General features: G+C 42.9%; 2 protein-coding genes across 3 annotated transcripts; one reads left to right on the forward strand and one right to left on the reverse strand.

Moving 5' to 3' along the window:
• The first annotated feature begins 17,505 nt into the window (after positions 1-17,505).
• On the forward strand, positions 17,506-47,308 carry LOC131359915 (deleted in malignant brain tumors 1 protein-like). Its single transcript, XM_058400060.1, has 27 exons — positions 17,506-17,605; positions 21,259-21,406; positions 21,524-21,708; positions 22,056-22,154; positions 22,471-22,506; positions 24,288-24,435; positions 24,553-24,737; positions 25,067-25,165; positions 25,477-25,512; positions 28,837-28,984; positions 29,102-29,286; positions 29,637-29,735; positions 30,053-30,088; positions 30,328-30,426; positions 35,114-35,143; positions 35,487-35,585; positions 35,859-35,894; positions 38,703-38,850; positions 38,968-39,152; positions 39,352-39,450; positions 39,585-39,620; positions 39,731-39,869; positions 39,978-40,189; positions 44,192-44,367; positions 45,441-45,832; positions 46,789-47,033; positions 47,274-47,308. Exons 1-27 carry the CDS (start codon positions 17,506-17,508, stop codon positions 47,306-47,308), a joined length of 3,435 nt encoding a protein of 1,144 aa, XP_058256043.1.
• Positions 47,309-62,553: 15,245 nt separating this feature from the next.
• Positions 62,554-70,191, reverse strand: ikzf5 (IKAROS family zinc finger 5). Of its 2 annotated transcripts, none has more exons than XM_058399639.1 (4): positions 69,837-70,191; positions 69,011-69,164; positions 68,593-68,766; positions 62,554-68,230 (listed from the first exon to the last, which is right to left on the reverse strand). In XM_058399639.1, the coding sequence occupies exons 2-4, from the start codon at positions 69,141-69,143 to the stop codon at positions 67,362-67,364; spliced, it is 1,176 nt and encodes a 391-aa protein (XP_058255622.1). In that variant the 5' UTR covers positions 69,144-69,164; positions 69,837-70,191; the 3' UTR covers positions 62,554-67,361. The 2 variants fall into 2 exon arrangements, with proteins under 2 accessions (XP_058255622.1, XP_058255621.1); XM_058399638.1 differs by having other exon boundaries at positions 69,011-69,167.
• Positions 70,192-72,089: the final 1,898 nt, after the last annotated feature.

Below are 72,089 nucleotides of genomic sequence, written 5' to 3' on the forward strand. Positions count from 1 at the left end.
CTAAAATGCCTTCTCTTTTACATAAAGAGTGATTCTTTTCCTATGTCTACCCACTAAGATGTGGGCCTGGATGACTAGAGTTGCATACATGACTAACACCAAGTACCAACACAATCGTGGAACATTGTGGGTCAGCAACCATCCTTTTGATAGTGGATCAAGAAAGTCCTTAGGAAATGCTCAATCTTTTGATTTGCCCTCTCTACTTGCCCATTAGCTAGAACATCTTAGGCTGAAGTCAATCTTACTGAGAGTTTCTACACAACATCTGTCCAGACTCAGGATATAAACTGAACCCCTGGTTGCCCACTCTTTCCTCAGGGATGCCAGAGTACCAAACCACATGCACTTGAGCCCAAGACATGACGTGTGTAGAATTTCAGTCTCGTCTTGAGATTTTTTGTGGTATCCTGGATTTTCACAAAGTTCTTGATACCTAATTATTTCTTCTAGAGAACAGCCTTATGAGTATCCTGATGAGTGCAACGGATTATCATTCATCTGGAGATCATAAGCTTAAATCCCAATGATGTTTTTTTTACCTAGATTCACCTTCATTTGTACTTGATCTCAACTCCTTAAGACTTGATCTTGTCCTGTCCTAGTCTTAAAATTCTCATGGAGTTGGCAATGGCAGTTTTAAATAAAGCAGAGCCAAACAGACAATTCTGTACTTCATAATGTGTCCAAAATTCAGATGATCAAAAGTCCAGTGATTGAGATCATAGGAGTGCTGGTGACTGCTGAGAGTTTAAAGCCTCTGACATTATGTGTTGACATTATTATTTGTATTATTTTTATGCAGGCAGAGTGAATTGCTCCTCTGACTGGATGAAAATCGCCATCCGGAAATCATATTTGGACTCGCTGGGCTTCAACTGGCATGACCTTTACCTGGATGACCATTGCTGCAGACCTTCAACTGACTACACCTATGTAACCTTCAACTTCCCTCTCAATAGCTGCAGCACCAGGAGAACGGTAATGCTATGCTTCATATGATATCTCATACTATCCAGTGAATTAATGTGCAGTTCAAAATATTTAAAGTGACATGTGCATGTAAACAAGATCAGTTGTATGTATGTGTGTGTGTGTGTGTGTGTGTGTCCGTGTCCAAGTCAGTTCAGTTCTCTGTTGAGACACCTGATTGTCTGAGGGAAGAAGTTGTTAAAAAGTCTGTTTGTGTGGGACTGAATGCTTCGGTACCTTTTTCTTTCATTCACAATGCTGTTTGCTTTGCGGATGCAGCGTGTGGAGTAAATGTCCATAATATAGGTAAGAGAGACTCTTTCTCAGATGATCTTCTCAGCTGTCCTCACTATCCACTGCAGGGTCTTGCGATTCGAGACAATTCCCAAACCAGGCAGTGATGCAGCTGCTCAGCATGCTCTCAATGAGCACTTTTCCGTGGCTTAACTCTGAGACAGAGCACCTGGTCCTCTGGATGAGAGATGGTCTTCCTCGCTGTCACATCATTCTATGTCTCAAACTGAGTGTAGAAGCTGTTCAGCACTTCTGGAAGGGAGGCATCACTGTCACAGGCAGGTGGAGCTGGCCTGTAGTTGGTGATGGACTGGATGCCTTGCCACATGCACAGAGTGTTACCGTTGCTCTGGAAGTGGCCATGGATTCTCTGGGTGTGTGTACACTTTGCCTCCCTGATGGTTTGAGACTGTGTGGCCTGTGCTGTTCTTAGGGAGTCCCTGAATTTTAGCAGCGCATGCAACTTTGCAATCATCCACAGCTTCTGATTGGGTCGTGTGGTGATGGACTTGGAGACGGTCACATCATCAATGCACTTTACGATGTAGCTGGTCACTGATGATGCATATTCCTCCAAGTCTGTGGTATCTGCTGTTGGTTGCAGACTCCCTGAACATGTCATAGTCAGTGCACTCAAAACAGTCCTGAAGAGCAGAGATGGCTCCTGCTGGCCAGGTTTTAACCTGTTTCAGAACCGGTTTTAGATTGTCTGATGAGTGGTCTATATGCTGGAATCAACATAACAGAGATGTGGTCTGAGTAGCTGAGGTGGGGGCGGGGCTCCGCACCGCACACACCAGGAATGTTTGTGTAAACAAAATCCAGCGCGTTCACTCCTGGTTGCAAAGTCCACATATTGATCGAATTTAGGGAGAACAGACTTGAGATTTGCATAGTTGAAATCTCTGGCGATAATAAAAAGTCCATCGGTGGTGAGCATTCTGCAGCTCACTAATAGCTCTGTAGAGCTCACACAGAGCCTCCGTAGCATTAGCGCTGGGGTGAATGTACACTCCGACAATGAATACAGTGGTGAATTCCAGTGGTAAATAAAATGGTCTGCATCTAATAGTCACAAACTCCTCTAGTGATGGACAGTAGCTCGAAACAAGCACAGCACAAGTTCTTGCACCATTCTGTGTTGATGTAAACACACATTCCTGTTGGCACGAAACACAGTAAGCCTGTCTAGCTGAATGGCGGTGTCCAGAACTCTGTAACTGAGCCATGTCTCCTTAAAAACAAAAACACAGCAGTGTCTGTACTCACGCCGTGTAGTTCTCTGGAGTCGGATGTAGTTCATTTTTGTTGTCCAGAGAACAGATGTGGGATAAAAGTATGGAGGGGAGTGCCGGCTGGCTAGGGTTTGTTTTTAGTCTAGCACGGACCTCTTGCCATGTTTCCACCTTCCTGCGCACTGCTTCTGTCGACTCCTTTCCCGGGCATTGGGCAATGCCGAGGACTCGGGGCCTGGTCTCCACAGCAAGCCGAGATCCCAATGCTTTTTCCATAGGTCATCATGCACATTGGCTGGTGCATGATTTCCACACTTTAGTAGTGTCAGGTGATCATACACATGAACACCGTTGTATCTGGTGTCCATGTTCTGTGGTAGTCGGGCTATAAGAGGACAATAGCACCATTTTGGATCCAGATTGGCTGCTGCGTGCTACTGCCGTGCCGCCATCTTGGAATCACAAATGTACATATCAGGTACTGAATTACCCACAATGCACTACATGGCCAAAAATGTGTGGATGGTCAGATGGCAGAATTTTGTGCAGAAGCTTCTAGCTTTTCATTGTAGCTGCTGTTGTAGCTGCTGTAAGACAATAATGTGGACTGGCTGCTGTGCAGGAATTGGAGACCAAATAAAAAAAAAAACATGCATCTTGAGGAAAAATATGTTGTCTGTCAAGTGTTTTTTAAAGGTTTTTTAAATTTTATATGCACTTATTTGTGTGCATTTTCCCCTAGACCCAGAATGGCCGTATTATTTACACCAACAACGTTCAGGCAGCTCAATTGCCAGGCGAGATCACACGACGTAATAGACACTTCTTGATGTTTGTGAGCTGTGTGATGGCTCATGATTCTTCAGTCAAGACACACTATGAAGCCAATGACATTTCAAATGCAAACATCACTGGAACGGGTCTGTTCAACACCACCATGGCCTTTCACCCGTCCAGCAGCTTTTCCTACCCCATCACAGAATTTCCTTACAGAGTGAACCTCAGTCAGCAACTGTATATCCAGGTGACATGCAACACCTCAACACCTGTCTGGCCTCCCCCAACAACAGTTTTAAAATCCGCAACTATGACCTTATTTGCAATGGGTACACACACACTCATGCACAAACAAGCACAGCACTGATAGTACACACATGATTACAATATTTTTCTATCTCTATAAACCAACAGCTCCCTCAGAGGACCCAACTTTTGAAGGCAACACAAACAATAATGTGAGCATGCATAGCTGAACATCACGATGAGGGATATGGTAGCTTAGTGGTTAAGGTGTTGGACTACTGATCGGAAGGATTATGAGTTTGAATCCTAGGTTCAACAAGCTGCCGCCCCTGAGCAAGGCCCTTAACCCTCAATTGCTTAGTTGTATAAAATGAGATAAACTGTAAGTCGTTCTTTATAAGAACATCTGCGAAATGCAAATGTACTCAGGACTAAAGATGGGAATTACACTTGCCTCAACTTTTACTCCCTACCAGCAAGGACAGGCATAGTGAGTCAGGAATGATTATATTGAATGTTGCAATAAAGTCAACTAGGACCTCAAGACAGGCAGTCAAGGTGCTGGGGAAAGTAATGTAACCCCAGGTGGACTACATTATCAAACAACCTGCTGGTTGTATAGATTTACTGCTGTGTCCCTCCTGTTACCTCCTACTTGTTAAGAAATTAGTGATGCTACAACTCAGCAGACATGGAACAATGGAAAAGTGTAGTGGAAAGGATTCGTAATGATTGTATTGAAGGTTGAGCTGAAGTCTACAGATAGGACCCAAGTCTGCCTGGACAGCAGAGTCAGTAATTCCTCTAATTTGTGATGTTATGCAGGCCTTTCCATGCAGACACTAGACCACACATTAATTCTTAGCTTTTCTGAGTATTCTCCTAGAGCAGAGGTGTCCAATCTTATCCAGAAAGGGCCAGTGTGGGTGCGAGTTTTAATTCCAACCATGCAGAAGCCACACCCCTTATATTATATTGAAAGCCAAGGTCTGATTAAACATTTGGCATCAGGTGTGGTACCTCCTTGATCAGAAGGAAAACCTGCACCCACACCAGCCCTTTGCAGAGACACCCCTGCTCTAGACAATGAATCTTTAGTCTGGGAGCTCTATAAGGCCAAGTAGACCACAAATTCATCCATAAGTGAAACAGACAGGTTCAACACCATCATTGACTTTTAGCCTTGCTTCTCCTAACCTCCCACTGGATACAGCAACTTCTCCTACCCTTCCACTGCATAAAGCAACTTCTCCTACCCTTCCACTGTCTAAAGCAACTCATCCTATCCTTCCATTGGCTAAAGCAACTTCTACTCCTACCCTTCCACTGGCTAAAGAAAAACTTCAAACTTTCACTGGCTAAAGCAGGTTTTCCTATACCCTTCCTCTGGCTAAAACAGTTTCTCCTACCCTTCCACTACCTAAAGCAACTTTCCTACCCTTCCACTGGCTAAAGCAACTGCTCCTTCTACCCTTCCACTGGCTAAAGCACTTTCTTCTGCCCTGCCACTGGCTACAGCAACTTCTCTCATTCAGACCAGTGCTTTTCTCTGATCCTCTAGTGAGGCATCACTACATATAATAGGACATGCAACATGCTGTCTCTATTTATTTATTCTATATTTATTTCTATTATTGTCTTTATCATTTCAGGTGTGGGAGAGATAGCACGGTATACATATATAGGAATGGAGATCGTTACTTTGCTCAGTTCAGCTTCTATGCATTCATGTTCCTGTGCACACACAACCAGGTGTTCTTCAGGTGCGACGTCGTAATCTGCACTGATAACTACTATGGCTCACGTTGTCGCCAAGGATGCCATAATCGCAAGAAACGAAGCTCGAGCTCTGATCACGACACTGAGGTTCTCACCCTTGGGCCAATCATACTGAAAAGTCAGAGGTCAACTTACAAAACCTTTTCTGTTCAGAAGGCAGAGCAGAGACTATGAAAGACTCTTATTATACAAGTGAAAAAGACAATCCCGTAATTTTGTAGCAAAACCACATGGTGGATGGAAATTTAAGTAGATAGATAAATATAAATATATAATAATAATATAAAATATTACACAATATAGCAGAATATAACAATATAAGAAAATATAGCAGAAATATATTAAATACAGAGATTTTGGAATAAATATGGAGAATGTGATATACATAACTTATCAGAAACTGTGATAAACACAAAAACAGAATTATAATGTATTTAAAACATTTTATATATTTATAGATCCAGAGGAAGCTGTGGTCTAAAAGAAGGATGAGGAGTGAACTCACAATACCTGATCATTTAATCACCTAATTGTAGATAACACTGAATCATATACTAACCGTCCGCTATTAAAGCATTCTTCAAAGGCAGGCTGGTTTGGTGTAGTTAATCAATAACAGAATGGTGTAATGAAGCAGAGCCTGAGAGACTTTTATCCATATAGAGTTACATGAAAACACTGCATATCAACAAAACAAGTTAGCTCCTGTTCTCACTTACAAACAGTCCTGATCTGGAGAAGTACTACAAAAGAAACCACAGCTTGTCATGTTACCAGAAATCACTGTGTATGTTGTGTTTATTGTTATCACTGTGACTTGTCTCAGAATATGGTGTCAATTCCACACCATTAGTATCATAGTCATAAAAATATAATATATATAATACACATATATAATAATACAACCCCTGGCCAAAAGTATGGAATCACTACTCTTGGAAGATGTTCATTCAATTGTTTAATTCTGTAGAAAAAAAAACTATTTTCATTTAATATTCCAATCTTCTGGCTTTATGAAACACTTAAAAAGATAAAAAAGAAAGAAAATTGTAGTCAATTGCAACTTTTTTTACAGATCAAACAGAAGAAAAAAATATGGAATCACACAATTCTGAGGAAAGTTTTGTAAGTGTTTCATAAAGCCAGAAGGTTGGAATGTTAAATGAAATAGTTTTGTGGCATGTCTGTGATTGTTTTTTTTTCTGCACAATTAAACAATTGAATGAACATCTTCCAAGAGTGGTGATTCCATAATTTTTGCCAGGGGTTGTATAACCAAAATTTCTTAACCCAGTCCTCTACCAATCTTACCCCCTTCCAATGTGTACTGGGCTATCAACCACCCCTCTTTCCCTGGTCAGGAGGAAGTTCGAACATCGCAGCGGTCAACAAATGAAGAGAGGTCTGGGAAAGAGCTCATGTGTAACGATGCTTGCAGAACCAGAGCACCAGAGGGAGCCATCACCCGAATATTGACATTTGCGAACTCACTTCCTGTCTTACTCGGGTATTTAAGCAGCACGCTGCCTATTGTTCCCTGCGAAGTATTGTTCTCTCCAGTGGATTACATACCAAGCCTTGTTTATTGTTCCTGATTGCCTGCTACGTGTATGATCTTTGCCTGTTACTGTTTTCTACGAGTCTCGGTTTTGCGGTTTTGGTTTCTGTTCGCTAGTTCTTGATTTTCCGGTTTTTGACCCTTTCGCTTAGCCATATCGATTCCGATTCTTGCCTGCCGTTTTGTGAATAAAGATCTGCATATGGATTCTACTACGCCTGCCTCGAGTGCATCCTTACAGAATACTTCGCCTTCAGAGAATCCAGCGGATCCTCGTGCAACCTTAGTTCGCCAAAGACATATGATCCGGTTCTACCAGGACCAGGTGGAGGCGTTAAAAGCCACCAACGCGCTACTACGACAACGACAATCTCCCGCCGCAGCTCCAGTTCCGCCTCCGCGCAGTGAATTTCCATGCTTCGCACTGCCAGAAAAGTTTGATGGTGCCGCGGATCAATGCCGGGGTTTCCTGCGCCAGTGTGATAACTTTTTCGCTCAACAGCCGGAGGTATACTGCAGCGATAGCGTCAGATGCGCATTCCTTTTATCTCTGCTGACGGGCAAAGCGCTGGATTGGGCTTCGGCTGTGTGGGATTCGGATCCTCAGGTCCAGACCTCAGCTGATTACTTCGCGAATCTGATCAGGGAAGTGTTTGAGTATCCAGCAGGAGGTAAAGACATTTCTGTCCTATTACTGGAATTACGCCAAGGAACTGATACAGCTGCTGATTTTGCTATTAAGTTCCGCACGCTCGCTGCTCAGTCAGGCTGGAATGAGGCGGCATTAATAGCGGTGTTTCGGGAAGGACTTACTAGAGAGCTGAAGGCGGAAATGGCGTGCAGAGACACTGATGTTACACTCTCCCAGTACATATCCACTGCTATTCGCCTTGACAACCTGCGGTGCCAGCATCGTACTCGCACCCCCACACCTCGTTCCTCACCACGTTGCACTATGGAATACCACATCCCAGAGAGAAGTCGTGAAGCTGGTTTCTAAGGTTTCTCTTCCTGCCTACGTCCTTCACAATGACTCTCGTTTTTTTCGTCACAGCACTGGTTGACTCCGGATCAGCAGTGAACCTGATAGACAGCAACCTGGTCCGTGAGCTCGGCCTATCTACTATCCCATGCACTCCGCCGTTAAAAGTCACTGCCATAAATGATCAGCCCATTGGGGAGGGCCTTCTTACTCACCACACACCTCTCATAGAGGTACAGATCGGATTATTTCACAGAGAAAGACTGAGATTTTTCGTTATTTCCTCACCATCAAACCCTGTCGTCCTAGGCCTTCCCTGGCTTCAACTTCATGACCCGGACATTTCATGGAAGGAGGGGGAATTAAAAAAGTGGTCTACCTTTTGCCTAGAGAACTGTTTTTGCAACCCGATAACCCGTCCATGCCTTTCCACGTCTATCGAAAGCCCCGAATCATCGCTCCAAGTCACACTCCCTAAAGAATACCAAGATTTCCAAGAGGTCTTCAGTAAAGAAAAGGCTGCCAGATTACCCACACATCAACCCTGGGACTGTGCCATTGACCTTCTTCTGAACACCACGCCACCTAAGAATCGTATTTACCCCCTGTCACTTCCTGAAAAGCTTGCTATGGAGGAATATATTGAGGAAGCCCTTGCAGCTGGATACATCTGCCCGTCTACCTCACCAGCGGTGGCAGGGTTCTTCTTCGTAGAAAAGAAGGACGGCGGCCTTCGACCCTGCATTGACTTCCGAGGCCTGAACGCAATCACAGTCCCGTATCCTTACCCTCTTCCCCTGGTTCCCGCAGCCCTCGAACAGTTACAAGGAGCCAAAATCTTCACCAAGCTTGACCTGCACAGCGCCTACAATCTCATCCGGATAAAGGAGGGCGACGAATGGAAGACGGTGTTTCACACAACACATGGACATTACAAGTATCTGGTCATGCCATATGGACTCACGAACGCCCCCGCTGTCTTCCAGTCACTTATCAATGAAGTGTTCAGGGATATGCTAAACAAATTCGTCATTGCTTACATAGATGACATCCTCATATATTCCACCAGCCTAGATCAACACGTTTCTCATGTTCGTGCTGTCCTCCAACGCCTCACCAACCACAATCTCTATGTCAAACTGGAGAAATGTGAGTTTCACCGTTCCACAGTAACATTTTTAGGATATGTAATCTTGCATGAAGGAGTGGAAATGGATAAATCGAAAGTGTCCGCCATTACATCCTGGCCCGAACCTTCCTCCATCAAGGGTTTGCAACGCTTCCTTGGATTTGCGAACTTTTACAGGAGATTCATCAGGAACTACAGTACCATTGCTAGCCCAATGACTTCACTGCTGAAAGACAAGCCCAAGAAATTAAAGTGGACTGATCATGCCAGAGCTGCTTTTCAGAAACTTAAGAAAAGTTTTTCTTCCGCTTCGATACTCCATCATCCTAACCCTGAGCTGCCATTCGTAGTGGAGGTGGACGCTTCGAGCTGTGGGATAGGGGCTGTGCTTTCTCAATGTCAACCTGAGTCCGGAAAACTGCATCCTTGTGCCTTTTTCTCCCGAAAGCTCACACCGGCCGAAATTAACTATGAAGTAGGGAACCGGGAACTACTATCGATAAAGGCTGCCCTGGAAGAATGGAGGCACTGGCTCGAAGGGGCCCGCCACCCATTCCTGGTCCTTACCGATCACAGAAATCTGGCCTATCTTCGGGAAGCCAAGCGTCTCAACCCACGGCAAGCTAGGTGGGCTCTATTCTTTACACGATTCAAGGTTTCAGTCTCCTACCGCCCCGGGTCTAAGAATGGGAAAGCAGATGCCCTGTCTCGAATTCATGAAACCCTGAAGCCACCATCCAGCCCAGAGCCTATCCTTCCACCATCTGTCCAAGTAGCTCCTGTGCAGTGGGACCTGATGAGTGAAATCGAACGGGCTCCATCGACAGAGGCTCCTCCCCCAACATGTCCACCGACCAAAGTTTATGTACCCACAGGTTTCCGCCAACAAGTGTTACGATGGACCCATGAGAGCCTGAGTTCAGGACCCCCCGGCACCCGTAGAACCATTCAGCTGGTACGACAAAGATTCTGGTGGCCATCGCTCAACCACGATGTCAAGGAGTTTATCCGTTCCTGCTCGGTCTGCGCACAGTCCTGAACGAGCCGTCAGCTACCAGAAGGTCTACTTCAACCACTGCCAGTTCCACGCCGACCCTGGTCTCACATCTCAGTAGACTTTCTCACAGACCTCCCTGTCTCTCAAGGTTTCACCACAGTCATGGTTGTAATTGACCACTTTTCCAAGTCCTGCAAGTTAATCTCCATGAAAGGTCTGCCTACTGCCATGGAAACAGCCACAGCCATTTTCCAAAACATCTTCCGTCACTATGGTTTACCCGAGGACATTGTTTCTGATTGCGGCCCACAGTTCACATCTCGTGTGTGGTCGGAGTTTTGCAAACAACTCGGGATCAATGTCAGCCTCAGCTCTGGGTATCACCCCCAGTCCAATGGCCAAGCGGAGCGGCTTAATCAAGAAATTGGGAGGTTCCTAAGAACATACTGCAGCCGTGAGCAACACCGTTGGAGTGAGTTTCTCCCCTGGGCTGAGTATGCCCAAAACTCGTTGCGCCACTCCTCGACTGGCTTAACTCCCTTCCAATGTGTATTGGGCTATCAACCTCCGCTCTTTCCTTGGTCCGGGGAACCCTCGGATGTGCCTACAGTTGAAGACTGGTCAAGACATAGTCAGGAGGTCTGGGAAAGAGCCCATGTTCGTCTCCAGAGAGCGATCCGATGACAAGAGATCCAAGCTAACCGGCGTCGGCGTCCCCACCCAGCTTACCAAATGGGTCAGAAGGTGTGGCTTTCTACTAGGAATATAAAACTAAAACTTCCTTGTCATAAGTTAAGCCCCAAGTTTGTTGGCCCGTTTAAAATTCTACGCCAAGTTAATCCAGTTTCTTTCCGCCTTGAGCTTCCAGCATCATATCGTATCTCGCCTACCTTCAATGTGTCTTTACTCAAGCCCTTCCACGAGCCTCAAACCACCGGCCCCGCTATCACTGAACCTCCCCCACCACTGGACATTGATGGCTCCCTTGCCTACCAGGTGCGCACCATCCTGAATTCCCGTCTTCGAGGTGGCCGCCTTCAGTATCTGGTGGATTGGGAGGGTTACGGCCCAGAGGAGCGTTGTTGGGTTAATGTCAGGACATTCTCGACTCCTCGCTCACTGAGGAATTCCATCTGAGCTTCCCGAATCGACCTGCTCCTCGTCCACGGGGGCACCCGCGTCAACGAACACCTGGACGTGTTCCTACAGGGGGGGGTTCTGTAACGATGCTTGCAGAACCAGAGCGCCAGAGGGAGCCATCACCCGAATATTGACATTTGCGAACTCACTTCCTGTCTTACTCGGGTATTTAAGCAGCACGCTGCCTATTGTTCCCTGCGAAGTATTGTTCTCTCCAGTGGATTACGTACCAAGCCTTGTTTATTGTTCCTGATTGCCTGCTACGTGTATGATCTTTGCCTGTTACTGTTTTCTATGAGTCTCGGTTTTGCGGTTTTGGTTTATGTTCGCTAGTTCTTGATTTTCCGGTTTTTGACCCTTTCGCTTAGCCATATCGATTCCGATTCTTGCCTGCCGTTTTGTGAATAAAGATCTGCATATGGATTCTACTACGCCTGCCTCGAGTGCGTCCTTACATCATGTCTGCTTCCAGAGAGCCATTTGATGCCAGGAACACAAAGCAAACCATTACAGATGTCCTCACCCTCTATATCAACCAGGCCAACTGGTTTGGCTATCCATACAAAACATAAAACTCAAACTGCTATGTAAAAAGCTAAGTCCCAGATTGAAATCTAATTTCAAATTCAAATTCAAATTTTATTTATCACATACAAAATCATACACAGTATGACATGTAGTGAAATGCTTTTTTTCAGACTGTCCTTGTTCCAAGAGAAAGAAGAAATTATGTGGCTCAGGGCTGTGTGATGGAGGTGTGCAATGGTGTCCTCAGTAGATCGGTTGGGCCGGCACGCATACTGTAGGGGGTCCAGGGTGACAGGTAGGGAAGAAGTGATGGAGTCTCTTAAGTCTTTCAAAAGCACTTAATCACTACCAAGGTCAGAGCTACTGGACGATAGTCATTGAGGCAGGCGGGCTGGGGTTTCTCGGGGAGAGGAACAATAGTGGACTGTGAAGCATGTTGAGATTATAGAATGTTCCGGGGAGAAGTTGAATATTCCAGTGAACACAGGTGCAAGCTGGTTGGCACAGGCCTTTAGGATCTGACCCGTGATGCCATCTGGTCCTACTGCCTTCCTGGTGTTCACTTTTTTGAATGCTTTTCTCATGTTATGCTCTGAAATGATGGATGCGTTTTCCTCTCTGCCATTCTCCATGTGCATGTTGCTTGTCGCGCTGTTAGTGCTGCTAACGCCATTAGTGCTGTGAGCTGCAGCCTCGAAGCAAGCATAAAAGGTGTTTAGCTCGTCTGCCAGCGAAGTGTCTGCGTTCTGGAAGATGGTGTTCTTTAGGCCATTATTGTCCTTAGTCCCTGCCACAGACTCCTAGAGCCACTTTGATAAAATTGTGACTTTAGTTTCTTTCCATATCGCCTCTTTACCTCCTTCACCACTCTGCACACACTGTAGGATGCAGCTTTATACTCCATGTTTCCACTGACGAGCCCCGTGTTGTACGTGGCGGAGCGGGATCTCAGGGCATCACAGCTTCTGATTGGGAAATGTTCTGATGGTATTTTTGAGAACTGTATCACCTGCTAGTTTCCCGATAAATCCCACAACCGCTTTGGTAAACTCATTGACATCATCACAGCTGCACCTAATCACGTCCCAGTCTGCGTCATCCAGAGTGTCTTGTAGAGCGGCCATTGATTGGTTTGTGTGACCTGTGTGACCTCCCGCTGAACCGGGTCTTCCTGCTTTAGCCTTTGTTTATATCTAGGCATGAGGAAGATGACAACATGGTCCGAATTCTCCAACGGTGGACGTGACTGTGCTTTGTAGCTGTCCTTGAACTGTGTCAGGAGATGCAGGTTCAGGTGCCAGCTGTTTAATTTTATCTTTGTTCAGGAAAAAATGGTGATATACCTGAGCCCAAAAAGCAAAATAGCACAAACACTGACTGTGACAGAATTTTCAACAGGTTGATTAAAAAAAGAATTTTAATTGATTTTAAATTTTTACAAAACATAAATGACTTGAATCTGTTTGAATCCGTGTGGTGCTGTGAGTATTATGTTTATCCAAATGTATTGAATTTTAATATAATTAATATTAAATAAATAATGTATTTATTTATTTATTTATTAAGTCACTCTTGTGCAAATAAAGGATTGTAAAAGTCTCTCTCTGTCTCTGTCTCTCTCTCTCTCTCTCTCTCTCTCTCTCTCTCTCTCTCTTTCTCCACTTTTATTTTTACATGTCCTGTCTTGCTGCTGTTGTGCCCAACATTTGATCTGTTCTGTTCATTCAGTTATACATTCGGAACAACAAAATACCATGAATTCCACAAAGGAAATATTTTAATATGTTATTGTTAAATCATACACCACAGTGCTGTTGAGAAAACAGCAGCTCTGATAATAGCACAGGTTTATATTACTGCGTTTCTATAGCAACAGCTCATTTACAGTGTGCAGTGGACTCCACATAAACATTATTTTAGCAGCTGTTCAGTGTCTGATATGTGGAAGTTTTCTGTAAGGAGATGTTTGTTTATTCATTTGATTTTATAGAAGGACTTTTACAGCATCAGAGCTTTGTAACAGTCATAAGTAAAACGTTAAAGATTCAGACTTCCAAACATGCTGAAAACAAATTATTTATATTTGCATTTCATCCAGAGCGAATTACATTTTACCTCATTTTTATACAGCTGAGAGTTAAGGGCCTTGCTCAAAAGCCTAGCAGTGGCAGTTTGGTGGACCTGGACAAACTCAAAACCTTCCCATCAGTAGTCTAACACCTTAACCACTAAGCTACCCCATCCCCCATTATAGGATAATGTGAAATAGCAAATAGGGAAAAAATGCCATATGAATCAGTAATATGTATATTTTTAGTCAAATTAACGCTGATTAGGTCGTGAAAGTGATTGTGTTCCAGTGCAGTTTGAGTGGAACAAAGTGACAGTCAAATGCAATGCAAAAATCTGCCAAAAAACCCCAAAACCTTTTCAGTGTTCTTACTGTATAAAATTCAACACTATACACTATATTGCCAAAGGTTTTGGGATAACCTGCAAATGACTGAATTCAGGTGAATTCTCTAAAGTTCCTCCAACCCCAACTTGCTCATCCATGTCTTTATGGACCTTGCTTTGTGTACTGGTGTGCAGTCATGTCGGAACAGGAAGGGGTCATCCCCAAACTGTTCCCACAAAGTTGGGAGCATGAAATTGTCCAAAATGTCTTCGTATGAAGCTGAAGCATTTCACTTCCTTTCACTGGAACTAAGGAGCCGAGCCAATAATAAAATCTTTAAAAAAATAAAAATAAATTAATTCAATTCAATTAAATTTATTTGTATAGTGCCTTTTACAATGGACATTGTCTCAGTACAGCTTTACAAAAGAAGAGAAGCAGAGAAAGGAGAGGAAAATATTAATAAATTATTAAACTATTTTATCCTTATTTTGTTTTATCCCTAATGAGCAAGCTTGTGGCGATGGTGGCAAGGAAAAACTCCCTGAGATGATATGAGGAAGAAACTTTGAGAGGAACTAGGCTCAGAAGGGAACCCATCCTCATTTAGGTGACACTGGACAGTAAATAATGTAACTGTAACTGATTAATGTCCTTTCTACAACAGCAATCAATGGCCCATGAGGAACTATTAGGTCAGTGTAGTTTCTGAGGTCATAATAGATACTAATTCCTTGCTGTCACAAGCTGACAGATGAAATGGCAGATCTGTTATGGTGTGAAAGTCCCCAAGTGGCTCTGTCCATGGCTGTCTCCTGGGTCACAGGCTGTCCACACAGATCCATCCACAGCATCAGTGAGCACCACCAGGTGAAGAGACTCTGACCAGGGGTAGAGGCAGTGGTCACACTGGAAACTGGCAAACACTGGGAGCTCAGGAGTGGGGTGTATAGCTCGATAGAGAAAGATATTAACTATGCTTCTGATCATGTGAAAAACCCAAATTAAGCTTTAGGTTTACATGCACGCCAGTCTTTTGTACTGCAGACCAGTTAAACGGGATATAAATATAAATCCCATTGTATATTACTTAATCCTGCTACATATAATGTGTGGAATCCAGTCAGGTGAGATTGATAAGTAATATAAAACCCCAGCACCTGCTCCATTCCCACAGTTCTGTTTTGTTTAAAGCATAATCCATGTGATTAGCATCATAAGGAAGTGTTTTACTTTTACTCTTTTGTCTCTATATAAACCTCTAGAGAGACAGAAAGACTGCAGATAAGGAAAGATGGAGTTTGGATTCGTGATATTTCTGCTCGGCTCTGCTCTTTTCGGGCTCGGCTCCGGTTTTACCACACGTAAGAAACTCAAATGAGAAAAAGATTTAATTTCCATGAACCTTTTGAGTTCCTTGCTTTAGACTTTATTCGTTGTTTATTGTCAGTATAATGACATCATTTATCATTTTTAAAAAATCTTTGACATTTTATTTTATTTTATTTATTGTTCTTTTCCGGTAGCAGCTCAATACTCCTGCCGGTATAACTGCGGCTACAATTTCAGCTCATGTTCCTGCACCAGCTCCTGTCAGTTCTACGGAAACTGCTGTCGTGATTATTACGGTGAGAAAAACAAAATAATATGTACTTTCTTTTTTATGTAAGCTATACAGTATTTGTATTAATAATCTAACTGCAGTCAGGATTAATACAAAGAGACTAAAACAGTAGTTAATGTAAGCTGATAATTTGGTTAAAGTTAGCTATATGAATATTTAATAAATGATGATGCATGAAATGAAGGTTGTAGCTCAGAAGAATGTGTGTGTCTCACACTACAAAGAGGAAAAAAGTATGTAGGATGTTTAATGTAAGATTGTGTTAACTTTTTTTTGTTTTGTTTGAATCTCTCCTCTAGATTATTGTACTTACACGACTGTAGCATCAACAGGTAGAGTTACTCTCTAAACTCCTCCATGACGCTTTTCCTATGCATTTATGTTATGATCACAGAAGAATCATTTGAATATTAATACTGAGATTAGTGTGGGCATGTTTATTAATAGTGAGTGATAATCTAATTTGTTCATTTTTGTAAAAATTAATGTGTTTATGAAGATGATACACATCATACGTCTGACTTTAAATACATTTTGTGAATCATAGCTGCTTTATCTATGACATCATTTGTTATATTTAACAAATATACTGAAAAGGGGTTAGGGTGGTGGATGAGTGTGTGAGGGAATTCTGGGTGTATTCAGCCCAGGGAAGGAATTTACTCCACAAGTGTTCACAGCTACAGTATGATCTGAGGTAGCAACCAACCTCTTGATTCTAATGTTCCATCTGACCATTGGACTGAGGATGATAGCTGGATCTGAGGCTTATGTTGATCCCAAGGTGGCTGCATAAAGCCTTCCAGACATGGGAGGTAAACTGGGTCCCCCGGTCAGACACAATAGATAGTCCTCAGAGATAATGAAGAATTAGAAAACCTGGTGGAAAAGAGCCATGGCTGTTTCCATAGCCATGGGTAGGCTTTTCAGGAAATGAGTCTGAATGCTTTGGAAAACCTGCCGATTGCCACCAGGATAGTGTTGTAGTTAAGAAGATCAGTAATGAAGTCTACTGCTTGTCAGGAATGTGAGGGCAGGACAATTGAGAAAGCTTGAAGACAATCAAAGGGGCTGAACCCAAATTCAGAAAAGCAGGTCTTAGGTCTGTTGAGATTTTAGTTATCTTTAATTAGATGATGATGCAAGTCAAATAATCCATAAAACAAATACAAGTCAGCTCAAAAGACTTGACAGTAGCTCCAAAGAATAAATCCAAAAAATCCACAAGGTTAATCCAAAGTATACAATAGTTCCAAAATAGTAATTCAAATTGGTCCACAAAGTAAACTTACAAGGTTTTCAAAAAAGCACTCATCAAGAAATCAAAACAAAGAACTATACCAGATGCACAACATTATTTAAGGATAAGTCTATAAAACAAAGCAAGAGACAGCCCTAGACTTGATCAAGGCATCAGAAACACTGAGTAAAGAGCTTAGGAAATGGGTGACTTAAATACACAAACATAAACAAGGCACAGGTGACACCTAATTGACAAAATAAGCAGACACTGAGAACCAACAAAAAGGCAGTGGTGGCCTCTAGTGGCCAGAAAAAAAAGTCCACAACCCTGACAGGTCCCCTGAATTGTTGACTCAGCTTGTGGGACTCAGCATCTTAGTAGAAAGCCACACCCATTGGCCAGGATGTAAGACAGGAGCAGCTCAATGATGACGAATGATACCGCTGAGAGGCCTGCAGAAGCCCGAGCCTAGTCTTCCTCAGGCAACAGCAATGAACAAAGCGTAGCGCAGATGGAACCCCATCTCAAAGGGGGACATGCAGGTAGCTGAGGAATACAGAGTGTTATGAGTGTATTCTGCCCAAACAAGAATAGATGCCCAGGATGTTGTTCATTGAGTCTCTCAGTTTGTCCATTAGACTCTGGGTGGAAACTGGAGGACAGCCTCAGTTGTACCCAGCAATTGACAGAAGGTATGCCAGAGGTGAGATAAAAATTGTTCCTCTATCAGTGTCAATGTCCTCTTTGGAATCCTGAAAACCTGAAGCACATGCTCAATAACAATTTCAGCTGTTTCTTTGGTAACTTAGGCAAAGGGATATATCTACATGCCTTAGAAAACCGGTCGACTATTACTAGAATAGTGGTTTTACCTTGGGATGGTGGAAGTCCAGTGAAAAAGTCCATTGAGAGGTGTGACCAGCACTGTTGGGGAATGGGTGTGTGTGTGTGGGGGGGGGGGTGCAGCACTCCTTGAGGGGGTTGATGGAAAACTTTCCCCTGGTTGCAGGTTTGGCAAGCAGCCACAAATGCTTGAGTGTCTTCCTTAATAGTAGGCCACCAGAAGAAAATCAAGGGTTTGAGCAGCACTGGGATGGCAGGTAAGGTGAGAACTATGACCCCACTCCAGAACCTGGGAACGGACCGTGCTCGGGACAAATAGACAATTAGCTGGCCCCCCTCCAGGGTCAGGTTATTGATCCTTACTGTGGCTTCAATTTCCCATCTAACTGGAGCCACCACCTTAGAGCTCAGAATGATGGGGCCTACTGGTTCCTCCCACCCAGCAGGTGAGGAAACTCGAGACAGGGAGTCTGGTTTCAAATACTTGGATCCTGGAAAATAGAATAAATTGAAATTAAAACAGCTGAAAAACAGTGACTGTTGAGCCTTGCAGGGATTAAGTAACTGTACTTGTTGGATATACTCCAAATTCTTGTGATCTGTAAAGACTAAGATCTGGTGTTGTGCCCCTTCAAACCAGTGTCTCCAGTCTTCTAATTCTAGTTTGACCGCCAGCAGTTCTCAATCCTCCACCTCATAATTCCTCTCAGCAGGTGTCAACAATGGGACAGGAAGGCACAAGGGACCTTGTTGTTCACCACTTGCTGTAAGAGAATGGCTCCCACGCCCACATCCAAGGCATCAACCTCAACTACAAATAGCTTTTCAGGATCAGAAAGAGTCAGAATAGGAGCAGAGATGAAATGGTGCTTTAGTTACTTAAAGGCCTCCTCGGCCTCAGAGCTCCACAAGAATTTAAAGCTTTTCCCTTTGATGAGGGCTGAGAGAGGAGCTGCTATTGTACTAAAGTTCTGCACAAACTTGCGATAGAAATTCACAAATCCCAAAAAATGTTGGAACTCGTTGAACATGCTTTGTTTGTTCTTGCAAGAATCTTAAGAAAATTAGAATATCATCTGGACAGACAAACACAAACTGATTTAACATGTCACAAAGGACATCATTGATTAGGATCTGGAAAACAGCAGGGGCATTAGTGAGTCCAAAGGGCATAACTTAATACTCATAGTGCCCTGTAGGGGTGCTGAGTCCCATTTTCCACTCTTCCCCATGCCTTATAGGCACCAGATGGTATGTGTTGCACAGGTCAAGTCTGGTGAAGATTGAGGCGCCTTGAAGCAACTTGAAGGCTGAAGACATGAGGGGAAGAGGGTAATGGTTTCGAACTGTGATTTTGTGTAGGTCTCTGTAATCAATGCATGGGGGAAGGCCACCATCGTTTTTGCCCACAAAAAACCCTGCCCCAGCAGGGGATGTTGAGGGCCGAATAAACCTTGCAGCGAGGGCTCCCTCATTATAATTGTCCATAGCTGCCGCTCTGGTGGAGACAATGAAAAAAAATGGCCTCTTGGGGAATAGTGCCTGGAAGCAGATCAATGGCACAATCATAGGGCCAATGAGGTGGTAACATGGTGGCCTTGCACTTACTGAAGACTTCCTTGCAGGAATGATACCCAGGGGATGTAGGGCTTTTTATACAGGTGACACTTATTGGACATAATGGCAGACACTGAGAAACAACAAAAAGGCAGAGGGGGCCTCTAGTGGCCAAAAATAAATTTGACAACCCTGACACTGCTATGTGCGACCAGGGTCATTGAGGTTTCCAGGAGCCCTGTAGGGAGTCAGGGACTAGTTTTTGATTGAGCACAGACCAAACAAGCTTTAACATAGTCCTACATATCACAGGTTAGTGAGGGCCAAGGACAAGGGTCATAGTGTGCTGTATGCTGGGGTGGCCTGAACTATTTTCAGAGTGAACCCTATACAAGACTTGTAGACAGATTGTGTTGGGCACTTATAGTTTGGACAGAGGGCATTCAGGAGCAGGTAGGTCAGCTTGTTGCACCTTTTGGATTTACTCAAGATTTCTATGGTCAGGAATTACCAGAAAAGGGTGCTGTGCCCCCTCAAGCCAATGTCATCATTCCTTAAATGCTTCCTTTATGGAAAGTAGCTTGTGATTGCTCACATCATAATTTGTCTCAACTGGTGTAGTTCACGCAAAATAAATGCACAAGGGAATATTTTTCCAGGGTTCCCATGGCGCTGTGATGTGAAAATGGCTCCTATACCGCAACTGGAGGCATCTAGTTCCGCCACAATGGAATACCTGGGTTGTGGTGTTTGAGGATGGGGCTGTAGTGAAGCTCATTTTCAATTTCTCGAATGCTGTTCTGGCAGGCTCAGTCCAGTACAGTCTCTTGAGTTTCCCTCACAGTGGGGAGGTGAGGGGTGTGCCTATGCTGCTATAATGCCATATAAATCACCCAGGAAATGTACATGATTGTCATAGGTAGCTGAGTAGATCAGGATCTAATTGATATACTGTATGTGATCACACATTAGTTGAGCAAGTCTCTGAATATTTAATTAATAAAAGACTGAAAAACTGCAGGTGTGTTCATTAGGCTGTATGGCATTACCAAATATTCTTAGTGCCCCCTTGTGGTGTGGAAGGCTGTCTTCCATTCACCCCCCTCCTTGATACGAATTAGAATATAAGTGATAAAAATCCAATTTCAAAACAATTTGTGCCTCCCTCAGTTGTTCCAAGGCTGCTGGGACTAAGGGAAAAGGGTATGGATAGCACAGCATGATTGAGTTTAAACCTCGATAATGAATGCAAGGCCAGAGGCCAACATCATTTTTCTTAATGAAGAAGAACCATGCAGCCACATGGAAGGTTGACGGTCTTATGTATCCTGAGGCTAAGGCTTTCTCTCTATATTCCTCAGATGGCTTTGCTCTCTGGGAGAGACAGCAGGTATATCCGGCTTTTAGGCAGCATAGTATTAGGCAAGAGGTCTATGGCATAGTCCCAGGGATGGTAAGGGTTAAGTATTCTGAAACTCATGAGGCAGAGGGTCTAGAACCCATGTGCAGATTTTAATCAAGCAGACAAATCCAAATTGGCAATAAGAAAGTGTAAACAGAAAATGGTCAAAAAACAAATCGAAACTGGCAAATCAATGAACACTAGCAAACAAATCCGAAACAGAAGAGTAACTGATAAATACAAAGAACTTTGTAGGGCCATACACATAAATCTAAACAATGGAAGAAATACGTCTTGGTATTTCTTGGGAAAAATCTTGGTATGTCTCAGGAGAACAATACTTTGCAAATAACATGGCATGCACACTGTTTTAATGTCTGTGCTACAATCCGGAAATAATTAAACTCAGAAGTGCTACTTTCTTAATGGTGCTAGAATTCAGGAGAGGGCTCCCTCTTGTGATCTGGTGAGGGTGTAGACGGATGGGATATTACACTTTCACACTGTGCTTGTGTTTCTGCAGTAATATTGATACTCTGATGATGTTTTTTCAGGTGGAGCTTGTGGTGGAAATCTGACTCAGTCACAAGGGGAGTTTTTCAGCCCCCGATACCCCAGTAATTATCTTGATAACACACACTGCACATGGACCATGCAGGCTGGAGAACTGCAGGTGGTTTCGTTAAACTTCACATTTGTCAAGTAAGAAATCACATTCCTGTTCTTCGTGTGCTGATAAATGACATCATTACACCTATAAACTTGCTTTATAACACCATTCTAAGCTGATTTCTCCTCCTCTTTTTTGCTGATCTTCAGTATGGAGTCATGCTGTGACTTCATTCGTGTCTACAATGGTCCGACTGCACAGCATTCACTTTTGGGCTCTGTGACAGGAAATCAGATCGCTTCATTCAACTCCAGCTCCAGATACATGACAGTCGTTTTCTCCACTGACGGCAGTGTGACTGGACGAGGCTTCCGGGCTCAATGGTCTTTCAAATGTATGTATTTGTTCAGATTATTTTAATTTAGTTCGGGGACTTCATCAATAAATATTAGTGTTGGGAGAAAAGATCAGTACAGAGACCCTGCATTAGAGTATAATAACCTTAAATGTAGGTATAAATGGATAAAAAGTATATTCTTTAATAAATTAGATGTATTATTGTCAAGTTGCTGTAATATGAAAAGAATCAGAAACATTGAAAGATATGCTGCTGTAGGGCTGCAAAACATTGGGGCTACAGAAAGTATTGGCACCCCAGTTTTATTTAAATGTACATATCTTTAATGAATGTAGTAGAACTATAAAAATGTTATTTTATTTATTCTTTATTTTTTGTCGCAGCTCAATATTCCTGCCGGTATAACTGTGGCTACAATTTTGGCTCATGTTCCTGCTCTAGCTCCTGTCAGTACTACGGAAACTGCTGTCATGATTATTATGGTGAGAAAATGAACAAAATAATATTAAAATTTACTTTCTTTTTGATGTAAGTTCTACAGTTTGTATATTAATAAACTAACTGCTGTCAGGATTAATACAAAGAGAGCCAAACAGAAGTTAATGTAAGCTAATGATTTCATTAAAGCTAGCTATATGGATATTTAATAAATGATAATGCATGAAATGAAGTTTGTAGCTCAGAAGAATGTGACTGTCTCACGTTACAAGGAGGAAAAAATTATGTATGATGTTCAATGTAAGATTATGCTAACTCTTTTTTTTTAACTTTTTTGTTTTGTTTGAATCTCTCCTCTAGATTATTGTAACTACATGACTGTAGCACCAACACCAGGTAGAGTTCCTCTCTGAACTCCTCCATGACACTTCTCATAATGATCGCTCTTTTTGAACAGATTGTTATGACCACAGAAAAATCATTTGAATATTAATACTGAGATAAGTGTGGGGATATTAATTAATAGTAAGTGATAAATACTGGACAAGGGTCATAGTTTGCTGGATGCCAAGGTGAACCCTTTGCAAGACTTGTGGACAGAGTGCGTTGGGCACTTATTGCCTGGACAGAGGGCATTCAGGAGGAGGTAGGTCAGCTTGTTGCACCTGTTGGATTTACTCAAGGTTTCTATGGACAGGAATTACCTGAAAAGGGTGCTGTGCCCCCTCCAGCCAATGCCATCATTCCTCAAGTGCTTCCTTGATGGAAAGTAGTTTGTGATAGCTCAAATCATAATTTGCCTCAACTGGTGTAGTTCTCACAAAATAAATGCACAAGAGAATATTTTTCCAGGTTTCCCCTGTTGCTGTTATAAAATGGCTCCTATTCTGCAACTGGAAGCATCTGCTTCCACCACAAACGGAATACCTGGGTTGGGGTGTTTGAGGATGGGGCTGTAGTGAAGCTCATTTTCAATTTCTCAAATGCTGTTCTGGCAGGCTCAGGCTAGTACAGTCTTTTGAGTTTCCCTCACAGTGGGGGGTGAGGGGTGTGGCTATGCTGCTATAATTCTGGATAAATCACCAAGGAATCATTGCAGTTTTTTTATTGTTGTGGGCTCGGATCGTCATATGAAGATGATCATCATGGGGGGCTGAGTAGATCAGGATCTCATTGATATATGTGATCACACATTAGTTGAGTAAGTCTCTGAATATTTAATTAATAAAAGATTGAAAAGCTGCAGGTGTCTTCATTAGGCTGTATGGCATTACCAAATATTCTTAGTGCCCCCTTGTGTTGTGGAAGGCTGTCTTCCATTCATCCCCCTCCTTGATACGAATTAGATTATAAGCACTTCTTAAATCCAATTTCAAAACAATTTGTGCCTCCCTCAGTTGTTCCAAGGCTGCTGGGACTAAGGGTAAAGGGTAAGGATAGCACACTGTGGTTGAGTTTAATCCTTGATAATGAATGCAAGGCCAGAGGCTGCCATCATTTTTCTTCATGAAGAAAAACCCCACAGCCACAGTGGAGGCCGATGGTCTTATGTATCCTGAGGTTAAGGCTTCCTCTCTATATTCCTCCATGGCTTTGCTCTCTGGGAGAGACAGCGGGTATATCCGGCTTTTAGGCAGCATAGCATTAGGCAAGAGGTCTATGGCGTAGTCCCAGGGATGGTGAGGGTGAAGTATTCTGAAACTCCTGAGGCAGAGGGTCTAGGATCCATGTGCAGATTTTAATCAAAGCAGACAAATCTAAATTGGCAATAAGAAAGTGTAAATGGAAAATGGTCAGAAATCATATCGAAAACTGGCAAATCAATCAACACTAGCAAAAAAATCCGAAACAGAAGAGTAACTGATAAATACAAAGAACTTTGTAGGGCCATACACATAAATCTAAACAATGGAAGAAATACGTCTTGGTATGTCTCGGGAAAAGTCTTGGTATGTCTCAGGAGAACAATACTTTGCAAATAACATGGCATGCACACCATTTTCATGTCCATTCTACAACCTGGAAGTAATTGAAGTGCTACTTTCTTAACGGTGCCAGAACTCAGGAGAGGGTTCCCTCTGCCGATCTGGTGATCGCATAGCCAGATGGGATATTACAGTTTCACACTGCTCTTGTGTTTCTACAGTAATATTGATACTCTGATGATGTTTTTTCAGGTGGAGCTTGTGGCGGAAATCTGACTCAGTCACAAGGGGAGTTTTTCAGCCCCCGATACCCCAGTAATTATCTTGATAACACACACTGCACATGGACCATGCAGGCTGGAGAACTGCAGGTGGTTTCGTTAAACTTCACATTTGTCGAGTAAGAAATCACATTCCTGTTCTTCGTGTGCTGATAAATGACATCATTACACCTATAAACTTGCTTTATAACACCATTCTAAGCTGATTTCTCCTCCTCTTTTTTGCTGATCTTCAGTATGGAGTCATGCTGTGACTTCATTCGTGTCTACAATGGTCCGACTGCACAGCATTCACTTTTGGGCTCTGTGACAGGAAATCAGATCGCTTCATTCAACTCCAGTTCCAGATACATGACAGTCGTTTTCTCCACTGACAGCAGCGTGACTGGACGAGGCTTCCGGGCTCAATGGTCTTTCAAATGTATGTATTTGGTCAGAATATTTCAATTTAGTTTGGTGACTTCATCAACAAACATTAGTGTTGGGAGAAAAGACCAGTATAGAGACCCTGCATTAGAGTATAATAATCTTAAATGTATATTCTTTAATAAATTAGATGTATTATTGTCAAGTTGCTGTGATATGAAAAGAATTTGAAACATTGAAAGATGTGCTGCTTTAGTGGGGCTGCAAAACTTTGGGGCTGCACAAAGTATTGGCACCCCAGTTTTATTTAAATATACATATCTTTAATGAATGTAGTAGAACTATAAAAATGTTATTTTATTTATTCTTTATTTTTTGTCGCAGCTCAATATTCCTGCCGGTATAACTGCGGCTACAATTTTGGCTCATGTTCCTGCTCTAGCTCCTGTCAGTACTACGGAAACTGCTGTCATGATTATTATGGTGAGAAAATAAACAAAATAATGTTAAAATTTACTTTCTTTTCAATGTAAGCTCTATTGTTTGTATATTAATAAACTAACTGCTGTCAGGATTAATACAAAGAGAGCCAAACAGAAGTTAATGTAAGCTAATAATTTCGTTAAAGTTAGCTATATGGATATTTAATAAATGATATTAATAAAGTTTGTAGCTCAGAAGAATGTGACTGTCTCACATTACAAGGAGGAAAAAATTATGTATGATTTTCAATGTAAGATTATGCTAACTCTTCTTTTTTAACTTTTTTTGTTTTGTTTGAATCTCTCCTCTAGATTATTGTAACTACATGACTGTAGCACCAACACCAGGTAGAGTTCCTCTTTAAACTTCTCCATGACACTTCTCATAATGATCGCTCTTTTTAAACAGATTGTTATGACCACAGAAGTATCATTCGATTATTAATACTGAGATAAGTGTGGGGATATTAATTAATAGTGAGTGATAAATACTGGACAAGGGTCATAGTTTGCTGGATGCCAAGGTGAACCCTTTGCAAGACTCGTGGATGGAGTGTGTTGGCACTTATTGCTTGGACAGAGGGCATTCAGGAGGAGGTAGGTCAGCTTGTTGCCCCTGTTGGATTTACTCAAAGTTTCTTTGGTTAGGAATTACCTGAAAAGGGTGCTGTGCCTCCTCCCTGAAGGAGTCCTATCGAGCCTGGCTGGCTTGTGGGACCCCGGATGCAGCTGATGCGTACCGGCAGGCCAAGCGAGCTGCAGCCCGGGTGGTTGTGGAAGCAAAAACTCGGGTCTGGGAGGAGTTCGGTGAGGCCATGGAGAAGGACTATCTGTTGGCCTTGGGGAAATTCTGGCAGACTGTCCGACACCTCAGAAGTGGTAAGCAGCTCCCTGCCAACACTGTTTAAGGTGGGGAGTTGCTGACCTTGACTGGGGATATGGTTGGGCAGTGGAAGGTATACTTTGAGGATCTCCTCAATCCCACTGACATGCCTTCCATAGAGGAAGCAGAGGCTGAGGACTCAGAGGTAGATTCATCTATCACCCAAGCTGAAGTCACTGAGGTAGTCCAGCAGCTCTTTGGTGGCAAGGCACCGGGGGTGGATGAGATTTGCCCTGAGTACCTTCAGTCTCTGGATGTTGTGGGGCTGTCTTGGCTGACATGTCTCTGCAACATACTGTAGGATGGCAGTCAGGGACAGTGCCTCTGGACTGGGCGACTGGGGTGGTGTTCCCTCTTTTTAAGCAGGATGATTGGAGGGTGTGTTCCAACTATAGGGGGATCACACTCCTCAGCCTCCCACGGAAAGTCTATTCCAGGGTACTGGAGAGGAGAGTCCGACCTTTAGTCAAACCTCGGGTTCAGGAGGAACAATGCGGTTTTCTTCCAAGTCGTGGAATGCTGGACAAGCTCTATACCCTCCACAGGGTGCTCGAGGGTTCATGGGAGTTTGCCCAACCAGTCCACATGTGTTTTGTGGACTTGGAGAAGGCATTCGACTGTGTCCCTCGTGGCATTCTGTGGGAGGTGCTCTGGGAGTATGGGGTCCATGGCCCTCTGTTAAGGGCTGTTCGGTCTCTGTATGACCGGAGCAGGAGCTTGGTTCTCACTACCGGCTGTATGTCAGACCTTTTCCCAGTGCACATTGGACTCCGTCAGGGCTGTCCTTTGTCACCAGTTCAGTTTATTATTTTTATGAAAAGAATTTCTATGCGCAGCCAGGGGCTGGAGGGAGTCCGGTTTGGGGACCACAGGATTTCATCTCTGCTTGTTGCAGATGATGTTGTCCTGTTGCCTCCTTCGAGCCAGGACATACACCATGCACTGGGGTGGTTCGCAGCCGAGTGTGAAGCGGCTGGGATGAGGATCAGCACCTCCAAATCTGTGGCCATGGTTCTCGACCGGAAAAAGGTGGTTTGTCCCTCCAGGTTGGAGGGATGTTCCTACCTCAAGTGGAGGGGTTTAAGTATCTCAGGGTTTTGTTTACAAGTGAGGGAAGGATGGAGTGTGAGATTGATAGATGGATTGGTGAAGCAGCAGCAGCGATGTGGTCTATGTACTGGTCTGTTGTGGTAAAGAAGGAGCTGAGGCAAAAGGAAAAGCTCTCGATTAACCAGTCAATCTACGTTCCTACTCTCATTTATGGTCATGAGCTTTGGGTCATGACTGAAAGAACAAGATCTCGGATACAGGCGGCCGAAATGCGTTTCCTTCATAAGGTGGCAGGGCATTCCCTTGGAGATAGGGTAAGGAGCTCTGTCACCCAGGAGGAGCTCGGAGTAGAGCCGCTGCTCCTGCACATTGAAAGGGGCCAGTTGAGGTGGCTCGGGCATCTGTTCCGGATGCCTCCTGGACGTCTCCCAGGGGAGGTGTTCTGGGCATTCACCACTGGGAAGAGACCCCAGGGAAGACCCAGGACACGCTGGAGGGACTATGTCTCTAGGCTGACCTGGGAAGGCCTTGGAATTCCCCCGGAAGAGTTGGAGGAAGTATCTAGGGAGAGGGAAGTGTGGGCATCCCTGCTTAGACTGCTGCCCCCACGACCTGGCTCTGGATAAGCGGGAGACAATGACATGACATGATGGGTGCTGTGCCCCCTCAAGGCAATGCCATCATTCCTCAGGTGCTTCCTTGATGGAAAGTAGTTTGCTATTGCTCACATCATAATTTGCCTCAACTGGTGTAGCTTTCGCAAAATAAATGCACAAGGGAATATTTTACAGGGTTCCCCTGTTGCTGTGATAAAATGGCTCCTATTCCACAACTGGAGGCATCTGCTTCCACCACAAACAGAATACCTGGGTTGGGGTGTTTGAGGATGGGGCTCATTTTCAATTTCTCGAATGCTGTTCTGGCAGGCTCAGTCCAGTACAGTCTCTTCTGGATAAATCACCCAGGAATCGTTGCAGTTTTTTGATTGTTGTAGGCTCTTATCATTATATGTACATGATAGAAATAGAAATAGAAATGATCATCATAGGTGGCTGAGTAGATCAGGATCTCATCGATATATGTGATCACACATTAGTTGACTAAGTCTCTGAATATTCAATAAAAGATTGAAAAACTGCAGGTGTGTTCATTAGGCTGTATGGCATTACCAAATATTCTTAGTGCCCCCTTGTGTTGTGGAAGTCTTCCATTCATCCCCCTCTGTGATACGAATTAGGTTATAAGCGCCTCTTAAATCCAATTTCAAAACAATTTGTGCCTTCCTCAGTTGTTCCAAGGCTGCTGGGACTAAGAGTAAAGGGTAAGGATAGCACACCGTGGTTGAGTTTAAACCTCGATAATAAATGCATGGCCAGAGACTGCCATCATTTTTCTTCATGAAGAAGAACCCCACAGCCACAGTATCCTGAGGCTAAAGCTTTCTCTCTATATTCCTCCATGGCTTTGCTCTCTGGGAGAGACAGCAGGTATATCCAGCTTTTAGGCAGCATAGTATTAGGCAAGAGGATTATGGCGTAGTCCCAGCACATAATTTTTATGTATGTGCTACAACCCAGAAGTAATTGAACTCAGAAGTGCTACTTTCTTAACGGTGCTAGAACTCAGGAGAGGGCTCCCTCTGGCAATCTGGTGATGGCATAGCCAGACGGGATATTACACTTTCATACTGCTCTTGTGTTTGTACAGTAACATTGATCCTCTGATGATGTTTTTTTCAGGTGTAGCTTGTGGCGGAAATCTGACTCAGTCCCAAGGGGAGTTTTTAAGCCCCCGATACCCCAGTAATTATCTCAATAACATACGCTGCACATGGACCCTGCAGGCTGGAGAACTGCAGGTGGTTTCGTTAAACTTCACATTTGTCGAGTAAGAAATCACTTTCCTGTTCTTTGCGTGCTGATAAATCATATCATTACACATATGAGCTAGCTTTGTAACACCATGCTAAGCTGGTTTTTCCTCCTCTTTTTTGCTGATCTTCAGTATGGAGTCATGCTGTGACTTCATTCGTGTCTACAATGGTCCGACTGCACAGCATTCACTTTTGGGCTCTGTGACAGGAAATCAGATCGCTTCATTCAACTCCAGCTCCAGATACATGACAGTCGTTTTCTCCACTGACGGCAGCGTGACTGGACGAGGCTTCCGGGCTCAATGGTCTTTCAAATGTATGTATTTGTTCAGATTATTTTAATTTAGTTCGGGGACTTCATCAATAAATATTAGTGTTGGGAGAAAAGATCAGTACAGAGACCCTGCATTAGAGTATAATAACCTTAAATGTAGGTATAAATGGATAAAAAATATATTCTTTAATAAATTAGATGTATTATAATTGTCAAGTTGCTGTAATATGAAAAGAATCAGAAACATTGAAAGACATGCTGCTGTAGGGCTGCAAAACATTGGGGCTACAGAAAGTATTGGCACCCCAGTTTTATTTAAATGTACATATCTTTAATGAATGTAGTAGAACTATAAAAATGTTATTTTATTTATTCTTTATTTTTTGTCGCAGCTCAATATTCCTGCCGGTATAACTGTGGCTACAATTTTGGCTCATGTTCCTGCTCTAGCTCCTGTCAGTACTACGGAAACTGCTGTCATGATTATTATGGTGAGAAAATAAACAAAATAATATTAAAATTTACTTTCTTTTTGATGTAAGTTCTACAGTTTGTATATTAATAAACTAACTGCTGTCAGGATTAATACAAAGAGAGCCAAACAGAAGTTAATGTAAGCTAATAATGTCATTAAAGTTAGCTCTATGCATATTTAATAAATGATAATGCATGAAATGAAGTTTGTAGCTCAGAAGAATGTGACTGTCTCACGTTACAAGGAGGAAAAAATTATGTATGATGTTCAATGTAAGATTATGCTAACTCTTTTTTTTTTAACTTTTTTGTTTTGTTTGATTCTCTCCTCTAGATTATTGTAACCACATGACTGTAGCACCAACACCAGGTAGAGTTCCTCTCTGAACTCCTCCATGACACTTCTCATAATGATTGCTCTTTTTAAACAGATTGTTATGATGTTAAAGAATTTGAAACATTGAAAGACATGCTGCTGTAGAGGGGCTGCAAAACTTTGGGACTGCATAAAGTATTGGCACCCCAGTTTTATTTAAATATACATATCTTTATTGAATGTAGTAGAACTATAAAAATGTTATTTTATTTATTGTTTATTTTTTGTTGCAGCTCAATATACCTGCCGGTATAACTGCGGCTACAATTATGGCTCATGTTCCTGCTCTAGCTCCTGTCAGTACTATGGAAACTGCTGTCATGATTATAATGGTGAGAAAATACACCAAAAAATAAATATTTACTTTTTTTGATGTAAGCTCTATAGTTTGTATATTAACAGTTTGTATGATGCCATGATTAGTACAGTGAGAGTAAAACAGAGGTTGGTAAGTTAATTAGCTATATGGATATTTATTTTCATGGGTTTTCTTTAGTCTTACAACATCGTGATGGGGGTGAGCTCAGACCATATGTTATGGGAAGGTACTGAGCCGGGCCTGTTATCCAATAGGATAGGTAGAACAAAATTAGGCAAGGAGCCTGGTCAGTATCTAGAGCAGATGGAAAAAGGATGTGACTGGACAAGGGGTGATACAAATGGCAATAAAATGATTTTTGTGACAGTTGACCGTTTGCTTGTGGAAACGTCAAGAGTGGGTCTCACAAGCATTCCTCTGGACCATATCCCTTCCAGTTGACCAAATACTGGATGCCCCTCCCACAGTGTGGGGAGTCCAGAATCCACCATACTGTAAAGGCCAGGGCTCCATCAACGAGGCGGGGAGGGGACACCAAGGGACTACAGAGGACTGGCCTCAGTCTGAAGATGTGGAATGTGGGGTTGATTTTCATGGACCAGAGAAGCTGCAGGCAGTACTCTGTGGGATTTAAGATCTTAAAGGGCTTAATATAGCACGCTGCTAATTTCTGGACTCCACTTGCAAGGGCAGATCTTTGGTTGCCAGCCAGACCCTCTAGCCTGGAGTATGGGTGCCACACATCTTTTGCAGTTTGCTGTGTGGGTGCTCCTCCGAACAGCAGCCTGAAGGGCCATTTTGGCCCTCTTCCAGACTCTGCAACAGTGTTTCACCATTTGTTGTGCAGCCAGGACACCTAACTCCTCCTGCTCTGAAAACAGGGGGGTGGGGGGGAGAACCTGTGATTGGACCTGGCTTGGGATGTAGAGCCTATTGGGTGGGCCACCCCCTAGATCTGGTTCCTGTTGAATTGCCCGCCAGACCACTTCCTCCAAGCCCCAGCACAAAGCCGCTATTTTGGGAAATAGAATTATTGGTTGAGGTTTGGGATCAGCTAGTGAGTCCCACTATTGAGAGAGGGCATCTGCTTTCACGTTCTTTGACCCAGGTTTGAAAGCCAGGACAAAATCAAACCGGGCAAAGAACAAAGACCACCTGGCCTGCTGTGGATTCAGCCTGCTGAATATACATTACTCACAAAAAGTGTAGGATATTCGGCTTTCGGGTGAAATTTCAGGATGCACCTAAAATGCACTATAACCTTTACAGGTGAACTTAATTTGACCTCTACCCTTTTGTCCAACTGTTCAGTGTTTCAGTACTTTTTGCAGAACTTGCTGTTCTCTAACAAGGTGCTTAACGGCAAAATTCACAACTGGTGTTTGATCCATGAATCAACCAGTAAATTTTCTGATTCAATTAGAATTGGTATTTAAACAGTCCTCTTCATCATGCTGTTCACATTTTGACATCATGAGACCAAGACCACACCTAACAATTGATCAACAGTACCTCGCCATTGCGAGGCTTCAAACAGGATGTTCTCAGAGGGAAGTGGCCACTGAGCTTAGAGTGTCACAGAGTGTCATCAGCAGGTTGCGACAGAGATACCGAAAGACTGGAAGAGTCACAGAAAAGCATAGAAGTGGACGTCCTTTGGCCACATCCCCCGTTGATGACCACTTCATTGTGAACAGTGCCCTGCGGAACCGGATGATGAACTTCAGGCACATTTAAGGGAGGTGAGAGGCACCCAAGTGTCACGTCAGACCATTCAAAACCGTTTACATCAGCGTGGTCTGTGTGCTAGATGACCTGCAAGGGTACCTGACCACACCACCAGGCCAGGGAGCATTTACTCTGGACGAGGGACCAGTGGGCCTCAGTGCTGTTCTCTCATGAAAGTTGATTCACGTTGAGCAGAAATGATGACCACCAATGATGCTGGAGACGTCAAGGAGAGCGCTATGCATCAGCCACTGTTGTGGTGGTGTTACAGTCTGGGCAGGTGTGTCCACTCAATACAGAACTGCCCTACATCTTGTGAATGGTACAGTGACAAGCCAATACTACCTGAATAACATCATTAATCCAGTCATTGTGCCCCTGCATGAACAACACAGGCCTAATTTCATCTTCATGGACGACAATGCTCCAGCTCATCAAGGTCACATCATTAGGGAACGGCTGCTGGAGGCTGGGGTACCTCAAATGGAGTGGCCTGCACTTTCTCCAGACCTGAAGTTCGAGGCTCGTAACCCTGCACCCCAAAACCTCAATAGGTGCGTTTACATGGACACTTGTAATCCGATCGTAACAGGACTAGAAGCACAATCTTATAATACATGACAATAAAAAGTGTCATGTAAACATGTCAGTTGGATGGAATTAGCCACATCCGATTAAAATTTCAGTCGTATGGTAAGGGGTGGTTTAAATCATTTTTAGTCTGATCGAAAGGACATGTAAACACTTAACCGGATGGAATATGTTCCTGGAAAGTTCTGTGCATGTGCAATGACGCAAGAATGATGTATGACGTACGGATGTTGTCGTAGGTAAAATGGCGGGCGCTAAGCAAAACTGGTCTGTGGGTGAGACTACATTGTTAATTAATATTTTAAAAGAAGAAAATGTAGTTACAAGACTAGACGGACGCAAGTCATGCAACAGCAAGCTTTTCAAACAGGTGTATGAAAAGCTGAAAGAAGCAGGCGTAAACCGGTCAATTGACCAAATAAAAAACAGATGGAAATCTCTTAAGGCTGCTTATTACAAGGCACACTCACAGAACAACAAAAGTGGAGCATCGCCGCCGACTTTCCCGTTCTTTAGCATCATGGATGAGATAATTGGAGGAAGACCCTTAGTAAACGCAATCTAATCCGATTCTAATCATGTGTCATGTAAACGCACATAACAATCTGATTACTTTATACCGCGTTCATGTAAATGCTGCGATCAGATTCATCAATCTGATTGAATTCAGTCCGATCTGATTAAAAAGTGTATATGTAAACTACTTAAATGCTCTACTTTCATGATATAATATCACTATAGCGTGAACTTTTTACGTTTTCCATAAGATTCAAGATTCAAGAAGCCGAAAGTTCGGCCACATAAAGTGTAAGTGTGCAGCTAGGTGCAAACAAAGCAACGACAAGACAGTGCAAAAATAATAAGTACAAAAAAAGACAACACAAAAACACAGGACACTTAGCACCAAAAAAAGAGAAAAGAACGTGCAATGAAATGTAAATGAAATGTAATAAAATTAGATGATTATGAACTTTGGGGCCTTACAACATGTATTGTGCAAAAATACAATATAGCAGTAGTTGAGGTAGTGCAAAATAGAAATAAACATAAATATAAATATAGCAGCAGATGAAAAACAAAGGGGTTGAGGTAGTGCAATAAGTATCAAACAATATAAGTTATGTGTGTGTGCTTTCACCCAAAAGCCAAATATCCGTAACTTTTTGTGAGTAGTGTAGGTGTCAGGTTCTTGTGGTCTGTCAGGATGAGGAAAGGATGCTTCCAACCAATGCCTCCACTTCTACAAGGCCAGTTTGATGGCCAGGAGCTTCTGGTCCCCCATGTCATAATTTCTCTCTGGTGCAGTAAGTCGGTGAGAGAAATATGCACGGGGGTGCAGCTTCTTTTTAGGTCATGACCACTGGAACAGGATAGCCCCCACCCCTATGTCGGAAACATTCACCACATCCACTGTAAACTGGGCCTCAGGTTCAGGCATCTGAAGCACTGAGTCTGAAATCAGCCTTTCCTTTAAGGCCTCAAAGTTTTTCTGTGCTTTAGTGGTCCATGTAAACTTGTCTTGGGTCTTCTTGGTGAGAGCACAGAGTGGACTAGCCAAGGTACTAAAATTTTGCACAAAGCATCAGAAAAAAATTTGTAAAGCCCAGAAAGCACCGGACTGGGCAAACCAAGGAGGGCTGAGGCCATTCCCTGACTGCTCTGGTCTTAAGTGGGTCCATCCTCAGTCCATCATGTGAGACCAGGAAGGAGATACTACTGATGTGAAATTGTGACTTCTTAAATATTATGCGTAGGCCGTTCTGAAAGAGAAGCTGAAGGACCCAGCAAACATGTATAACATGCTTCTTCAGAGAGCCACTGAAGATTAAAATATCATGTAATGCTGGAAGACCGCAGGGGCATTCATTAGGCCCAAGGTCATCACTAGATACTCATAGTGCACTGAGGGTGTGTCTTCCATTTGTCCCCTGCCCTGATACAAACCAAGTTATAGGCACTGTGGAGGTCTAGTTTAGAGAAGACTCTGGCCTACTGCAGACAATCAAATGCTGAGTTCATTAGGGGCAGAGGGTGACGGTCCTTCTGAGTTACTACATTTAGGCCCCAGTAATCAATACAGGGGTATTGATTGCCATCAATCACTGCCGGTGATGTGGACATGCGTAGGCAGTACTTTTACAAACATTATTATTCATTATTAAAAGTCTTTCATTTGTCAGTAGAGTTTCATTGATTTTACTTTATACTTCTTTGTTTTTTCTTTCCTTAGTTGACAGAATGCACAGTAATAAACATCTACAGACTTTATAATTCATCAGATTAAAAGAGGAATGCGTTAATGACAGTTTACAAAAATACAGACTGGATGAAATGTGGAGTGTAAGCCATAATTTTTTTTTTTTTAATTATTTTCCATATAGATTATTGTATCACCAGGCCAACTCCACCAGGTAAAAAAACACTTCTCTTCAACATTTCTCTTTAATCCTTGTCTCTCGGCTTTTTGTATTTATTTGTATCTCTGAATTGATTCTTTTCTCCATTTCAGACTCTTTCTTTCTTTAGTTTGTATTTTCTTAAAGCTGTTTAATAAAATATTTTCCCACCCCTTTCATTTTCCAGCCAGGACACCAACGTCAGTAACAGCAGGTGGAGATTTAATACAGAGTATTGATACTGAGAAGAGATGAATCATATTAAAATTATTATTATATAAAGGTGATTCAAGTTTATTCATCACATGTAGGGTTGTTTCCTTAGGGTTCTTGTCCTTTCTTTTTTATTTGTTTTTAGACTATAATACTTGCAGGAATCGTTGTGGTTATGGTGGTGGTCTCTGTTCCTGCACCAGCTCCTGTCACTACGGTGGAAATTGTTGCCACGATTATAACTGTGAGAAAATGATTACTAACTTTATATCTAAGTTTAATGACAGCTTTTTGTTAGACAGATTTAATTTATTAAAATACTAGTTAGTGTTTTAGCCAATTATCATCAGCATGATTTTATTTTATTTATAATTCTACTATGTGCAAAGGTATTTGTTTCTCATGGCTTCTTCATCTCTTGTTTATAGAGTGTTTATAAACCCTAAAATTAGGTTGACAAGGAGGTAAAATGTGTGTTGTATGTTTAATCTTAAACATTTTTTTCTCTCTCCTCTAGATTATTGTACCAACTTTTCTGTAGCAGCAACAACAGGTAGAGTTCCTCTCTAAACTCCTTTATTACTCTTCTCTTGTGTATTTACATAACATTGTTTATTTTGATTGCTCTTTTTAAACAAATTGTCACGAAGAAAGTCACAGAAGAATCATTCAAATAATAATACCAGAGATTAGTATTAGTATTAGTACAGTGAGGGAAAAAATGATCCCCTGCTGATTTTGTATGTTTGCCCTCTGACAAAGAAATTATCAGTCTATAATTTTAATGGTAGGTTTATTTTAACAGTGAGAGACAGAATAACAACAAAAAATCCAGAAACACACATTTCAAAATAGTTATATATTAATTTGCATTTTAATGAGTGATATTTCTGGCCCCCAAGTGTCTTTTATACAGGTAACAAGCTGGGATTAGGTACACTCCCTTTAAGAGAGTGTACCTAATCCCAGTTTGTTACCTGTATAAAAGACACCTGTCCACTGAAGTAATCAGTTAATCAGATTACAAATTCTCCACCATGGCCATGACCAAAGAGCGGTCCAAGGATGTCAGGGACAAGATTGTAGACCTACACAAGGCTGGAATGGGCTACAAGACCATCGCCAAGTAGCTTGGTGAGAAGGTGACAACAGATTATACACAAACAGAAGAATCACAAAATAATTGTCAATCTCCCTCAGTCTGGGGCTCCATGCAAGATTCACTGATGACGAGAATGGTGAGGAAGCAGCCCAGAACTACACGGGAGGATCTTGTCAATGATCTCAAGGCAGCTGAGACCATAGTCACCAAAAAAACAAGTGGTAACACACTACGCCATGAAGGACTGAAATCCTGCAGTGCCTCCATTGTCCCCCTGCTCAAGAAAGCACATGTACAGGCCCGTCTGAAGTTTGCCAGTGAACATCTGAATGATTCAGGGGAGAACTTGGTGAAAGTGTTGTGGTCAGATGAAACCAAAATTTAGCTCTTTGGCATCAACTCAACTCGCCATGTTTGGAGGAGGATGAATGCTGCCTATGACCCCAAGAATACCATCCCCATAGTCAAACATGGAGGTGGAAACATTATGCTTCAGGGGTGTTTTTCTGCTAATGGGACAGGACAACTGTACTGCATCAAAGGGACGATGGATAGGGCCAAGTACTGTCAAATCTTGGGTGAGAACCTCCTTCCCTTAGCCAGGGTATTGAAAATGGGTCATGGATGGGTATTCCAGCATGACAATGACCCAAAACACATGGCCAAGGCAACAAAGAAGTGACTTAAGAAGAAGCACGTTAAGGTCCTGGAATGGCCTAGCCAGTCACCAGACCTTAATCCCATAGAAAATCTGTGGAGGGAGCTGAAGGTTCAAAACCTTAATGACTTGGAGAGAATCTGCAAATCGGTGTGGGATGAAATCCCTCCTGAGATGTGTGCAAACCTGGTGGCCAACCACAAGAAACGTCTGACCTCTGTGATTGCTAACACGGGTTTCGCCACCAAGTACTAAGTCATGTTTTGTGAAGGGGTCAAGTAGTTATTTCACTCATCAAAATGCAAATCAATGTATAACTTTTTTGAATAGTGTTTTTCTGGATTTTTTTTTGTTGTTATTCTGTCTCTCACTCTTGAAATAAATCTGCTATTAAAATTATAGACTGGTCATTTCTTTGTCAAGGAGCAAACATACAAAATCAGCAGGGGATCAAATCATTTCTTCACTCACTGTATTAATACATCATGTCATATTTACATCACAGAATTGCTGAGTTCTGGATTCTGATTGGCCAAAAGGTGTTGATTCATTTTCTATAACCGCAGCTCTGAGCGTAGCACAGCATTATATTAAAGTATGTGTGTATATTAATACGTTTGCAATTCTGTAGTAAAAGCTCATTCACTGCGACTTCTAACATTAATGCAGCTAGAGTGAAGAGATGTTTATGTAACATGTGGAAGAAGTCTCCAGTATCAGTGCTTTCTAACAAGCTGTAACTTGTTTTAGGAAGGCTTTACAACATATTTAGGACAGAGGAATTCCTCCCCAAGCATTTTAAATGCTTTTATAAGCTGCTTTTTTGTCTTATGGTGTTGAATTCACGGGAGCAGATGGTATTTAATCCATTTGCAGTTTAATAACAAGTAGAGTAAACAGTCAAAATGGTCAAAGTCAAAGTGGCAGGCAAAATCACAATGACAAGAACAAGCAGAAAGAAATAGCAATCAGCACAGAAAAAGGCACAAAATTACAAAACAGAAAGGCAGTAATCCAGAAACAGGCAAGGTCATTCACAGTGAGAGCAGGAACAAGGAAGCAAAAGAACAATGGCTTGGTACGTAGCAGAGCTAACAATACTTTGCACTGAAGTTAGCCTGAGCATGGCTTAAAATGTCTAAAAACCAGGAAGTCACCCTTGACCCGGAAGTGATCAGAACTCTGGCAAGGGTTCCCTCTGGTGGTCAGGTGGGTCAGTGACCTTTGAAGTTATGACACTTGTTAATCATAACAGAGAGAATAAAGTGAGTTTGCTGAGGGATTAACTGTTTATAGCTGCTATAATGTAAGTGACAACAGGAACTAACTCATTTCACTGACATTCCACAGTGAAACAGTAAGTTTGACTGTAAGTAAAGACACATCATTACATGCTACTTTTAAATAAATATAGAAATAAATAAACAAACAAAAAACTAAGCATATAGATAGATAGATAGATAGATAGATAGATAGATAGATAGATAGATAGATAGATAGATAGATGTTTGGCATTGTAACAACAAATATTAACAATTTTAAACAAAATGATTAAACTGCTTTTGTGTTTCTACAGTAATACTGATGTGTGTTTTTTTCAGGTGGAGCTTGTGGAGGAAATCTGACTCAGTCACAAGGGGAGTTTTTCAGCCCCCAATACCCCAGTAATTATCCCAATAATGCACGCTGCACATGGACCCTGCTGGCTGGAGACCTGCAAGTGGTTTCGTTAAACCTCACATTTGTCGAGTAAGAAATAACATTCCTGTTCTTCACCTTGCTAATGAATTACACCATTACACCCATAAGCTAGCTTCATAACATCATACTAAGCTGACTTTTCCTCTTTTTTTTGCTGTTCTATAGTATGGAGTCATGCTGTGACTTCATTCACGTGTACAATGGTCCAACTGCACAGCATTCACTTTTGGGCTCTGTGACAGGAAATCAGATTGCTTCATTCAACTCCAGCTCCAGATACATGACAGTCGTTTTCTCCACTGACGGCAGCGTGACTGGACAAGGCTTTCGGGCTCAATGGTCTTTCAAATGTATGTGTGTTCAGATTATTTTAATTTAGTTTGGGGTTGTGTTTGTGTGAGCAAAGCTAATCTATCCAATCGGCACACATTAACCTGCTTGTTGCAATGACACAGCCACATGTCCATATTTGGAGTCATATGCAGTTTCTATATGACTAATATTTGACTGTGTGTATGTGGGTGTGTGTGTGGGTGTGTGTGTGTACAGCTGCTCCGATGTGCATGGGCCGATGTGGCACCAGCAACAGCAGATGCTCCTGTGAGAGTTCATGTGAACAATACGGAAGATGCTGTCATGATTATTATGGTAACTACCATGAGCATTTATTATTTATAAATAGTCTGTCTGCCTAAGTGTCTGTCTCTCAATCTGTCTGTCTGAGTAAGCATGCTAGACTTTGGGGTGTGAAATATGCTTATTGTATTTATTTTATTTTTCAGATTACTGTTCCTATGAGAGATCAGCTCCTGTACCAAGTGAGCTCTTTACCTTACTTAGCATCTGCATGTGTGTTGCGAATTCAATTTACCTAACCAACTAACTAAGCAACTGACTGGCTAAATAAATAACTAACTCTATTCTGCAGCCTGTGGGGGGAGTTACTACAGCTCAGGCTTCATCTTCAGCCCTTATTACCCTGATTATTACCATGACAACGCGTACTGTGTATGGCAGCTCCAGGCTCCAGCAGGACAGACCATCTTCCTCTCATTCCAGGACTTTGAGTCAGACTATTTCCCAAATTTTCATTTCACTATTTACCTGAAATTCCAATCTATCTGTATATTTACCTCTGTACCTATATTTGTGTGTGTGTGGGTGTGTGGGTTTAGTCTGGACCGCTGCTGCGACTGTGATTATGTAAATGTGTATGATGGTCCATCCACTGGGTCCCACTTGTTAGGAAAGCTCTGTCACAATGACACAAACCATCTGGACTTCCAGTCGTCCTCGTCCTTCATTACCGTACTGTTCAGGAGTGACTACTCAGGGGTTGGGCGTGGCTTTAAAGCCTTCTTTAGCTCCTCCCTCAGCCCCAACACAGGTAAGCAGTCTGCTACAAACCTGCTGTGTTATTGTTACCCAATCGAGCCGACTGTCATGATGTCAGGATAGGACGCAAGTGCAAGGTTTAGTAATCTCGTTTTCTTTCGAATTTGACCATGTGCCATGGCTGATGCTATGGGAACTCTTTTAATTGGAAGTTGTGTCTGAAACTCTGTATGAAATCATTTATCGGCTCAGGTAGGTAATGTGAGGAAATGGAGCCATGCCAGCAAGACCATAAAACGGCATTTACATAACATTACTCCAGCTTTGTCTTCAGGAGAGTGCACTGTGTATGTTTGTGTCGATTGTTTGTTCTGTCTGTTGAGACTAGGGAAAAAGAAGATTAGTAGTATATATAAAAGATTAGGAAAGATGGCATGTTCAGAAAGTGTGTGCATGCATGCCCTGCTACATTTTGGGGGACAACTCACACTTTGAATCCCTTGTGTCCTCTCAGCTGACTCTAATACCTCTGCCTCAGCTCTGGGGGCTCGCTTTGGGATTTCTCCCAACCTAGATGAGGATATAATGCTATCTAGATTGGACTCATGAGGAGCTTGATGAGGGCAATGAGGAGCAAACAGTTGAGGTTGTAGAATAATCCTTATTCTGACTGATTGTTCACCTCAGCCAATGCTGACTATTCAGCCATTGTAGACTTGAACAGAGGTATGTGGCAATGCCTAGGGTTGAAGAGACGCTTATCTCTCCCACTCATTGAGCCTTCTGTGCCACAAAGCAGACGGCCCATGCCATCAGCCATTTCATGACTGCATTTAGTTGTCACAATGAAGCAATCTGGCAGAGATTAAAAAAGGGACAAAACCTTTATTTTAGACGTCCTGATGTCTCCTTCACCACAGTTAGGGGCTAGTAAAATCTGGGTGGCTGGCCTGTGCCTAAGACAACCCTCACCACCACGTGGGCCAGAAAGGAATCCTAATGCCTGAGGGCTAGGGTTCCCAGGGATGCCCCTTTAGGACTATTTCCACTGCTGCCTACCCTGCCACCTCTGGTGTTTCAGGGTTCAGTCATGACCACCCATGCTCCCGTGCCTTATCGTATACCAGCTCCTGGGTTAAGCCCTGCCGGCTTGTTGTTTTAGGGCACTATGTGAGGTGAAACCAGAGAGAGACTAACACCTCTCTCGGACCACCTGGCAGTGTGGAAGCTTCTGCCGGGTGCATCACAATGGGTTCTGTGGGGGAAAAGGCTATAGATTCCATTGTTTTGACACAGACTGAACCTCATTCTTCCATGAGGAAATTCTCTCACATCTGAGAAAGGGGCTGTAGAGTGCATTCCCCTCCTAGGTCAAGCTGGCACATTTTGGTTTTAGATCTGTGTTCTCCAAATTGTATGCTGAAAAAAGTCTGTGATGTTAACACTTAAGGTCATTGTGATGACTGATTTGCAACAATAATCATGAAGGGTGAATATCTTCACATATGCATCTTGCCAGACCCCAGGAGACTCCCCTGGTTCACTTTCAGGGCGAAGTGTACCACGGCCGGGTTCTCCTTTTAGGCCTAGTCTCATTGCTCACCCTTACAGAGTGCCTTGAGGCTGCTCTGGTTTCATTGCACCCTGGGTCCTCCATGTACTTAATTATCGAGATGAATGGCTCATCTTGGCTTAGGGAAGTGGCAGCCAGGTATTGAGATGCTGGATTCAGGCATATCTGTCTCCAGCTCTGGGGAATTTCATCCTGTTTCAACTCTGGCTCAGGAGCAGGGGTTTTCACCCCCACAGACACCCTTTTCAGGGTCACAAAAGTTATGCATTACAAGCTTCATACCCTTCTTATGTTGACACACCCCAGTTTCTCACCTTGCATCCCACTTTTAGGGCGTGTCCTTGTTGCAGGACTCTTTTGATGGTCGCCCCCTTCTCGGGCTGGGGAGTGGCCCTAGATGGCCACCCTGCCCAAGGCATTTAGGAGGGCTTCTGTCTCTCATTGCACACAGATTGCCTGAAGATGGAGGCTATATTTCTAGTGCTGAAACACATTCTCCTGAAACTCAGGGGCTACTTTTGGGGTACTGGCATTTCCACCTGTAGGTGGTGGAATGCTTATGGCAATTTTTGGCTGGGTAGCACTGGCTATGTTCGCCTCTGAGGAGTCAACCCACTGTGCCCTGTGCCTTTCTCTATTCCCTTCTGGATGGTGCTCCTTAGAAGATTCCTGTCAGGAGGAGCCTCCTCTCTCAGATGCATGGGCGATTCTCCACCCCAACCCTGATATTTAGAACCTCTGGTCTGGCCCCTGAGGGGGACTTAGACTCCATTTGCCCAAATGAGGTTTGGAGAGATTTTTTTTTGATTTCTGACCCTGGAAATGGCTCTGCTGTAAGCCAGTCATCCAGATTTTCCACGAGTTCGCAGAGCAGGAGAGACTGCACATTCTGTGCCCAGTTTGGGTTCCTGGGACTTATGCCCCTTGCTCAGGTGCAAGACATATGTCCTCTCCCTTTTCTTCTGCCTCAAGCAGCACCTTGTGCTGGGTAGTGGTAGCTATTTCCTGGGCCTATGAGGTGCATTGTGTGGCTTCACCTCTAGGGATTACAGCACACTGGCTATAGGCATTTTCCCCAAGATGTTTGTGCCTTGGCAGGTTGGTCCTCTCTGCACACCTTTATCAGGTTCTACAACCTGGACCTGGACCTGGACCCCACTCCTGTGTCCTGGGTCTTACAGGGCTAGTGATGCTCTGCTCCTGGCTCATTTGTTCTCTTTCACGACCTCCAGGACAGACATCTCCTGGCATGTGGTGGCGTTGGTATTGGCATTCCCATAAGATCAGCCATGACGCAGCGTTGAGTTCCCTCGAAAGGGAAATACACCAGGTTACATATGTAACCTGGTTCCCTAAGAAGGGAAAGCCACACGCTGGGTGTCCGTTCGCACTTGCTGGTGTGCTCTGTTTCATCATGTGACCTGCCTGAGCAGATAAATCTGCATGATTTCACACAGAGCTTCAGACACGACTTCCACAGAGAAGCATTCCCATAGTGTCATCCTGGACGCAGCATCTCATTCCCTTCTTAGGGAACAAGTTACATATGTAACCTGGTGTACATAAATAGGATAAAGGTGTATTCCAAATGGTCATGCTCAAAAAACTTGTAACAGTCAGGGAAACAAACAGCATAAACAAAGACAAGCAAGAACAAAGAGAAAATGTGAAGAGCATACTAGTTCAAAATCAGAGAATCAATCAATGAAAAAAATGGCCAAATCTGAGTTCTAGGACATAAGGAAGATACTGATTCTGGATGATAAAATCGCCCTCTGAAGTGCCTCCTCTTCTACCTAGAGAGCAGTTCTTCTCCTAGGTCTCCCCCTAAGATGTGGGCCTGGATGACTAGGGTTGCATGCATGACTAACACAAAGTACCAACACAATAGGAATCAAGTACATTGTGGATCAGCACCCAGCCTTTTGATCATGGACCAAGAAGGAAACCTTAGGAAATGTCCAATCTCTTCATTCGCCAGGGATACCAGAGTACTAAAACACATGTTCTTGAGCTCAAGATATTATATGTGTTTGTAGGGTTCAAGTCTGGTCTTGAGATTTTCTGTAGTAATCTTGATTTTTACAAGTTTAATGATACCTAATTATTTCATCTAGAAAACAGCCTTATGAGTATCCTGAGGAGAGCAACAGATTAGCATTCATCCATTTATCATCATGAGTACAATTCCCAATGATGCCACAGCCTTTGATGCTTTTTGGCCTTGATCTTGACTCACTTTCTTTTGGACTTGATCTTGGCTTGACCTCAACCTTGTAAGACTTGATCTTGAGTTGGCAAAGGCAGTTGTAAAGCAAGTCGAGCCATACCAACAACTCTGTACTTGGTAATGTGTCCAAAATTCAATTGATCAAAAGATCAGTGATTTACTGTAGGTGGCTGCTGGGAGTTTGATGGCTGCAAAGTAACAGGAGCCATGATTTTATTTGTTGTGGCATTATTATTTTTATAATTACACAGGCAGAGTGGATTGCTCCTCTGACTGGATGAACATCGCCATCCAAAAATCATATTTGGACTCATTGGGCTTCAACTGGCATGACCTTTATTTGGATGACCATGGCTGCAGACCTTCAACTGACTACACCTATGTAACCTTCAACTTTCCGCTCAATAGTTGCAGCACCAGGAGAAGGGTAATGCTATGCTTTATATGATACTGTATCTCATACTATAGTAGGTTAATGTCCTCCAATGCACAATGTACATATCAGGTATTTAATTACCCACGATGCACAATATGGCCAAAAGTGTGTGGATGGTCAAGTGTCCACAAATGTTTGAACAAATTGTTTACCATTAGTCTAAAAACCCAATTGGGGACATTAGTGCACTATGATGAGGATTTATTATTTTATTTATTTATTATTACTTTTAAATAACTAAAGACAGATGTTTAGAATTTATTCAAAGACAGACTGTGATGCAGCTGTTTGGACCGCCAGGTATGTTTGTTCCACCACCGAGTGCCCAGACAAAGAAAAACCTTGATGCAAGCCTTTGTAGTACCCTGAAAGATGGTGGGTCCATCATGGTCCATCTTTGCCATGATGTGTTGAAGAGGATGAGAACTGATGACTGATTATCATTGATGCTTTAGCGAAAAGCTTTTCAGGAATGTGTGCCACTTTGAGGCCAAACTATGTAGGATTTTGGAGGTTATTCTGGGTTAGACTGATAGATAGTGGATCAATGAATATCAGTCAGTAGCTGATGTCTGAGGACACTAAAGTGGGGTTTCTCCATGATGCAAATAAATCTTGATGTCTTCAATGCTGATGTTATATAACCAGATGCTTTGGAGTTACTGATGATAAAGGAATGAAGGTGAGTAGGTCTTGTCAGAAGATCTGCTGCATTGTGGAATCCAGCAGGGATGTGGTGGGTTTGCAGGACAGTAACAAATCTGTAAAAAAAAAAAAAAATGGAGGAGAATCCTGAATGTGTAGAGTAAGAGTGAAGGACTGGCAGATTTTACACATTTTTAAAGGTGGTGGGTAAAAGAAATAAAGATGTTATGGACCTTGCATTTTATGAATTTTGTGCATAATTATCCAACTTTATATTGTAGATGCTATAATATAAATTAGATGAGAACACGAAGGATTGGGAATTGGAGGCCAAATTAAGGACAAATCAAAAACATTGTCTATCAAACATTAGTTGTGCTAAATTTTATATGCACTTATTTGTGTGCATTTTCCCCTAGACCCAGAATGGCCGTATTATTTACACCAACAATGTTCGGGCAGCTCAATCAATGTCAGGCGAGATCACGCGACATAATGGACAATTCCTGATGTTTGTGAGCTGTGTCATGGAACGTGATGCTTCCGTCGGTACACTCTATGAAGCCAAAGAAATTTCAAATGCAAACATCACTGGAACGGGTCGGTTCAACACCACCATGTCCTTTTACCCATCCCCCAGCTTTTCCTACCCCATCACAGAATCTCCTTACAGAGTGAACCTCAATCAGGAACTGTACGTCCAGGTGCAGCTTACCCGAGCAGACCCAAGTCTCCACCTGTTCATCGACACCTGTGTGGCCTCCCCCAACAACAATTTCAACATCCGCAACTACGACCTTATACGCAATGGGTACAACACACACTCATGCACAAATGTAACAAGCTCACACAGAACTGATAGTACACACATGATTGCAATATTTTTCATAGTATATTGACATCCAAGGTCTGATTAAATGTGTGGAATCAGGTGTGGTTCCTGCATGATTGGAAGGAAAACCTGCATCCACACCAGACCATTATGGATTGGACACCCCTGTTCTAGACAATGACTCTACAGTCTGGGGCCAAGTAGACCTCCAATTCATCCATAATTGAAAGACACAGGTTCAACACCATAATTGACTTTTAGCGCCCTGTTTCTCCTACCCTTCCACTGGCTAAAGAAACTTCTCCTACCCTTCCATTAGCTACAGCAACCTATCTCACCCTTCCACTGGCTAAAGCAACTTCTCCTACCTTTCCACTGATTAAAGCAACTTCTCCTACCTTTCCACTGGCTAAAGCAACTCCTCCCACCCTTCCACTGGCTACAGCAACTTCTCCTACCCTTCCACAGGCTAAACCAGTTTCTCTTACACTTTTATTGGCTAAAGAAACTTTTCCTACAGTTTCCCTGACTACAGCAATGTCTCCTACCATTCCACTGGCTAAAGCAGTTTCTCCTACCCTTTCTCTGGCTACAGCAACTTCTCCTACCACTCCACTATCTAAAGCAACTCCTCCTACCCTTCCACTGGCTAAAACAACTCCTCCTACCCTTCCACAGGCTAAAGCAATTTGTCCTACACTGGTAGTCCTCCTCGCATCCATGGTGTGCCAGAGCTGCTTAGGAATGCGAGTGGCATTGTATTGTTGAAGATGTCACAATTTGACATCTCATTGACATCAAATTTGACAATTTGAAAACTCATTCATACGAGTGCTTTTCTCTAATAGTCAGGCATCACTACATATAGTAGGACATGGAACATGCAGTCTCTATTCATTCTATATTTATTTTTATTATTGTCTTTATCATTTCAGGTGTGGAAGAGATAGCATGGTATACATATACAGAAATGGAGATCGTTACTTTGCTCAGTTCAGCTTCCATGCATTCATGTTCCTGCGCACACACAACCAGGTGTTCCTCAGGTGCGACGTCGTAATCTGCGCTGATAACGACTATGGCTCACGTTGTCGCCAAGGATGTCGTTACCGCAAGAAACGAAGCTTGATCTCTGATCACCACACTGAAATTCTCACCCTTGGGCCAATCATTCTGAAAGGTCAGAGGTCAACTTAGGAATCTAAGAATAGAATAGAAAGAATAGAAAAATTCAGCAGGCAGAGCAGAGACTATGAAAGACTCTTATTATACAAGTGAAAAAGACAATCCTGTAATTTTGTAGCAAAACCACAAGGTGGACAGAAATTTAAGTATGTCATATACATAACATATATCAGAAACTGTGATAAACACAAAAACAGAATTATGATGTATTTAAAACATTTTTATATATTTACAGATCCAGAGGAAGCTGTGGCTAAAAAAGAAGGATGAGGAGTGAACTCAAGATAACTGATCATTTATTTTATAAAATATAAAATAATTGTAGTTAACAGTGAATCATTTTATTAACCATCCTTTATTAAAGCATTCTTCAAAGGCAGACTGGTGTGGTGTAGTTTGTGGTGTCGTTAATCAATAACAGAATGGTGTAATGAAGCAGAGCCTGTGAGAATTTTATACATTTATAGTTACATGAAAACACTGCATAATATCAACAAAACAAATTAGTTTTTTCTCCCTTTTTTCAATTATAGCAGCTCCAAACAGTCCGTCTCTTATAAAGTATTACAAAAGAAACCACAGCTTGTCATTTTACCAGAAATCACAAAGTATAATGCAAACACTACATTTCTTTACATTACTGTTAGAAGTTGCTGTGTATGTTGTGTTTATGGTTATCACTGTGATTTGTCTCAGAATATGGTGTCAATTTTATGCCATAGGTATCATGGTCATGAAAAAATATAATACATGCAAATCACAGAATTGAATACAAAATTTGAAAATTAACAAAAAATTGAAAAGAAAGTTCTAGTTCTATCCTATGTTTAAAAAAGAAAGAAAAACATTTTTATTAAAGCAGTGACTGTTTCATATTAAGGCCAGAGAGAGAGATAGAGCTGTTCATTCATATTATAACAATGGCTTTTTGTCAGAGTCAAAAAAACTGTCAACTCAAAACAACCCTTGAAATTATAATTATTTTTAGACTTTTTATTTCTGTTTTTTGTTTCTGAGCTAGAGATAGATCAGCATCATTATAGAGTTGCATGTGACCATAAAAGCTGCAGAAGGTTTTAGGTTTTATTAGATGTAAGTGATATATTGACTGTTGGGGCCTAAACTCTATCACAGTTTGATTCCCATATCCCCTGCCACTGGTACAACTCTGTAAGGCCCAATAATTCACAAAACTAGACCTTTGTAGTGCCTACAATAAATCCGGATTAGGAAGGGGGACGAGTGGAAAACAGCCTTCCACACCAGAAGAGGTCACTATGAGTACCAGGTAATGCCTTATGGATTAACTAACACTCCTGCTGTGTTTCATGAACGAAAATTTCAGGGACTTATTGAACTCTTACATTATTGTGTATATTGATATCCTAGTATATTCCCCAACCTATGACTTTCATGTTTACCATGTATGCACTTTGCTAAAATGACATCTACAGCATCAACTTGTCATAAAAGCAGAAAAGTTCCACAAAGACATTGTCACCTATTGTGTGGTAAAACAAAAAAAATCCCAGTGGACTGAAGAGGAACAGTGGGCTCATTCCAGAAGCTATCCTGCCTCCCTCCATTATCATCGCTCCTGTATGAAGTGACATCATAGAAGAATTGCAACGTGCTCAAACTAATTAACCCACTCCTTTCAGCTGCCCCCCCCCAATTAACACTGCATGCCCATTGAACTATGGCAAAGAATCATCAAGTGAGTACATACATCATGAAGTTCAGGCCATCCTGGGATTCATCGTACCTCCAAACTTGTCCAGAACACATTGTGGTAGCCAACCCTCCTAATGGATGTGAAACATTATGTTACAGCATGTACCATATGTTCCCAACTGAGAATGTCATGACAACTACCATATGGACTACTGGAACCACTTCCCATTCCCCAATAATCTTGGTCCCGTATTGCAGTAGATTTCATCACTGACCTTACTAACTCACATAAGCACACAGTCATTTTAGTTGTGGCTCACCGTTTTTCCAAAGCCTGCTGTCTGGTTCCCCTAAAAGTACTTCCTACTTCCATGGAAACCGCCACTCTATTGGTGGATTATGTCTTCAGGAACTTCGGTCTGTCAGAAGACATAGTGTCTGATAGGAGTACACAGTTCACTTCTCAGCTGTAGCAGTTCTGTGAATGTATAGGTGAGTAGAGTCAGTCTCATGTCAGGATCCCACTCTTAAGCCAATGGCCAAGTGGAGTGGGTAAATCAGGAAATAGGATGATTCCTGAGAACCCACAGAGAGAGTTCATTGTCTGGGCTGAATATGCCCAAAATTCCTTAACCCATTCCTCTGCCAATCTCAACCCTTTCCAATGTGTACTGGGCTATCAACCACCCCTCTCTCCCTGGTCAGGAGAAAGTTCGGACATCCTAGCAGTCCACAAATGGTTACACCACTGCAGAGAGGTCTGAGAAAGAGCTCATGTCAGCCTCCAGAGAGCTATTCGATGCCAGGAACACCTAATAAACCATCAGAAATGTCCTCACCCTCCATATCAACCAGGCCAACTGGTATGGCTCTCCACACAAAACATAAAACTCAAACTGCTATGTAAAAGTCCCAGATTTATAGAACCATTCAAGGTGTTACATCAAGTTAACCCAGTCACCTATTGACAACAGTTTAACCCCCATTACCGCATTTCACTATCCTTCCACGTCTCCTTCCTCAAACCTGCCCACAAACCGTGCAAAGCCAGCATGCATGGCCCGTGGAGCCCCGGACCCAGAGCCTTCCTCCCCAGGTGAGTCTGAGAAAGAAACTAATCCCCTGTCTTCCCTATCTCAGCAGATCACCAGGGAAGGGAGTTTCGGACGGGAGCAGAAAGAGGATGACCAGCTGAAGCACTGCTGGGTCCAAGTTCTGCAGGTAGAGGGAGTAGCAGCTTCCCACGGCGTATTTCCTTGTCAAGGGTGGATTGCTGTACTACCACACCGAATGCCATGGGGAGCCATGTGACCTGTTAGTAGTCCCTCACTCACGGACCACCCTCCTCCTGCATCTGGCCCACACGCATCCACTGGGGGGCCATCTGGGCCCATGCAACACCCTATAAAAGCTCAAGGATTGGTTCACCTGGCCTGGAATGCAGGCAGAAGTCCAAGCCTTCTGCCGGGCCTGTTCCAGGTGCCAACAGACAGCCCCCCAGAAGCCAGCACCAGCCCCTCTCATTCCACTCCCCATTATTGGCGTCCCCTTTGAGCGTCTCGGCATGGACCTCGTCGGGCCTTTGCCGAAGTCAGCCCGAGGTCACTAATATATCCTCCTGATGATGGATTATGCCACCAGATACCCCGAGGCAGTGCCACTTTGAAAAGCTACCTCCCGCAACATTGCCAGAGAGCTCCTCATGCTCTTTAGTCATGTGGGAATCCCCAAGGACATCCTCACTGATCAAGGTACACCTTTTACCTCACGACTAATGGCAGATCTGTGTTGGCTCTTACAGGTCAAACACCTGAGGACATCCGTGTACCACCCACAGACTGACGGGCTGGTAGAACGATTCAATCAGACCCTCAAGAGGATGCTGCTCCGGGTGGTAGATGAGGAGAGAGGGACCAAAGAGACCAGCAGCGAGCCTACAACCGGCCAGCCCAGCCCCGGGAGTTTCGGCCCGGGGACCAAGTAATGCTCCTAATCCCCAATACCGCCTGTAAGTTCCTAGCCAAGTGGCAGGGCCCCTACACAGTCCTCGAATGGCTGGGACCTGTAAACTACCGCCTCCAGCAGTCAGGTAAGCGTGCAGACACACAGTTATACCACATCAATGTCCTAAAAAGGTGGTTGCTGGCCTAGTCAGCTGTGTCTGCATTTGCTTCTGCCACCACAGACCCCCAAGAGCGCACCTTAGTCAGGAGGGGAGAGGAGCTCTCGCCAGCCCAACAGCAAGATCTCACAAAGCTCATTGACCAGTTCACAGACGTGTTCTCGACCACTCCAGGGCTCACGCAGTTGGTGCAACACGAGATAAAAACCCCTCCTGGAGCGGTGGTCCATCAACGGCCGTACAGGGTCCCCGAAGCCCGACGCCAGGCTATAGAAGAAGAAGTGGGGCAAATGCTAAGAGATGGGGTCATTGAAGAGTCCACCAGCCCACGGTTCAGCCCCATTGTAGTGGTGCCCAAGCCGAATAGGTCCCTCCGCCTTTGTAATGATTTCTGGAGGCTCAACCAAATCTCGGAATTCGATTCCTACCCCCTTCCCCGGGTGGATGACCTCGTGGAGAGACTGGGAAAAGCCTGGTTCGTTTCCACCCTGGACCTCACCAAAGGCTACTGGCAGGTGGCCCTAGCCCCAGACGCCAAACCCAAAACCGCCTTCACCACCTCTGGAGGCCATTGGCAGTATCGAGTCCTGCCCTTCGGTCTTCACGGGGCCCCAGCTACATTCCAGCGTCTTATGGACGTCGTTCTCCGGCCCTATAAAGCCTTCGCCGCCTACCTAGACGACATCCTTATCCACTCCTCCACCTGGTCAGACCACCTCTTCTATCTGAAGGAGGTATTGAACGGCTTCCGGAAGGCAGGACTGACGGCCAACCCCTGTAAGTGCCACCTGGGGCTGACCGAGGTACAGTACCTGGGCTACTGCATCGGACGGGGGCTGCTACGACCCCAAGAAAAGAAGGTCGAGGCCATCAAGGAGTACCCCCGGCCCACCACCAAAAAACAGGTATGAGCCTTTTTGGGGTTGGCGGGGTATTATAGACGAATTGTCCCTAACTTCTCCTCTGTAGCCTCCCCCCTCTCAGATCTCACAAAAAAGGGCCAACCGGACTGGGTGCTCTGGACGGAAGAAACTGAGCGAGCCTTCCAACAGCTGAAAACAGCACTCACCAGCCACCCAGTGCTCCGAAATCCTGACTTCAGCTTCCCCTTCACCCTTCATACTGACGCCTCCGAGACAGGTCTCCGGGCGGTTCTGTCCCAGGTATTTGAAGGGGAAGAGCATCTGGTCCTCTACACTTCAAGGAAGCTAACCCCCGCTGAGAAAAACTACGCTGCAGTGGAGCGAGAAGCCCTGGCAATCAAATGGGCTGCAGAGGAACTGCGCTACTACCTGGCAGGGCGACACTTCACGCTGGTCACCGACCACGCGCCCCTGCAATGGATGGCCAAAGCCAAGGACACTAATGCACGGGTAACTAGATGGTTCCTCTCTTTGCAGGACTTCTCGTTCCAGGTCCAGCACAGAGCCGGGAGCCAACATGGGAATGCGGATGGTCTCTCTCGTGCCCACTTTCTCTGGGCCCAAAGACCACCAGGTGGGGGCTCAGGGCTAAGGGGGGGGCCCTGTGACGGCGCTGCGCACACCACCGCACGCATGCAGAAGAGAGTCGCTCCTTGCCCCCTCCCTTTCCCTGGAAAACACAAGCTGCAGTGGTGCAGCACCCTGGACTGCGGCGCCCACGTAGACTGGAAGCGGATCTGCACCATGGCTAGCGCCGCTAAATTGGAGTGCAGGGCGGAGCAGGAGAAAGTGCGCCAAAATGCTCTGTGCCAATCAGAGGCGCCGCTGGACTATTCACCCTCCAGCAGAGCGACACAACAGAGAGGCTGGCCCCGCCGGCCCCAGAAGGTAAGGGAAGCCCCCTGCTGGACTAACAGGGACTCTGTGCTTTGTTTAATAGGCAGCTTGGCCTAAAGCAAGGCCTCCTGGATCTGTACCAGCTGTCTCCAGCCATTTTCAGCCTTTGCCAGGACCCCGCTGCTGCCTTCAGCCTTTCTTGGCCCAGGCCCCCTCCTACGCCCCTTCAGGGAAGAATCGCCTTAGTTGGCTATTTTTGCTGTTTTTTGTTCCCCCCTTTTTGCTCTCCAGCTAAACTGAGTTCCTTTTCTTCCCTACTTTTTGGTTGAGTAATTAAAAGCTGGTGTTGACATGCTCCCTGGCTCTGTGTGTTGTTCTCTGTCCCCGCTCAGTGTGCTACGATATATATATATTACTCACAAAAAGTTAAGGATATTTGGCTTTTGGGTGAAATTTATGGAAAATGTAAAAAGTTCACACTACAGTGATATTATATCATGAAAGTAGGGCATTTAAGTAGAAGCTGCAATGGTGATTTCCTCATCTCAAACAATTTATTGAAACAAAATCCAACAACAGTGGTGGGTATACCACAACAAAAAATCTCAATGTCTCAATAATTTGTCATGTGCCCTTGACCATCAATTACAGCTTGACAACGACGTCTCATGCTGTTCACGAGTCGACTTATTGTCTTCTGAGGCATGGCATTCCACTCTTCTTGAAGGGCGGCCCTCAGGTCATTGAGGTTCTGGGGTGCAGGGGTGCATTTTAGGTGCATCCTGAAATTTCACCCGAAAGCCATATATCCTTAACTTTTTGTGAGTAGTGTATATATATATAATTTTACATCATTTTCTTTTCTTTTACTCTTTCTTTCTTTCTTTCTTTCTTTCTTTTGGTTAAATACCTACACTTTAACTGTTTTTTGAACTGCTGGGACAATTGAACAATAAATAAAATAAAATGTCAAAGATTTTTTAAAAACAATAAATGATGCCATTATACTGAGAATACCCCCCCCTCAAAAAAAAAACCCCAAAACACTACTTTTTGCAGCTGATTATTTTTCTACAGCAGTTCGTCTTGAAGTGTTTCACTCTTCTCCTACCACAGCATATTGACTATTATAACATTTCTAATTCATTAAAGAAAACAATTTCACATATCATATCATATCTTATCTTATAGGAGATAATATGAAAGAGAAAATAGAGAAAAAATGCAATATGAATCAGAACTATAGATATTTTTAGTCGAATTAATACTGATTGTGTTTCAGTGCAGTGAGTGGAACAGAGTGATGACAGTCAAATGCAATGCAAAAATCTGCCAAAAAAACCTCAAAACCTTTTCAGTGGGACATGTGGCCCTTGAAATTACTGTATAAAATTCAACACTATATACACTATGCTGCCAAAAGTTTTGGGACACCCTTGGAAATCATTGAATTCAAGTGAATTCAGTCAAGTTCCTCCACCCCAAAATCACTCATCCATGTCTTTATGGACCTTGCTTTGTGCACTGGTGTGCAGTCATGTTGGAACAGGAAGGGGTCATCCCCAAACTGTTCCCACAATGTTGGGAGCATGAAATTGTCCAAAATGTCTCGGTATGCTGAAGCATTAAGAATTCCTTTCAATGAAACTAAGGGGCTGAGCCCAACACCTGAATTCAATGATTTGGAGGGGTGTCCCAAAACATTCGGCAATATAGTGTACGTCTAATGTTTGTCAGTGTTTATCTGATTGTTTCATTCATACAAAATGTGCCATGCTCAGTAGTCACAATAATAATAATAATAATAAAGTCTTTAGAAAATACCCCAAAATTAAGCTTTAGGTTTACATGCACGCCAGTCTTTTGTACTGCAGACCAGTTTAATGGGATATAAATATGAATCCCATTGTTCTGTCTCTTTTACAGCATATTTCAGGAGATGAGCGTAGGGAATAAGGAAGTGCTTTACTCCTTTTTTGTCTCTATATAAACCTCTAGACAGACAGAAGGACTGCAGATGAGGAAAGATGGGATTTGGATTCGTGATATTTTTGCTCAGCTCTGCTCTTTTCAGGCTCAGCTCCGGATTTACAACACGTAAGTAACTCAAATGAGAAAAAGCTTTAATTTCTATGAACCTTTTGAGTTCTGAGCTCCTTGCTTTAAACTTTATTTCCATAACTCTAATTTCTGAGATTCTGTTCATCTTTATGTTCCATAAAATTAACTTAGATATTATGAACGTTATGGAATAAATCACTGTGTCATGCCGTAGTAGGAAAATAGTCAGCACTGTGTTGTTGTGATGAAGTGAAGTCACAGAAGATGATTATTTTCCTGTTTCAGCACGTCTCAAAGTGTGTTATTCCTCTTATACAGCACCAACGTTTTTTAATTCATTAAAAAACATTTCATACTTTTTATCCATTAATAGTTACTTTGTTGAACATTCGTGAAAACAAGTTCTCATATATGCTGCAGAAACTAGAACACCAGCAATTTCTTTTTTTTCCTCTATTTCTCTTATATTTACATCACATGTTACATTATATACCGTAACCGCAGGTCTGAGAGTTTTATTTTAATACATTAGTGTTTCTGTAGTAGCAGCCCGTTCACTGCAACTTCTAATGTTAATGCAGTCAGTCAATGTTTTTTCCATAGTGAAGAGATTTTTATATAATGTGTGGAAGGAGTATCCAGAGTTAGTGCTTTGTAACAAGCTGTAACTTATTTAAGTTTTCCAACATCTTCAGGACCAAGGAATTGTCCCCAAGTGTTTTTACTGCATTTATAAGCTGCGTTTTTAGGTTTTTGAGAGAATAAAGACAGTCTGCTAAGGGAATGACTGTTTATAGCTATAATGTAAGTGACTACAGGAAATAACTCATTTCACAACATGACTTAAGTCTGACTTTAAGTGGAGAAAAATTAATACATGCCATTCTTAAAGAAATACAGATATGAATAAACAAACCAATAACTGAGTAGATAGATGGAGTGTAAGCATTCACCGACTGAAGTGGTACATGGTACAGAACTTTGAGAAAGTGTAAACGGAATAAGAGTGTGGCAGTACTAAATCGGGTCTGGGCTTAGATAACCCAACAACCTTTCTCCCTACACTTACTTTTCAACCATGACTCAAGATAACCGATGACTCACCCTCCACTTAAGTTCACCGGACACACAGGTTTAGTTACGGCTGAGTCAGGTATCAGACTAGAGTTGACCACACAATTTTTATTATAACTAGCAAATAAAAGCAGTACACAAAACAACCAGACAATCACCAGTTTTACCTCTCCAGAATTGGATGCTGGCCTCCCTAAGCCAGCAGACACCAAACTCATGTGCACCCCAACACCACAGCACATACACAACACCACTGTGAGCACTGCAGCTGTCAGATACACCACCACCAACACACAGAAAGGCACACACTCTTGCTATTGCTGGCTGCCTCACCTCTGAAGGGAAAAATAGCACATTTCAGGTTTCAAACAATCACACACACACACCATTCATTCTCAAACAAAAAGAAAACAAGGTTTACAATTATCAGCACGACCTATCATGAAGAAAAATAAAGATAAAAAATAAAGAAACCAGAAACAGTAGCAAACTGAGGAATATTAATAAAAAAAAGAAACCCAGAATAAATTAAGCAAATGCACTTTTCAGTAAAAAAATAAACCAAATCAGGAACAGCACTGTCACTGTTACACTGTTAAGGAAAATACAAAAGAAAAAGAGCAAAAGAAAATAATGAAACAGAAAAATGAAACAGAAACTCAAATGACAACACGAAATGGTGACGTCATGTGTGTGAGTGGAACGCACCATTTCCGGCTACAGTTTAAGCGCTTACCTTCAGCCATTCAACCTGGAGGATTATAAAACAGCAAACAACGATATTGGTCAGTCCAGTTCCCTAATATTGCGAGCTAGGCCGGAAGATAATTACATCAAACCCAGCATCCTAATAGTCACACAAGCAACTCTCTCCGATGGTCATATGAACATGAAAGCCCAAAGCCTGCTGCACCGTTGCTTAGCCAACTGTTAGCCGGGTAGCTACAAGACATACCGGCAAGTTAAAAGATTGCTAATTAAAGGACTTAAACAAGCCTTTATTAAGAATAATAACGTACCTGATGAGCGTCGGTTTAACCCAAATGAGGATGCCCTTTAACAATGACCAATACAAGCATCCAGTTCGGCTCCTCAGTCCACACTAAAAATAAAGCAGTCTTGAGTAACTCTCAAGTTCGCCTTGCGGATGTAACAACTCTTACCTCACAGGCATTCACACAGAACTCCGGAAATAAGGCAATGCTAGGTAGGGGTATCATTTCAGGTGTGGGAGAGATAGCACGGTATACATATACAGGAATGGAGATCGTTACTTTGCTCAGTTCAGCTTCCATGCATTCATGTTCCTGCGCACATACAACCAGGTGTTCCTCGGGTGCGACGCCGTCATCTGCGCTGACAACGACTACAACTCACATTGTCGCCAAGGATGCCGTAATTGCAAGAAACGAAGCTCGGGTTCTGATCACCACACTGAGGTTCTCACCCTTGGGCCAATCACACTGAAAGGTCAGAGGTCAACTTAGGAATTGTGAAGAAGACAATCGCGTAATTTTGTTACAACACAACATGGTGGACAGAAATTTATGAATGTGATATACATAACATACATCAGAAACTGTGATAAACACAAAAACAAAATTTTTTTGTGAAATACAAAAATGTATTTAAAATGTTATATTTTATATATTTACAGATCCAGAGATGGAAGGATGAGGTGTGAACTCAACAACAATAACTGATCATTTAATCATGTAATTGTAGTTAACAGTGAATCATTTTACTAACTGTACTCTATTAAAACATTCTTAAAAGGCAGACTGGTGTGGTGTAGTTTGTGGTGTAGTTATTCAACAACAAAACGGTGTAACAAAGCAGAGCCTGATAGACTTTTATCCATTTAAATTTACGGAGGAAACTGGAAAAGAGTCTGCAGCATAACAACATGAGGGAGGTGTGGAGAGGCATAAGGACAATCACTGGCTAAAAGACCAGCAGCCAGGTGACGGAGAGTAATATTGATTATGCAAATGAGCTTAATCTATTCTTCAATAGATTTGATGTCAAGCCTCAGATGCAACCGTCCCTCTGCCCCATTACATGTTCACCAGTTCATCCCCCTCAGGTAGTGACTACTATTCCAGATTCCTCTGGAACCATCACCATATCAGTGGATCAAGTGAGAAGGGAACTAAACAGGCTTCACCCCTCAAAGGCTGCGGGCCCAGATGGAATCAGTCCGAGAATACTGAAAGCCTGTGCCTTGCAACTTTGTGGAGTACTCCAGAACATCTTAAACTTAAGCCTGCTTCTGGGGAGGGTTCCAGTTCTATGGAAAACATCATGCCTAGTACCGGTACCTAAGGTTGCACAGCCCTGTGCCCATAATGATTACAGGCCTGTAGTGCTGACCTCTCATTTGATGAAAGGTTTTGAGAGACTGATGCTCAGTTCCATGCGACCCCTCATCAAACCCTTCCTTGATCCCCTACAGTTTGCCTACCAGCCTCAACTCAGAGTGAATGATGCCATTATACATCTGCTTCACTGCACCTACACCCACCTAGAGAAACTGGGGAGCTCTGTGAGGTTTATGTTTTTCGACTTCTCAAGTGTTTTCAACACCATCAGGCCCACCCTACTTGGAGAGAAGTTGAAGAACATGAATGTGTACACTCATCTGGTTTCATGGATTATGGACTACCTCACCGGACATCCCCAGTACGTCCGAATTCAGAACTGTGTGTCTGACACCATGATCTGCAGCACTGGTGCTCCTCAGGGAACAGTTCTTTCTCCTTTCCTCTTCACCCTGTATACATCGGATTTCAGACACAACTCAGAATCCTGCCATCTTCAGAAATTCTCTGATGACTCTGTGATTGTCGGATGTATCCAAGGAGGTAACACCTTAGAGTATCAGACAGCAGTGGACAACTTTGTCACCTGGTGTGAACTCAACCATCTACAGCTCAATGTTGGGAAAACAAAGGAACTGGTAGTGGACTTTAGAAAATCCAGAACCCCAGCCTCTCCTTTGTCTGTCCTTGGAGAGAAAGTTGAGATTGTTGAGGATTACAAATACCTGGGAGTCCACATTGACAACAAACTGGACTGGACACTAAACTCAACAGCGCTCTACAAGAAAGGACAGAGTAGGCTGTATTTCCTGAGGAGGCTCAGGTCCTTCAACATCTGCAACACCATACTGCGGATGTTCTATGAGTCTGTGGTGTCTAGTGTCATTTTCTATGCAGTCTGTTGGGGATGTAACATGAAGGTGGCAGAGAGAAATAAACTGGACAACCTAATCAGGAGGGCTGGCTCTGTACTTGGCATGGAGCTGGACCCAGTTCACGTTGTTGTTGAGAAAAGAATGCTGTCAAAACTCCATTCAATCCTGGACAACCCTTCTCATCCACTACACTGGTGCTGGTTAATCAGAAGAGCACATTCAGCCAGAGACTGATCACTGCCAAGTGTAGCACTGAGCGCTTTAGGAAATCTTTCATCCCTGTGGCAATAAAACTGTACAGTTCCTCCCTTTAAGTGTTGGACATTTTCTTTCCCCATGTGCAATTTCATGCGCAATAGTGCTTTTAGTAATTATAGGCCTTTTCATGCACATTACAATTTCACCATTTTTTCCAATAATGTACAAACAACTGTACCATTATCACCTAATTACAATCCTTGTGTGCAATATTACAGCTCTACACTAGTATTTGTACAGTATTTGTATTTATTTATTCTTTTTTATAGTTTATAAAACAGTGTATATATTTCTTTCTTTTTCTCTTATATTTTTATTTTCATTAGAGCAACTGCAACATGGCAAAGGAATTTCCCCCTGGGATTAATAAAGTTCTTTGAATCTTGAATCTTGAATAATATCCACAAAACAAGTTAGCTCCTGTTCTCACTTAGATTATAGCAGCATCAAACAGTCCTTCCATCATTGGCCTCGCTTTTTAATCTCTCAAAGTACTACAAAGGATACCAAAGCTTGTCATGTTACCAGAAAGTGTAGTGTAAACACTACGCAAAAAGTGAATATTGTTTTCTTAACAACTTTGTTACTGTGTCCCTTGTGTTTATTGTTATCCTTATGATTTGTCTCAGGAGCTTCATGACCTGGAGATGTATCTTAATACATATCCTAATAGCATACGCTGCACGTGACACCTGAGTCTTGACTATCAGATGATGTGTTAAACTTTTATGTTAGTTTATTGGAACAGAAGAATGAAAACAAGCACAGAGATGAATAAACACTGATGAATACAAGGTGATAATTAAAGAGTAGGGCTTAGAGAAGTGGAGCTAGGCCTTGAGACACACTTAGTGAATTCCAATCTGGACTCAAATCTATAGCTACAGAACAACATGCAGTTCCATGAACTACCAAACCAGCAGGAACAAATAACCAGGAGCAAACCTTAGAAAGGATCAATTTGGAAAGGAAATAAGTAAACAGGTTTTTAGACATTGTTTAAAGCAAATAACTGGAGAAAGCTTAGACATTTCCAGCTTAAGCTGAGTTCACACTGCACGAAATGATCAGAAGGTTGTGATTTTGAATCCCAGGTCTACCAAGCTGCCACTGCTGGGTCCTTGAGAAAGGCCCTTAACCCTTAATTGCTCAGTTGTATAAACTGTAAGTCACTCTGGATAAGGGTTTCTGCCAAATGCCAGAAATGTTCACCGGCCAGGCATAACATTATATGCACCTGCCTAATATTGTGTTGGTCCCCCTTTTGCTGCCGAAACAACCCTGACCCGTCATGCACTGTGTATTCTGACCCCTTCCCTATCAGAACCAGCATTAACTTCTTCAGCAATTTGAGCAACAGTAGCTCATCTGTTGGATCAGACCACATGGGCCAGCCTTCACTCCCCACACGCATCAGTGAGCCTTGACCGCCCATGACCCTGTCCCTGGTTCACCACTGTTCCTTCCACTGTTCCACTTTTGATAGATACTGACCACTGCAGACTGGGAACACCCCACAAGAGCTGCAGTTTTGGAGATCCACTGGTCTAGCCATCACAATTTGGCCCTTTTGGTCAAACTCGCTCAAATCCTTACACTTGTCCATTTTATCTGCTTCTAACATCAACTTTGAGGATAAAATGTTCACTTGCTGCCTAATATATCCCACCCACTAACAGGTGCCATGATGAGGAGATCATCAGTCTTATTCACTTCACCTCTCAGTGGTCATAATGTTATGGCTGATCTGTGTAAATCTAAATGTTACACACTGCATGACTGCACAATAAGAAGAATCGCCGACAACTCTTTCTGGTCAGAAAACTACATTTCACAACCAAACGCATAACTCCTCCTCAAACTTCCCACTGCCTTGCTCTCTCATTGGCTGTAGGTCATTGCCAATGTATGTTTCAGTCAGAGCTCATTTTACACTTCAGGGTTTTGAATCGCTGACAGGTCCAGATATTTAGCATGCCAAATATTTCACAGACATAATTCACAGTGCATGATTGTCACTCGCGTGAACAAGCACTGATTTGCCTCTGATTTTGGCCATTTTCTGGCGATTTCTAAAAATCGTGCAGTGTGAATGTGGCATAATGAGTTGTTGGTGATTCTTCCTACTGTGAAGTCATGCAGTGTGAAAGCTCCTGTGGACGATCCATTGTGCAGTGTGAACACAGCAGAGACTGAATGCTACCCTAGTCATGCAGTGTGAAAACAACCGTGATCCGACCACTTTGAAAATCGTGCAGCATTAACTCGGCATAAGCGTCTGATCCGCCTGTGAGCAGTGTTAAATAGTGCACTCACAGGTGGTACTGAGCTCCTCTAATAACTTTGTGCCAGCTCTCTGTCTCCCTCTGCTGGCAGTCGAGGGTAATGACAGTCTGCTGCTTATATACATAAACATGAGAAGCGGATCAACTGAAGGTATTAAAAACTTGAGGTTTCCCCCAATCTCCTTACAGAAAATCTTACCTCAACACTATATCACTGACAATTTATTTTCTTGGTTTAATAATTGTTGTTTTTTTTTTTAAGGTGCAGATCCTTGTGAATGAGTTGTTACTTTAGGAACCATAATTTATCATTTCACATAAAAATCACAATCCAGTACCCAAAAACCACACAAACATGCAAACATCTGGCAAATGCAGAGAGAACTGATTTTAACTCAGGAAGATTCAGAAGCAGATCTACAAAACTTATACATAAAAAAAAATGTTGTAAAAAATGAGTTTAATCCAAACCTTAAAAATAAAAAAACAAGTCACTAATAAATACTGTGGCACTTGTGTACTGTCTGCAGTAAAAAAAAAAAAAAAAGAAAAAGAAAAAAAGTGCATATATAAAAACGTTTTAAAAATATGTGGAATATGCCATTATTTATTTAAATGTTTTTATTATTTGTTTAATATTGTACACCATTAAATAATGAGCCTGATATGTTGCTGCAAAAAAGGTTTAATACTTAGCTCAGTAATCAAGAAAAAAAAAAATACATTACTTCTACCACCAATACTAAAAATTAGCTGCAAGCTAAGCACCTTTTGCAGATAGCATCCCGTGTCCAGATTTTGCCCATAGACCAGGGTTGTCTAATCTTATCCACAAAGAGCTGGTGTGGTGCAGGCTTTTGTTCCAACCAAGCAGGAGTCACACCTATTTAATCAACTGTTCTTGGCTTTCAATAGACTCAGGTGTGGCTTCTCAGGTATGGAGTAAAAACCTGCCCCCACACGGCCCTTTGTGGACACCGCTGTTATAGACGAACATACCACTTATGGTTTCTGATGGTACCTCAATGCTAACCCTGTCAAAAGCCTGCTGAACGCTGAGTCAAAGTCAACAATAACTACAGAAACACAGGACACTATTATAATTTATTAACATTTAACACCAATTTCACCAGAAGAGCAGTTTTAATACATGAAGTGTGACGTGTTATTCAGAGCACCACAAACATTAAAGGTAACGTTTAACATTGAGATCAAGAAGAGACAAGCCTGTCACAACCATTACACGACTGACCAATCAGAATCATTTCAGCCCGAGTAGCACAGACCTTAAACCTTAAATGTACCTAGAAACGGATAAAAAGTATTACATTCGTTGATTTATTTTTAAAAAATAAATAAATAAACTGTTGGCAAATTTCTTTGACATGAGAGGAGCAAAACACTGTGTGTTGTGCAGTTACAGGAAAATAACCAATTTCACCTCATCTTCATCTCATGTCGCTGATTAATTTCCTGTAACAGCATCAAACAGCGTTTCACTCCAGACGTTTATTTCTAGTACACTTTTATTCTTGTATTATAAAAGTATACATCAAATTTTGTGACAGTTAATCAGTCAGGTTTTAATAATCATGACAGAGCTAAATGTATACAAAGATTAAAGAGGAAAAAAACGAGAGGCAGATACTGAAGAGAGAGAGAGAGAGAGAGAGATAAAGAGAGAACAAGAGAGAAAGAAGGAGAGAGAGAGAGAGAGAGAGAGAGAGAGAGAGAGGGATAGAGAAAGCGAGAGAAAAATAGAGAGAGAGAGAGAGAAAGCGACAGAGGGATAGAGAAAGCGAGAGAAAAATAGAGAGAGAGAGAGAGAGAGAGAGAGAGAGAAAGCGACAGAGGGATAGAGAAAGCGAGAGAAAAATAGAGAGAGAGAGAGAGAGAGAGAGAGTAAAGAAAACGTAAATATAAAAAGTTCAAACTTCATTAAGAAGAGAAATTCACGCAAAATAAAACGATAGTATGAAAATAGTCTGCATAACAGGGACTGTGTAGCACTAATGCTAGCAGGTTTCTCTTGGCTTCTCTACAATGTTACAGTTTCACACTTTTCCACCTTGGGCATTTCCTATATTCACTGCCTGTTGCTATGGTTACCTAGCTAGCACCAGTCAAGAATAACTGCCCAAGCTGGCTACAGAATGTAACACAAAACCATTAACATGACCAAGTATCCGTGTATTAAAGGAGACTGTGCCACGTGTCATTGTTACTGCTTTTTTTTTAATTTGTCACGCCCATCAAACAGTGGCTCCGCCTTCTTCCACTGTAACTGGAAAAAAAAAAAAAAAAAAACTTCTGGCTAATCAGCAGCAGAGGTGTGTCCTGAAAGACGGTAAATATGTTCCTACTGAGATATCTGTGGTGTATTTAGCATTTCTGGTGCTGGCGTGTTGCTTGGTGAAGTTCCTTCCTTTAATCCTGGGAGACGTTAGTACTTGTGTGTCGCTCGCTGACATCATGGGGGGGGTGATGTTATTGCTAGCAGATTTACGACGGTGTTCAACAGAGAAAAAATGTTAACACGGTAGGTGATGATGATGATGATGGTCAAGGTTGCACCATTAGCTCTGGATGTCGAGTAAAACACTCTGAACTCTCTGTCCCGATTGGCTGGTTGAACATGACCTCGTCCTCATCCCGGGGGCGGAGCTTAGTTTCCGAGGTCACTATACAGCCTGATGATATAAATAATGACTGGCTAATTACATCTCAGTTTCACATGAGGAGGTTGTTTCCACAGCAACCATCAATACTAGTTAGCATACAGTTATGATACAAAGCTGGACATCGCTGTGTCATTTAGCCAGAATCTCCAACACCCCAAGTGTTTTATTATTGCAGTTGTATCTTGAAATGAAATGAAGTGGACACGGGATCAGAAAAAAAAAAAAAAGATCGCAGCTTACACGCCATCTCCAGTACGGTAATGCTAAGAATGTTAAGTGTCTCCAAAGTATGCTGTTTGTTTAAAAAAAAAACAAAAAAAAAAAACAACAACAGTAATAATAATAATAATAATAATAATGATATAAAAACACCTATTAATTGTTCACTTAATCTCTGGGATTTTAAGACTTGTTATAATTGCTTCTAAGTCTACAGAATCAGAAGGAAGGCCACACTCCATCTAAAAAAAATTCTGTAAGATTAAAATGTGTATGAAATTATTCCAGGCATCATTTTGCTAAATCTAACACAGATTAAAAGGTTAAACCCCAAAGCAGACCGTCACAAATATAAAGTTGATTTAAAACCAATCACTCAGGCTAAAACAAACGTCCACAGTGTCCCTTCGGGATGAAGTCGATCAGCTGAGAAGTTTGCTTCCAGGATAATGTAGATAACGCATGGAGGTTGTTGTGTAACTAATGTCTAACATCATGAAGATCTTTGAGGTGCTCGTCCTCAAACTTATTCAGCTTTTGTTCCTGGACCATCAGGACCTTGTACACACCTGGGTGTGGAGGATGACCTGATCTCCATGCTCTACAGATCAACTGTCAATATTACGTTCTTTGATTTTTTTGCCTCTAAGTTTAGGGAGCAATCTTGATGCCCATACAGTGACCTGGATCATGGACCTGGATTAGATCAACTGGCCACAGTCTGTGAAACACCAGAACTATGTGTAAAAGGTGGCAGCAGGAAGGATAAGGCATCATCCTGACTTTCTTCCAATCAGACATCCAGAACAACACTGTTTTGCACCTCCTGCAGAAGGTCTCTGATGGACCCTCTAAGGAAGCGTGTTCCCCAAATGGAGTCCATTCAGGGTACAGGTTAGAAAAGGCTGATGGAGACGTTGTGGTTCAGGAGAGAGCAAGACAAATGAAGTGATGATGACCTCCTACAGTTTGATCTTCTCTGATTTCACCAGTGACTTCAACATGTCCTGGTGAACAAGCATGATGCCCCTACAGTCTCCTGTATTGTAAACCAATGTCACAATCAACCCCCATTTCTGAGACACCAGAATTGTGTGTTGGAGGTGGCTGTCCGCACCATTGTAAGGTGCTTTCAAAATGAGACAGATCAGAGCAATGTAAAGAAGGCTGGTGGAGGTCTTGCAGTTTGAGGAAAAAAGCACCTGGAGCTCACCAACTGCAAGACACAAGAACTGGTAGTGGACTTGGTGTTAAGAAGCCTGTTAAGGAACTTGTTTTTGATTCCTCTGCCTTCAACACCATTCCACCTGTCAGACTGAGGAACTAACTTGATGACCCAACAATCTTGTACCCAGAATTGTGTGTCCACCAGCCTCCAACATAGGTTTAATGGTGCAGGTAAAAGCACCTGCAACTAATCAAATGCAAGACACATGGTGGATTTTTGGCATGAACTAAATCCTTTCAGGATCATGCTCTTTGGTTTTTCCAGGACCTTCAACACTATCCTGCATTTCTGAACCAAACATCTTCTTTTTCGTCTTTTTCATCTGGAAGTATCTACAGTTTCCTGAATTTTGAACCATCAAGACCTGTGGTGGTGGTGAGCACCATGAGGAACCATCATCTTCTGTCTCTGGACTTCTAGAACACCTCCAGTTTGTACCTCTTGCTGAAATCTCTAGTGACTCCTCCACTGCCGGCTGCACCCACAATGGAGACGAGTCAGAACACAGAGTACAGGAGGCTGGTGGAGGACTTTCAAGCTACTATAGAAACAAGCACACAGGTCTATGTTGGCTAGCTGGAGATCCAATACAAAAAAAGCCAAAACTTTAAACATTGATAAACTCGTATGTATTTGATCAACTGGCTGATGCTTTCACCCAATCTGATACACCTGGGTGGTTGAGGGTAAATGGTCTTGTTCAAGACCCCAACAGTGGTAGATTAGTGGTGCTGGGATTTGAACTCACAACCTTCTGTTCAATATCTCCGTGCTTTAGCCTCTAAACTACAACTTCCCACTACCCACTGACCGATCGACTGCATCTTTGGTAAAAGCAGACACTGTGGACATTTGTGGACATGTAAGACAACTTTATCAACTACAAACGTCCAATCAATACTAGTCATGTGTCGATATACTTTCAGAATTACTTCAACTTTTATCATAGCAGATATCGTGACGGAGATCATCACCATACCGCGCTTGACCAGTATCATCTGTGACCATCAGAAGCTCCATAACAAAATCAACAGAATATCAACACGTGCCTTATTCAATACTCATAATCACAGTTCAATTCGTGAGCTAGATCAACTTGGAGGCATGGGTGTCCAGTAGCTGCCTGATTAAAAAAAGTAAAAGTCCACAAATATCGACACAAAGTACATAATAGATTCACGTCTTTAACTTCATATAAACAGGGGAAAAAAAACAAGTTATAAATTACTTAGCATATACTTTTTTTTAATTCTGATCTGCTCCTTCTTGATATCTTACATCCTGGCATCTTGAGTGGAGGATAAAACAGGAAGTGGGACCCAAGCTGGTTCCATCCTGATGCTCCACGTGTGTGCTGCCCTTTAGTGAAGCACATCCTGTAGGACAGCAGTTCAATTCAAAACAGGAAGTTTAAAGTGAACCCTGGTGGCGGCTGAACCAGTAATTTAGGTTCTGCAGTAATGTACATGATCATGTAAGTGAACTCGGGAAACACCTACAATCTCACAAACATTCTGAGCCACTGTTTGTAAAGTTGAGTGGCTGAAAACGCACACTTCCTGTTTCCGACCATCTGACTGGACTGTTCTGCTCCATCCCAGAAATGGACCGCCTACCACCATGTTTTATTAGAACATAAATGGGGTTAAAGTCATTGGCGTATCCTAGACTGAATGCGTCTCATTTCCTAGATCTGTACATAACTACAATATCCTACAGTAACGCTGACTGGAAAAACGTCCAGTCTTTTCCGAGTTCCAGAGATTTATTGTTTGTGCTGTCCTCGAGCAAAGTGGCAGGCGAAGTCGTACCTGTTTCTGCACCTGTGGCCACAGATGTTACACTGGAAGGGATTTTCATAGCCATGGCAACCCATGTGAATGGTGTAAAGGACGTTATCAGGGAAGTAGATGTGGCAGTGAGGGCAGTGGTGGAGCAGCTGCGGCTCGTGGCTCGGGTTCGGTGTTCCCGGCTGGCTGTTTGTGCCACTGTTACTGGGCGTGCTCGTCCGGTCGCTGCACTGCCCCCCGTGTGCCGTGTCCCGAATGTCCGGCGTCGATGTGAGAGTCACAATGGGACAGGAGACGTTGCTGGAAATGGCGGCCGAGGATTGTATGAGGAAAGAGGGTTTTTCTTCGGGAAGGGAGTCCGCCCCAGGAGAAGCCGGCGTCTCCGAAGGTAGACTAGAAAGTTGTCCAGCCAGCGCCGAGAGCTGACTAAGTGGGTTATGTTCCAAATCGTTCGTTTTCTCTACATCTTTTGTGGGCAAGCTGACGTAGGGACTGTGCAGATCGTTCTGCTCGTCGTTTGCACCACCATTCTCATCTGCGTCGTTTTTTCTGTGCAGGCCAAGGTCTACTAGGATGCGACGACCGTATGCAAAAGCCCCGCCCCGTTTGGACAGCGCTGAGATTGTTCGGCGGTGTGAAGGAGGGGTTGAGCGGGTGCCTTTAATGGGGAGGATTTTGTGGCGTCGGCGTCGGTGGTGTGAAAGGTTGCTGCGGTCACTGCACCGGAACGCACACAGCTCACATTTATACGGTTTCTCGCCGGTGTGAGAGCGCATGTGGGCCTCCAGGTGGCGCTCATAAGCCGAGGCAAAGGGACAAAGATGACAACGATGAGGCTTTTCCCCTGAGAGAAGAGAGAGTCAGTTTCATCAGTTCATCAAACAATATTTCTTCAATGTTACAATGGGCGGGGCTAGGTATGAGCTCAGATTGTGATGTCACAAAACTATAAGCCCAAAGGCTTTTAACCAATTATGTCTAATATGCAAATGACAACATTGTGCCTTGAGTCTATTTAATGTTAATGGAGAGACAGGTGGTTGCCATGGTAACATTATACTCTGGCAGATTCTTCAAACTAGATTGTGAGCAAACCAGCTAGCTAGCTCAGATAAAGTGAGTGATCTTAAGATAAAAGGGATGTCAGGAGGACACGGGGGTGGATCCTAATTTGCATATTCATCTATAATCATATTTCCTGATTACCCGTGTGAATGCGGATGTGCTCGATGAGCCGTGCCGTTCCTCTGGTAGCGTAGTTGCAGTAGCGACACTTCAGCTTTCCGTCGTATGTCCTCTCGAAGCCATCCACCAGCATGTTGGACCCGTCCTCCAGAGAAATGTCCACTGGCGGATGATCCAGTCCATTGTGTCCGAGATCTGGCCCAGTCACACAAACACAAATTACAGTTAATAAGACGAACCAAACACACACAGCTTGTCATGTTGCAGAGAAACGTAAAGTCCAGTGGATGAAGATGTCAGAAAACCGTTACTATAGAAACGATAACGCATCAGAACATCTGCATTAATAGAGACTATAGAAAGAGAGCTATAGAAAATTAAGCAACACCTTCTGTGTGAATCCAGTGTGTGTGTGTGTGTGTGTGTGAGAGAGAGAGACCTGACGGGACATCTTCCGCATCCTTCACACCGCTGACGGAGCCTGAGATCATGTTCACATGTTGGGTTTGTTGGCTCAGATACTCCTGAAAATCCTTGACAAAGTCCAGTGTCTCAGGCTTCTCCTCGCCCATTGGGAAGATCAGAGCCGGTTCCTGCTGTCACACACACACACACACATAAATAGAGCTGTTAATATTTTTTTTGCCTATATAAAACTTCATAGTGCTCAATATTTACACTAATTAAAGCACAAAAAGAATTAATTATTAATTAAATATCCTTATGAAACTGTAACTCATCAAATAAGAAAAAGAAAGAAAGAAAGAAAGAAAGAAAGAAAGAAAGAAAGAAAGAAAGAAAGAAAGATTAAGGTAACCGTGCAAAGTGCGACAGTTTTTACGACAATAAACAATGTTGACAAATGGTTACTTTATAATAGTTTAAAATGTGTTAATTATAATGATTTAATAATTAAATCATCTATACACCATTATTACAAGCTTAAATCGACTCGCTTGGATATAAATCAGGTATCAGGTGTTGTTGCTATGATGCAGCTTCAGTTTATTTAGTTACCATATTTTCCCTACCGTATTCCTAAACAAACCCCGCCCCTTAGCTCTCGGATTGGCTGGATTGTCCCGTCTTCTGAGCTAGGATTGGTTAATAGATAAGTCAAGCGATCCAACAGAGAATCTATCCAACCATAGCATGTGGGCGGGGCTTGTCGGATTGTAGGTGGGGAAAAAATGTAAAAACGTTAGATAGCATCTTAGCTAGTCAGCTGATTCGGTTCGGTTCGGTTCGGTTCAGTTTGTACTTACCCGTCCAGACAGCCGAGTCTCGGTGAAGCAGAACTTAAAATAAGCACTCGATCCGCGAGGGATCAATTCAATCAGATATTCGAGTACATTTTTAAATATCTCCCCATCTCTGGTGATGCTAATTCGAGCTAACTGAACAATTAGCTACTAAAACGTTCTTTCACACCATTGACAGCTTCGTAAATCCGCTCCTGGTGTTCCTGGGAAACTACTAAACGTGACATGGAGGCGATGGACGCTGTCGTTGTGTGTCTGAGGAACTGCACAAGCCTGCTAGCTAAGCTAAAATATCAGCCCGAGCTGACCCAAAACAAAAGGGAACTCTTCCCAGGAAGTGCAGAACGCGAGTGCATCACTGAATGTCTTCCGGCTGTTCTGCTCCCTCTAACATTTGGTTCCTATGTTACTTCACAGAAGGTATCTTGTCTTCCATCTTGTCCGCACTGTTATCAGATGCCACGGGTTAAGTTCTTGAAATTATGCCCTGCTACGCTACGTGGCCAAAAGTGAGTGCACCCCTGACCATGATACTCATACACTATGGTGACAAAAGTTTTGGGACACCCCTCCAAATCATTGAATTCAGGTGTTGTTTTTCAGGTGTTAGACTCGGTCCCTTAGTTCCAATGAAGGGAACTCTTAATGCTTCAGCTTCATACCATGACATTTTGGACAATTTCATGCTGTTTGTGGGAACAGTTTGGGGATGACCCCTTGTGTGGAGGAACTTGACTGGCCTGAGCTCAATCCAATAGAACACCTTTGGGATGAATTAGAGCGGACTGTGAGCCAGGACATGGAACAAGTACATCAGAGGGACAGCTCATGTTGGATGTTTGGGAGACAAAGTTAGGAAGGCCAGATTAAGATGGTTTGGACATGTTCATAGGAGGGAGAGTGAGTATATTGGTAGGAGAATATTGGACATGGAGCTGCCAGGCAGGAGGCAAAGAGGAAGGCCAAAGAGGAGGTATATGAATGTAATAAATGAGGATATGAAGCTAGTGGGTGCAAGTGTTGTGGATGCAGAAAATAGGGATAGGTGGAGAGACCCCTGAAGGGAAAAGCCGAAAGAAGAAGAAGACTGCGAGTCAGACCTTCTTGTCCAACATCAGTGCCTGACTTCACAAATGTGCTTCTAGATGAATGGTCAAAAATTCCCATAAACACACTCCTAAATCTTGTGGAAAGCCTTCCCAGAAGAGTTGAAGCTGTTATAGCTGTAAAGGGCGGGACAACTCCATATTACATTCATGTGCATGTAAAGGCAGACGTCCCAAAACTTTTGGCAGTATAGTGTCAGTTTCTTCACAAACTGTTTCCACAAAGTTTAAACCACACAGTTATACAAAAGGTTGCTTTACAGTTTCATGGAGTCCAAACCCTGCGCCATCATGACCCCAGTGTCCCTGTGCACCAAGCCGCTCCATGAAGACATGGTATGGAGGTGAAGGTTGGAGTGAAGATCTCGAGTGTTCAGCACAGAGCCCTGACTCTGACTCCAACACCTTTGGGATGAACTGGAATCTCCTCTACACCCTGACATCAGACTCTGATCTCACTAATGCTCTTGTAGCTGAATGATGCTCCATTAATCCCCACAGACACAATCCAATATGGAGTGGAGAACCTTCACAGGATAGAAGCTTAAGGAAAGAGGATAGAGCTTATACAAACTCATATTTATATTACTGTATGCCAGTGTTTCAGTGTAAAATCTCATTATTTGCACTTTTTGTGTTTACAGGACAGTTGATAGGATGTAAAATGTCAGATATCTTGTGATCTGTTTTAATGGAAAGTAATATCATTAACATTATTTATGTATTTTATGTTTGTGTGTGTGTGTGTGTGTGTGTGGTAATATGTCAATCTAAAATAAAATGGACTCCATTATTACTTGATGAAATGGTAAGTCGTGGCTGTGAGCTGTGTAAACAGTGTGAGCTCGGATGCCAGGAGCGGTTTGATGAGCACTTGAAGCGAATCGTGTGACATGAACTAGCCGGATTGACTCATGTATGTTTGATGGTGTTGAATATTTCATCAGCAGGGAAGTGAGCTGACGATCGCATTGCCCCATTTGTGTCAGAGTTTTAGGAACAGCATTGAGTAGAGTGTGACAAACGAGCGGTCACACCAAGAGCTCGGGATCTCCTGCAGTGTAATGAGAGTCTCGGTGTAACTCACACACCACGCTCAAGTAACTCTACTGCTGTACACCTGAACATCTCCATCTGCATCTGTCTACCT

The sequence above is a fragment of the Hemibagrus wyckioides genome, linkage group LG09 (genome assembly GCF_019097595.1).
Source record: "Hemibagrus wyckioides isolate EC202008001 linkage group LG09, SWU_Hwy_1.0, whole genome shotgun sequence".
NCBI lineage: Eukaryota > Metazoa > Chordata > Actinopteri > Siluriformes > Bagridae > Hemibagrus > Hemibagrus wyckioides.

Coding starts and splice junctions, on each gene's coding strand:
- LOC131359915 (XM_058400060.1), top strand. CDS start 17,506: ATGTTGTTCATTGAGTCTCTCAGTTTGTCCATTAGACTCTGGGTGGAA. Junction 39,621..39,730: donor GAGATCAGCTCCTGTACCAA/GTGAGCTCTTTA, acceptor TCTATTCTGCAG/CCTGTGGGGGGAGTTACTAC. Junction 39,870..39,977: donor CTCTCATTCCAGGACTTTGA/GTCAGACTATTT, acceptor GTGTGGGTTTAG/TCTGGACCGCTGCTGCGACT.
- ikzf5 (XM_058399639.1), bottom strand. CDS start 69,143: ATGGGCGAGGAGAAGCCTGAGACACTGGACTTTGTCAAGGATTTTCAG. Junction 68,767..69,010: donor TGCGGAAGATGTCCCGTCAG/GTCTCTCTCTCT, acceptor TGACTGGGCCAG/ATCTCGGACACAATGGACTG. Junction 68,231..68,592: donor GCACATCCGCATTCACACGG/GTAATCAGGAAA, acceptor CTCTTCTCTCAG/GGGAAAAGCCTCATCGTTGT.